The sequence below is a fragment of the Psittacula echo genome, assembly GCF_963264785.1.
Source record: "Psittacula echo genome assembly, chromosome: 7".
NCBI lineage: Eukaryota > Metazoa > Chordata > Aves > Psittaciformes > Psittacidae > Psittacula > Psittacula echo.
In genome coordinates, this window is record NC_137740.1 from 21402331 (window position 1) to 21471671 (window position 69341).

The 69341-nt window shown below is 42.1% G+C and overlaps 5 protein-coding genes across 10 annotated transcripts in view; 3 read left to right on the plus strand and 2 right to left on the minus strand.

Annotated features, from left to right (window-relative positions):
- Window positions 1–4391: 4391 nt before the first annotated feature.
- On the plus strand, window positions 4392–21904 carry SCYL3 (SCY1 like pseudokinase 3). Of its 2 annotated transcripts, XM_080622278.1 has the most exons (15): window positions 4392–4482; window positions 5196–5341; window positions 7606–7897; window positions 8404–8589; window positions 9239–9352; window positions 10280–10336; window positions 11076–11178; window positions 11764–11875; window positions 12543–12620; window positions 13556–13695; window positions 14437–14624; window positions 15166–15337; window positions 17180–17323; window positions 17925–18661; window positions 21578–21904. In XM_080622278.1, the coding sequence occupies exons 3-15, from the start codon at window positions 7733–7735 to the stop codon at window positions 21638–21640; spliced, it is 2259 nt and encodes a 752-aa protein (XP_080478404.1). In that variant the 5' UTR covers window positions 4392–4482; window positions 5196–5341; window positions 7606–7732; the 3' UTR covers window positions 21641–21904. The 2 variants fall into 2 exon arrangements, with proteins under 2 accessions (XP_080478404.1, XP_080478405.1); XM_080622279.1 differs by lacking the exon at window positions 5196–5341 and having other exon boundaries at window positions 4466–4482.
- Window positions 13767–41827, minus strand: FIRRM (FIGNL1 interacting regulator of recombination and mitosis). 3 transcript variants are annotated; one of them, XM_080622273.1, is made up of 24 exons: window positions 41767–41827; window positions 40967–41055; window positions 39769–39873; window positions 39049–39189; window positions 38234–38396; window positions 37784–37868; window positions 37084–37222; window positions 36525–36605; window positions 35513–35577; window positions 33243–33391; window positions 32237–32345; window positions 31562–31748; window positions 30445–30527; window positions 29995–30046; window positions 29560–29649; window positions 28754–28939; window positions 27948–28070; window positions 26231–26326; window positions 25678–25791; window positions 25147–25251; window positions 24747–24827; window positions 23256–23369; window positions 22773–22954; window positions 13767–14600 (listed from the first exon to the last, which is right to left on the minus strand). In XM_080622273.1, exons 1-24 carry the CDS (start codon window positions 41816–41818, stop codon window positions 14573–14575), a joined length of 2619 nt encoding a protein of 872 aa, XP_080478399.1. In that variant the 5' UTR covers window positions 41819–41827; the 3' UTR covers window positions 13767–14572. The 3 variants fall into 3 exon arrangements, with proteins under 3 accessions (XP_080478399.1, XP_080478401.1, XP_080478400.1); XM_080622275.1 differs by having other exon boundaries at window positions 28754–28935; window positions 29556–29649; window positions 41767–41806; XM_080622274.1 differs by lacking the exon at window positions 22773–22954.
- A 608-nt stretch (window positions 41828–42435) lies between these two features.
- Window positions 42436–44144, plus strand: METTL18 (methyltransferase 18, RPL3 N3(tau)-histidine; the record flags this gene model as incomplete). Its single annotated transcript, XM_080622280.1, has 1 exon — window positions 42436–44144. The coding sequence occupies exon 1, from the start codon at window positions 43098–43100 to the stop codon at window positions 44142–44144; it is 1047 nt and encodes a 348-aa protein (XP_080478406.1). The 5' UTR covers window positions 42436–43097.
- Window positions 44145–45395: 1251 nt separating this feature from the next.
- On the minus strand, window positions 45396–52778 carry LOC308224026 (14 kDa phosphohistidine phosphatase-like). Of its 2 annotated transcripts, XM_080623631.1 has the most exons (4): window positions 52600–52778; window positions 52002–52126; window positions 49168–49290; window positions 45396–45746 (listed from the first exon to the last, which is right to left on the minus strand). In XM_080623631.1, exons 1-3 carry the CDS (start codon window positions 52727–52729, stop codon window positions 49198–49200), a joined length of 348 nt encoding a protein of 115 aa, XP_080479757.1. In that variant the 5' UTR covers window positions 52730–52778; the 3' UTR covers window positions 45396–45746; window positions 49168–49197. The 2 variants fall into 2 exon arrangements, with proteins under 2 accessions (XP_080479757.1, XP_080479756.1); XM_080623630.1 differs by lacking the exon at window positions 45396–45746 and having other exon boundaries at window positions 47338–49290.
- Window positions 52779–64057: 11279 nt separating this feature from the next.
- LOC308223942 (E-selectin-like) overlaps window positions 64058–69341 on the plus strand; it is a 10130-nt gene continuing 4846 nt past the window's right edge. The window contains exons 1-8 of one of the 2 annotated variants that reach the window (XM_080623471.1): window positions 64058–64632; window positions 65695–66019; window positions 66303–66368; window positions 66712–67098; window positions 67874–67981; window positions 68108–68293; window positions 68965–69150; window positions 69258–69341. The exon at window positions 69258–69341 is cut by the window's right edge and continues 99 nt beyond it. In XM_080623471.1, coding sequence (XP_080479597.1) covers window positions 66332–66368; window positions 66712–67098; window positions 67874–67981; window positions 68108–68293; window positions 68965–69150; window positions 69258–69341 — 988 coding nt within the window. In that variant the 5' untranslated portion in view covers window positions 64058–64632; window positions 65695–66019; window positions 66303–66331. The remainder of the gene's footprint in view (window positions 64633–65694; window positions 66020–66302; window positions 66369–66711; window positions 67099–67873; window positions 67982–68107; window positions 68294–68964; window positions 69151–69257) is intronic. The other variant, XM_080623472.1, reaches the window with a different exon arrangement.

Genomic DNA, 69341 nt, shown 5'->3' on the forward strand with positions numbered 1-69341 from the left:
GAACTGCACAGTCACACACAGGCTTTTCTTCTGAGACTGGCATTTACTCATCAGGCTTTTCCAGAAAATTAGTGTGAAGTTATTTAAAGCAGTTGCCCTTCTCATGGAATGTGTTTTCGGAGGAAAAAAAAAATCAAGTAGGTCCTTGGAGTATATGCAAACTATCAATGAAATTGAAGGAGCCTTTAATTGGAAGCTTCAGGTTAACAGGGAACTACAGCTGAGCTTCAGCAAATGGGTGCGGGTCTGTAATTGTAATACAGTTGTGACCATGCTGAGAATAAATGGTAGTGGAAAATCTCTGGCTGCATTTTTAGTATTCAATGTTAGGAGTTTATGAGAAAAGAATAAAAGATCGAGTATTTGTAGCTTTGCCTTTTCAGCAGCTAAAAGAAGAACATCATTTATCTGCAAGCAGAGCTTGGTAAAAATTACTCAGCACTTAGTAGCCTGAGGACAGAGCGTGCTAGCCAAGATGAAAACCAGCTGTGCCACTGTACTCTCTAAGGCAGGAGAGAGGCCGATTTTCCCTTTAATTACAGTTCCTGAGCCAGAAAGGGGGGGAAAGATGGGAACATGTAGACTTTTCAATCTATATCGCATTTCCTGTGGGTGCCAGGGGGAGTCTGGAGCATCTGACCTGTAGGGTAACTCTTTAATTATCTGTATTTATGGATTCAGTCCCCAAGTACTGTATCCTGCATAATATGGGGTGAGGAGAGATCTGCTTGCTTTTAGCAACTTCTACAACTCCTGTCCTTTCCTCCTTTTCCTCATTTCCCTGAGTTTGCGTAGCTCCTCTTCTTTCCTTGCAGCAGCAATCCCAAACCATCCTATGAGTATCCTCTTTCCCAGTCTGCTGCTAATTCATTAATGAGTTTGGTTAGGCAGGTGTTTGAGACATAATTAGGCTGTAAAGTTAATAGCACAATGAAATAAGCATAGGCTGAGAAGTTCATATGTCTGTTAGCTATTATTGAGTCTTTCTGCAGATGTACAGTATAATTTCAGTGAGCAACATACTTAATGCAGCAGCCCAAGATCTTGTTTTAAATTAGCATTTGTACCACACAAGTACTTAGGAGCTTACTAGGGCAACAGAGGGTGGGAAAAAGCAAAAGTAAACAAGTATCCTTGGCTTGGAGAGCTTACGAAGGACCTGACTCAGTGTTTTAAGTATCAGTGTATGCCTGGAGCTGTCTGGTAACAGTTTAACATGTGCATTTCATTCCAAAGTAAGACTGCCATGATTTTGTTTAATTTAATCCACTCTGGATTAAATGAAACAGGAACAAGATGTATCTTCTTTTGGAGTAAGTAGGACAAGCTCTGTTTACATACAAGAGATTTCAAGCCTCTCTGACAGGTTCCTTAATGGAAATCCTGTAATGCACCACTGGTGAGCTCAGCCATCCAATCTGCATGGGAGAAGGCTGAGAATAGATACAACCATCATTCCTTCCCTGGCCATCCTCAAGCAAAACAAAATACAGTGAAGCCGATTTACTGGTGCAACTTACTCTGCAGCTGCAGCCCTTAAAAATTGTCCTGATCTGGTCATTTTTTCTTTATGAGGTTAAGGAAAGAGCTCTGAGGCACCAAGAGAGGTACTGGGGTTGCCGTGTGGGCAGCAGAAGACAAGTGCTGCACTGCATGTAGTGCAAGGTAGATGGTGACATTTGCAACCAGTCTAGAAATCCACTTGAATGAGAACATGGGCTTTTCTGGAGTTGGTATGTTGGGGTCTCTGCCCCCTAAAAAGAGACACCTACTTCTGTTTATTAAGAAATTGAGTGCTTGACAAATAGCAGCAAAAGGTGACTATAATGTAGTTGTAACTAACGGAGGACATCATTGGGAGAGCCATTGGTGGCAGCTCAGGTCAGTGCTGGGAGCCACCCCAGCCCTGTCTCTTCCCTCTGCCTTTTCCAAAGGCCCTGTGGCCTGCAAGAGGAGGAAGCACTGGGAGACATTTCTGCAGTGCAAAGTGCAACTGCACCAGAGTCTGCTGGTCAGTGCTCCGTAGCTCTCCTTCTAGACCTTACAGGCTCTGTTCCATAGATGTGCTTCTTGCTCACAGTTATGAAGCTGTGTGTCTCTCCACTTTGCCAATCTTTTCTTGGTCAGTTGACTTAAGTCCAATTACAAACCTAATAAGGCACATGCTAAGAGGTCTGTAATCTTGCTAGTTTCCTGTCTACTATTTCTTCTACCTTTGAAAGAGAAGGCAGAGGTTCACACCTACCTCATTGGGTCCTGGGTACGCTCTGGGGGAGGCTACCTTGGCTGTTCTTGGGAAAGGCAAACCGCAAAGCTTGCAGGACAGAAGCCCAGCTCATGTGTTTGTACAGAGCCTGCCCTGAGCAGTGTGCAGCCTCAGCACCTCTTCAGTTTATGTGAAACAACAGACTCACACAGTAAAAGCAGATAAAGGGAGGGAGTGTGTCTCCACAGAGGCAGTCCAGCCAATCAAATACCTTATAAATGATGCAGAGCAACCAAAGTTTGTTTTTTTCCCCAGCAAGAGCCACATGAATTACACCACAGCCTGAGGCTGGAGCTAAGTGCTGTGAGTAGAAATCAGTTCTTGCTTATTAAGAATGTTCTGTTTTTACCTGCAGCTGTTCAGGTCTCTCAATCTCCTGCCATGCACACACAGAGGACATACAAACTCACCCGTAGGCCCTTGAATAAACTGGTGATGAATTTCCGCAGTTTCCCTGGTTTGCACACTGGGGCCATGGTCTTTTGCCATGGCTATCCCATTTGGGCTAAAGGCTTCAGATCTTTTCTACCTTTGAAAGAGGGAGGTGGTATATCTAACTTCATTTTTGTTTCTGTTCCTGTATGCATTATGTTACCCCATGATATGTGACATACTTTGCCTCGCACACTGTGTATGACCTATTACACTTCCCTGCATCCTCCTCCACCTCACATCATCTCTCTGCTTTATTTGAAAAGATCCAGACCATCCAGCAGCCAATATACCCCTCTGCCAGGGGAGTGGACTCCTCCTCCTCACATTCTGCCCCTCTGTTGGCCTGGACATGCCAGGTTACAGACCACCCACTGCACTCGGAAAAGAAAGCCTTCCTCTTTCCTTGCCTAAACACACAATGAAGCTCAGCAGAATGGGGTTTGGATCTGAGGGGATCCCTTCTTCTGTCCAGATACCTGTGGCTTTGTTGTGCTGAACAGACTCCAGCATAAACGAGCCACTGGCACTGGCCAGCAGACATCTGTCTCTGAGAGTATCTGCACTGTTCATGCTCTGAGCACATACAGGAAGGCTTCATTAGTAATGGGAGGGGGAAGTATATTGCTAAAGAATGCAGTCTGCAAAGTTCATGCCAGACTTGAGAGCACAAAACTTAATGCAGGCTGAACTGGTGGGGTTTAGTTACTAAAGAACACCGAGGCGCTAGCACAGCTTAGACCACCTTTGTCAACACGCTGCCATTGCCATTAAATCTTTGTCTAGACGCGGCCATGGGATTGGGGTGTGCTGCCGGGCTCTCAGCGCTGGGTTCACAAGGATTGAGCAAACCACATCCTAACATCCTGGCGCTGCATGAAACTGGAATAACATTGGCGAGATGAAAATAGTGTGTGAAAAGCCCGGACCTCCCACTGCACTATAGTAACTCTTTTCAACGTTCCTTGTGCCGTCCAAAATACTCACATGAAATCTCTCCCCGGAGTCACTTTACTCTGCAGCAAAGTGAGCAATTAGTTTTAACGGCGTTAAATACATCTCCTTATGATGCACGAGTTCCACCACCAAAGCAAGCGCTCAGGGCTGGCCCGGGGGGGTGTCAGACAGACCACCTGCCTCGTACGCGGGGCTCGCACCCCGCCTGCCCTTTGTTCAGCCTGCCCGGGAGCGCCGTGTGGGGCCGAGGAGGGGGCTGCGGAAGGAAATTAGCGCGCTGGAGGCAGCCGCGGACAAGGAGCCCGCTGCGTGTTCGAGGAAGAGATACACCATTGCCCAGGTGCCCCAAACCCGTAAACCAGGCAGCACAGACCGGCCGGTGGCGGGACAGTCTTGCTCTCTGCGCCCGCGGCATGGAGCAGCGGAAATGGCGGACGGGGATGGCGCGGACAGCCTTGGGGCTGCGCACAGCGCAGGCTGGGCACGGTTCTGAGGCCTGGGTGGGGCCGGGCCGGTGGCGGCGGCTGCCGGGACCCAACTGTCGCGAGGAACCAAAGTCAGCCCAAGCGGAGACTCGCCCATAACCAAAATGGCCGCCGTCGCTTCATGGGCAGCGCCCTCGCGCAGCATGACCTCACGCCCACTTCGCCCCGCCCCCTCTGCCCACCCCTCCCGCCGCCAGGGGGCGCGCAAGGCAGGTGGAGGCGCTCCGCCTGCCCCATTCTACGGCGCGGCGCTGCCGGAAGCGCGGGTCGGTGGCTGCTATGTGAGGGAGGGAGCGGTCGGCGGGGCCGAGGCTGCACCTCTCTCGGGCCGGCGGGGAGCAGGTGGGGAGGGGCGCGGGCAGCGGCGGGTGCTGGCGGGAAGGGGGGGGCAGTGCAGGGGGTGACCAGGCGCCCGCTCCTCCACCCGCCCCAGGGCGCTGGGGGTCCTGGCGGCAGCAGCTCCCCTGGCGCCCGGGCAGTGTCGCCGGCGGTGCCCGCGGGACGTGGCACCGGGCCTGGGGCCGGGGCTGCTGCGGCGGGGCACGGGCAGTCGGCACCGGCCGGCGGTGCCGCAGGCCTCGCTCGAAACAGGCGGGTGCTGCCAGCCCGCCCTCCTTGCGGGTGTTTGGCTCCGGCAGGTGCGGCAGGGACGGGGGGCTGCAGTCGGTGAGTGCTGCAGGCGGCGGCGTTGTGCCCGCAGCGGGTGCTGGGCTGGTGTTCTTTCGGAACCCTCCGCGTTAAAGTCGTGCTCTTCCGCCATGCCCGGTTCTCGGGGCTGGGCTGTCCTTCGGAAGGTGCAATAAGACCACGCTTGCTTTCTCAGTGGCTGTTGCCTGTTGATCGCCCACCTGCCTGCGTTTCTGGCACCACAGGGGGCCAGTAGATGTTGCTAGTGCCGAGTTGGGAAATCTGCTTTGGGAGCGAAGCTCCCATCACCTCTGACAGCAGCTCCCGGGAGGCTCTGCTGGCACAGGAGGTGGCGCAGGGCGAATGGAACGTCAGGAACTGCCTGACTCGTAGCCGTGGAGTGACAGGGTTTAGTGTCTGTGTTTCAGGTGGATGCCCCATACATGGTGTCATCACTCCACAAAGAAGCTAACCTGAAATCCCAACTCTTAACACCGTTTATGGTAGCAAACCCAAGTTGTTCTTAACGACCAGTCCCTCTGGCTTTCTCTGCTGAGCTCCTCTCCGCCTCAAGGTGCGCTGTGTGTTGCATCTAATGTTCATGTTTACAATTAATTGAAAATAAGATGTTAAAGGGTTATAACATGGGTAATGCTTTTAACTCATGAAACATGTGTGATCCTTATATAGTGTAGTTGTGTGATCGTTTATTAACATTGGAAGAACTCTTGTGTGGATTTTAGCCACACTGAGGCATGTTTTGGAGTGCTGTGAAAAAGAAAAGAAGCCAAGCAACAGTTTTGCAAAGCTGATATGTTCCTGAAAAGTGTGACTCGTGTTCCACCGGCTGCTGTTCCCCTTGGTTGTTCAAAGCTGGTTGCTTGATGGTGCTTGGCATTTGGTACTGAGACTTGTTGGGTTTCTGAGAGGCAGTTATGGGGGGGTGTGTGTGTGTGTGTGCTTGTTTGAAGCTGGCTGTTGTACAGTCGCACTCAGTAGGTAGTTACTTGAATGACTCCAGTGTTACAATATTTCTGAACTATGGGCATCTCTGAAGCCAAATCTGTAACCAGTGAATGTGTCCGTGTGTATCTGGAGGAGCACCACGCACACAGATACTTTGAGCTGTCCTATGCAAAATCTGACTGAGAAGTAACTACAGCAGAGCTACAAAACAAACCAAAGCTGAAAAGAGCCAAGAATAAGGACATATGCACTCAGCTGTGCTGCAGTTCAGACTCCTATAGGTTTCTCTTTGTTTCTTAAAGGTCACGTTAAAGGAATCAGCACTGAAATGTGCAGTTCCATCCCTAACACCAAAAGGGAAACATGCATGATCTGTAGCTAATACAGGGTTAGATTTTGGGTGGATCAGGACACAGAAGCTCAGTTAAAAGCCCACCAAACCACAATTTTAGAGTGTTGTGGTTGTTGTACGCTCACTTGGTACACTCTGGAGGGTGTTTACATCAAACAGGTAAGCACCATAATGTGTTCTGGTTCCCATATCTGCTGTGCTCATAGGGTTTATTCCTCCCAGCAAGAAGCACATCTGGAGTTGTAGTTACCTGTTTGTAACAGAACAGTTAACTAACAAAGGTAATTAAACGAAGTGTGAGCAAGGATTTGTATGGAGCCTACTAAAAAGGCAGCATTCTACTCCTTCACAGGGCTTCTGCTGACTAGTGGGTTGTGCAATTGGCATATTCACATTTAATAAAAACATCAGCTCATAATGTTTAAATATAGGACACTTTGGCGAGAGAAGGGGCAGTCTTTTAGGTAACTAATTCTTAACTGAAGCAGTGCAAAGAAGTCAGGAAACTGTGACAGACCACCTCTCTCTCTCAGAAGGCCCCCCCACCACTGATCCCTGAGCTCCTGGCAGGGCTTGAACTACATACATGGGTGTGGGGCCAGAGCAGCAGCTTTGCTGGAACAGGTCTGTTGGAGAGCTGAGATTCGCATGTTGTTGCCTCCTGAAGCCTCAGGTCACAGCTGGGAACAACCACCATAAAGCAATTCTCCAGTTGCAAAAAATACTTGGGGGTGGGCAGTTTTTTTACACACTTTTCCTGAAAACTGAGATTTTTGCTCTGTCCTCTTGTTACTAAAGATCGTTTGCTGACTTCCATGTACAGCCTGGTATTGAGGATCTTGCACCTAGCCTGTGATCACAGCCTGCTTACAGCACATATGCTCGGTCACTGTTTTCCAAAAGCCTCTGCAACCACTGTGTTTGTTTTACCGGTTTTGTATGCAAGGAAGCAGCACAAAAATCTGTGTCAGCCTCTTCCTGACAGAGGCTGTGGGAGGAAAGAAGGGTTGGCAGGCACATGGGATATTTGTCAGATGGAGAGAAGGTAATCTAGGGAAAGAGCATGCTGCTGGAGGAGGTTACCTGACATAGCTTCATTCTGTGGCTTGGAGAATTAAGGAATGGCTGCTTTGAAGGCAGCTAGGGGCTCCTTGTGCGTTAAGGTGGTGGCTGTCATGATTCCTAACTGCTGACTGTGCTTAGTCTGGATTAAACCTCTGGAGTAGGTATCTGCATGACTGGGGGTACTGGGGGATCCTGGGTTTGGTAGCCAGGTCAGGGACTAGTTGTAGGTGCTGTACTGTCTGTTCTGTTTGTCTGTGTGTCAGAGCTGGTGGTGTCTCTTGGTAATGCTGACACAGATGCCGACGCAGTCGTAGGGGTTCCTGTTGATCTGAACCCTTTTGTGGACATACAGTTTCCTTTACAAAATAAACAATGGTGATTTTATCCTTGTCTTTAAACTGAAGGAGAGGATCCTGACAGAGGGAAGTTCTTCATGGCTTTTTTATGCTTTGCAGAAAATGCTCTGAAGGCAAACTGGACACCACCTGCTGGAACTAAATCTGCCCAAAAAAATATCTTCCTTCACCCTAAGGCCTGTTTGTCATCAAGAGGGAACCTCACAACGGTCAGACTCTTCAAGTGATGGGCTCGGAGAACAGCGCTTTAAAGAGCTACACACTGGAAGAGCCGCCATTCACACTGCCAACGGGACACACAATTTATCCAGCTGTGCTGCAAGATGGCAAACTTGCTTCGGTTTTTGTGTACAAGAGAGAAAATGAAGATAAGGTTAATAAAGCTGCCAAGGTACTGTGGAGAGTGGGCCTGGGACAGGCTTGTCAGAGCAGTCCCTCCTTTTCCTTGGAGGTGTGGGAGTCATTTCATGAGGGTCAAACCCTTGGGGAGTAAAGAGCAGGAGAAAAGGTCGAAGTTGTTGCTGGCTGCAGAGAGCTGCCATGCAGGGGGACAAAAGGGGTGGCAGCCACAAAACTCAATGTGCACTGCATGATGTGAGCAGCGATGGGAAGTGCTGTTCAGACAGCAGTATCTTACTGGTCTCTTCCTGCAGATGTAAGTCGGAGAGTATTACTTGGGTACATCTACCCAAAATACTGTATTTATTCTGTGTAAGACTGACTGTATTTAGGTGTGTTTAAGTTCTGGAATGAGTGGCTGTGCTGAGTGCTTGGTCAGGAGCAGGGATGGGCTGTCTGAAGGCAAGCAGAAACCATGGCTAAAAGCACAAGGCTAAGCTCTGCAGCAGAGAGAGGTGCTTTGGGTGAGATTTAACAGATGTCTTTTGTTTCTGGAAGCACCTGAAAACCTTGCGTCACCCTTGCCTTCTGCGCTTCCTGTCTTGTACTGTGGAAGCAAATGGGATCCACCTGGTTACAGAACGTGTGAAGCCTTTGGAGATGGTCCTGAAGACACTCTCTTCTTCAGAGATCTGTGCAGGGATCTACGATGTGTTGCTGGCGCTCATCTTCCTCCATGACCGGGTAGGTACCACCAGCAGCAGTCACCAGGCTTTGGTGGGAGCCAGATGAAGTGTGACAGGAAAGTGTTGTACCTGGGCTTGCCTGGATGACTGTTTCATTCCTGATCCCTCAGAAAGACATACACAAACACCCCACAGTTCTTTTAGGCTGAAGCTGCTAAAATCATTGGCTACTTTATAGGAGGAAGGGTAATTGAAAATGGATTTGGAAATAAAGGAACAGTTCTCAATTCATGAATTGACATCTGCTTCCAGTGCTGCTTTAGGGAAATGGAATTGCTTGGACTTGGCATTTATTTACAGCTGTTGTCACATGTCAGAGATTGATGTCACCACTCCCCTGTTTTGGCACTGTGTGTTAATCCAGGACTGCATCTAAATCGTGGCTCAAACTGTAGCTTTTAGGTTTTGTGTTCATAGTTGGAGGGCTTCTCTGGATTAAGAGTTGCACTGCAAGGGCTGTGACAACTAGAGCTTTGTCTGCTCTAAAAACCCAGCTGTTCTACCTCATACCTGCAAAGTCCTGAACAACCTTCAGTATTGTGTGTTTTTTGGCAGCTTTCTCTCAGCTCCTCACAGTTCCTAATTAGTGCTGATTGAGATTTTACATCTTCATCTATTCCCAAGTCTGTTATCTTTTTGTGTTTTAGGGAAACCTAACACATAACAACGTCTGTTTATCATCTGTGTTTGTAAGTGAGGATGGGCACTGGAAGCTGGGAGGAATGGAAACAGTCTGTAACTTCAATGAAGCCACCCCAGAGGTAGGAGCCAAGAAAATGCATACTCTGATGCCTGGGAGAGGGCTCCTGGCCTGCTGAAGCTGGCCACCTAGCCAAGAGAAGGCCCAAGTCCTTTCAGTTACCTGAATTTACTGTTAAGTGTGTTGGCTTGCTTTCACCTTTGGCCTGAACCTTTACTCTAAGAACAATGTAACTATAAACCACAATGTCTGTACAAACAAAACCTAATTCCCCATTAGCCAGAAAACAGTTACTTTTCTAAGGGCGACTGCTGGCTGGTAGGTTAAGATTGAGGAGAGTGAGAAATCTTTGCTCCTTTGGACTGATTTAAAACAACCGGGGGGGGTTAAAAAAAAAAACACTTTAGTGTGAAACAGGAAGATCCAGGTTGAAATGAATCAATAAAGAATTTCAGTGATGTCTTAGCTTTCGCTGCTGGCATTTTCATTGCTTGCTAATGGTCTTAGAAAAATTCCTGATTTGATTTTTGCTGCATGCTGTGCAGAGTCATTGCTGCAGCCTGGCACTGCGTTGTAAATGTATCTTGCCTTTTCTCCCAGAGGATATACAAATCCTTCATGACCTCTACTGAGTGTCCCTGGCGTGTATTGCCTTCCAGAAAGGATCAGGCAGGCACACAACTGGCCTGTGTGGTGGTGCACAGCAATGCAAAGAGCACAGCAGTAAGACCTGACTGCTAAAGCTCATTAAGACCTTTCCTGTCCAGATGAATCATGTGGGACAGTAGGACTGAGGACTAAAGGGACAAGTTGGCTGTGATGCCCTGAAGTTGCTTTCTGTCAGCTTGGTGCTTCACACCTGCTGCTCTTGTGCTTCCCCTCTGGGCAGAGCAAAGTGCCTCCTGAAGGGGCAGGGGAGAACATGCTGCTGCTGCTGGGCACAGGCAAACAGTCAAGGCAGTTCATGTCTCCTCTCTTCTCCTTCTAGTTCCTCTGCCATGTCAAGTCGGTACGAGACCAGTCATGCATCCCTTGCGAGGAGATGGTGAGTAACATCACTACTTGGAACGAACTTCTTGCTGGCAACAAATAGAATGGTGATGTTCAGGAAATAATCTTTATTCACACATTTTGTTTCCATATGCCTGAATAGGAGGTTGGCTATTGGATATCATGTAAGGTTTACTCTCTTCCTTTTTTCCCCCTTTTCTATCCCATCCCTGTTTTGGGAATTATGTTGGGCACAGGAAAGTGACATTTTGAATGAGGAGTGATGGGGACAGCAGGTTCTCATAATATTTTTCAAACACTTTGTGTTGCAGCTTTAATGCTTCTGAATCACCAAAGCTTTGCAAAAATTACAGTGCAGTTGCTGAGACTGCCTACATCACTGTGTTGTGTACCTTCGAAACAGCCTCTTCTCACTTTTTAGTCACCTCCTATCCATTAAGCATCCTCTGAGCTGCTTATGCTAAAGGAGCACTCTTTCTCTCTCCAGTTATCACCTGTCTCCATAGAAATGCTGGAAGCTGCTGACCTGCAGGCACTGCAAGCATTCACTGGGGAATTGTTTCATCATGATGAAGTTGCTCCTTTGGGTTATAAATTCCCCCATGGAGGTTTTTTTTAGCATAATAGTCTACTTGTAGGGTACTCAGTGGAGCTTTGGTGCTATAAAAAAAAATTGAAGAGTGCATATGGTGGAGGGTGGGAATTAAAACTCTTGGAAACTACTGAGCATTTCATAAACTCCTGCTTTGCTGATCTTCTGTGTTTGTTTTCAGTCTGCAGATTTCAAAATTCTGCCCAGCAGCTACGGGCACGCAAGGGATGCCTTCGCGTTTGGAACAACAGTTGAGAACCTCCTCACAGTCCTCAATAATCAGGGTGAGGAATGACAAGTGTTTATTTTGCTATCCACAGGGCTCTGTAACTTACTCCTTGCATTAGTTGAGCCATTTTGTTGCGGCTGGCAGATGTGCTACACATTCAGTGGCCATTGGTGTTCTTCGTGTTTGCTGAGTTAAAATGCAGAGTTCAGCTTCTCCTGTATTCCCCTTTCCCTGTGTTTGGATGTGCTCAGATGTGGCTGGAGGTCACCAGCTTGTGTAACATGAGCACTTACAAACCTGCTCTGCAGCAGTCAGCTCACCTGATCATGCCCCACCAGCCACTTCACCGAGGGTTATGGATGCAGGAGCATGGATGTTGTGTACTGCAGCTTAGCAAGGGCCCTATAGCAGGGAGGGAACAGGAAGCTTCTTGGGAAGACAGTAGCACTCCTTGGTGCCCCAAAGGCCAAGCAGCTTTGTCAGAGATAGAAATGCTGTTTTCCCTTCCTTTAGGCCAGATATGAGCAACTTTGCTATCAGATAGAGCTAAAAATTATGTCTTTGGGAGGATGGAGGACTACTGAACGTAGCTTGTTTAGTGTTGAGAGGGAAATCTAACTGTAGGTGCTCTGAATTTCAGTTTCAGCAGATATTCTCTCCAGCTTTCAGCAAACCTTGCACTGTACACTGCTGAATCCAGATCCAAAGTGTCGTGCACCACTGTCCAGCTTACTGTCTCATGAGTTTTTCAGGTAAGGAAAGGAATATCCTGCTTCTCTTGGTGTGTCTCGATACTGCTTGTTTCTGCGTTGCAAATATGTTCATTTTGTGAAGGTGTGTTACTTTTCAGATGGGAAGTGCAGACTTTATTCCTGCCTCTTACAGGAAAGAGACTCCTTAAATTAAGAAAGCATTATCAGCCTTCCAAATGAGGTGCTGAGCTGGCAGTGGTGGCAAAAGCATGTCCCTTGGTCACATGCAGTCAGTTGGATGTCCCCGTGCTCATGGGAGGTAGTGGGAAATGCTGTAGAAAATAAAGTCTTTAGCAGTGCCACTGGAGCAAAGCAGGCTCTGAGATAATCCACAGAGGGCTGTGCCTGCTGTCCCCCGAGTGCTTCTCTAGGTGGTGGTATTCGTATAGGGTGGCACTTGTATTTCATCATTGCCCTGACCAGGTGGTCAGAGGTGGCTGGTGCCACACTGTGACTTGGTGACTTCAAAGTGCAGCACTGTGCAGGGGCAGCTTTCGGGTGATGGGTCACACCTCCATGCTGATGTCCTTGGTCCACTGGCATTTGACTTGTATCCCTCTGTCTAGTTCTGTCTGCTAAAAGGAGGATGGGGATTTGCAATCTCTTCATTGTGAGTGGTTTAGTATCAATAAGGATCACATTTGACTGCCTATGTTTCTGTGCTTAGGAATGATTTTCTGGAAGTTGTGAATTTTCTGAAGACCTTAACACTAAAATCTGAGGAGGAAAAAACTGAGTTTTTCAAGTAAGTGAAGGAACTGTAATCTGGAAGCTTCTTATTTCATGAATTTCTTATTTCAGACTGTGGGAGACATGGGAAGACTGGGAGCCAGAGAGGTAGTTACGTGGGTGATTTTGATTGCTTTGGCGGAATATTTTTTGCTCTCTAAAATTTTGGGTACTTGAGGCAAAATAATGTTTGCATCAGAGAGGAAATTTCACTCCCTGCTTTACCAATTTCTTGTGAACAGTTTGGTGTTTGGGAGGAGCGATGCCTACTGGGCTCTGCACCATTCTGATACTCGCCAGCCTCTGGCGTAACACTGTGCACAGCCACGTGGACAGTGGAGTTTTTACCTGCCACAGATCAATTGCTGTCAATGGAGAACCAGTCAGAAACTGGACTGTAGTGACATGTGCCACTTCAGGGGTGCTTTTCTGAATCCTGTCTGCTTGCTAGCAGCTGGGTTGAACTCTACAAGGCCAAGAAGAACTGCTTTCTCAAGAGTACAGGCATACGAAAAGGAAAGAATTTTTCCATTGTCCATACTCTAATTGAGTTAATGCACTTTGTGGGGCATAATACTGATGGTATTAGCAGAAGTTAAATTTTTCAGGTTCCCTTCCACCAGCTTTAGCTGCACTGTTCCATCTCCTGCTGTACCATGGCAGAGCAGGAATCATTTGTAAAGCCAATATGTATGCTGTAGTGTTGCAATAGAGGAAAGAGGGTGGCCTAACAGTGTCTCTGGCTCCTGTTTTGTGTTACCTTTACCTGAAAGCCTCAGGCAGAGCAGAGCCTTGTCCTTCCCTGTTAGAGTGCACACAGAGTGAGAAGCTGCGATGGGACGCTGTTTCTAGATGAGGCAGGCACAGAAAGAGGGGAACGTGATACTAAGGGAAACAGTCATAAATGCATGAAGGCTGTCTTGATACTAATTGCTGTCTCCTGGAATGCAGATTCCTGCTGGACAGGGTGGCTGGGCTGTCAGAGGAGCTGATAGCTTCACGGCTGGTGCCTCTTCTACTCAATCAGCTCGTGTTTGCAGAACCTGTAGCTGTCAAGAGTTTTCTTCCTCATCTGCTGGGTCCAAAGAAAGGTGACCTTTAAATATTTTCTCTTCACAATTATTACTGACATGTTTGGAATGAATTCAGAGTGGTCATTCCATTCAGTCAAGGGAATAGTGGCATTTATTGAACCAGAACAAATACCATAACATACAGAACTGGAAAGGACAGTTACGTGTGCTTCTCCATTTGCAGTACTTGCCACTGCTCTGCTGATGCTGGGAGGAGAGTTAGAAATTGCTTGGGCATTTTCTCAGGTTTACATGTCACACCAGCCTCCCAGTCCAGGTCTTCCTGGTGGCTCACTGCATTACCCCTCTTCCCACTTTTCCCTTACCCTAGCTGCTCCTCTTTCTTCTGCCACTGCACTTTCTCCTGTAATGGGTGCTCAGTCTCTTCCTCTTTCCTCTGTAAGAGGTGTTCAGCATGTCTTGCTGATCCCCAGCTTTCTGTCCTGGCTCTTTGCCTCCTCTCTGTTAATGTTTTTCCTAAATAGCTATGGGGGTTTCAGTCAAACAGTACCTGTCTTGTGACTGTTTGACATTCAATGTTCAGAGTCATGACCATTGAGCAGTGGACATTGGCACTGGCCTCTCCTGCCTCCCATCTCTGACATCCCCAGCAAGCTGTGTTGGCAGCTGACAAAGAATCCGACCCGGCAGGGGAGTGACACTGTAGATATTGGCTCTGATGGTTTCCCAGTGAGTAGCTTTTGTGTGAGCTGTCACTTGCTGAAGCAGACTTTTCCTATTTTCACCTCTCTTCCCTAGAGCAAATTGGAGAAAGCCAGACCAGCTGCCTCCTGTCGCCAGCCTTGTTCCAGACACACGTCATTCCTGTGCTGCTGAAGCTGTTTGAGGTTCATGAGGAGCATGTTCGAATGGTGTTGCTGTCTCACATTCATGCCTATGCAGAACTATTCTCTCGGGAGGAGCTGAAAAACATCATATTGCCACAGGTTAAGGACAGCAAAACAATAGGTTGTATATCCTAGAATATGGGATTTCTACTGCTTGGCTTGGTTCTTAGCTTGAAGTTGGGATCTCGTAGTTGGCCACAAACAATTTGCAGCCTCCTTTCTATGCAAGCCCCAGCCCTTACACCCCATCCAGATCTGGACTACTGCTTTTGTAAACCCAATGCCCTCTGAAACATACACCACTTGTGCTGGTAACTGTTGGCCTTGACTGACAACCTAACAAGAAGAGGCTGTGTTCCTGTTTCACCCCACCACTGTCAAGGATGGAGGAGCAACAGGTGTAAGCTTGGGGTGCCTTGGCCTTGTGGTCAAGCACTCATCAGGCACTAGGACCCACCCTCTTTAGCTTGTCACACAAAGTGGAAGGTTGATTTTATGCTGCGGAATAATGTCCAGTATCTACTGAGAGCTGTGGGAGATGGTAGAAATGAAATGTGCCACCAGTATAACATTTTAAGGGGAAAGAAGTGAAAAAACAGTATTTTCTGTTCTTGGTCACGTCGTTCTGTTCTTGGTGTAGGTATTGTTGGGCCTTCGAGATACCAGTGACTCCATTGTTGCGATAACACTGCACAGCTTAGCAGTTCTTGTCTCCCTGCTTGGGCCTGAAGTAGTTGTGGGTGGAGAAAGAACCAAGATTTTCAAAAGCTCTGTACCAAGCTTCATGAAAACTGCAGATCTCTCCCCGGAAGGTAAATGATGCGGTCAGAGTTGGATTCTCGTTTATTCTGTCCAAGCAACATGGGGGGAATTTCTTGGAGGATTCATCTGTTGCTATTGACAGATGAATCATGGGGGGGGAAAGGCAAGCTAATCTGCAGCTAAACTGTAATTCTAGATTAGGTGCTGTTTGTGGATACAGAATTGGTATCAGAGGTATTTTCAATGTAAGAAATAGATGAAAAAATTTAAATCTCTTCTTCATTTAAGAATCTCTGTAAGTAAAGGAGATTGTTAAATATGTTTGGTGAATAAACTATACTACCCCTCTAAGGGACTAATGGACTTACCCAGATAGTTGTTTAATTTTCCCTCCATCCTTCATGTTTTAAAAACTAGTAAATGTCATCCTCTTCCCCCAATTTCTATCCATAGATTGGAAAAGGAATACGAACTTCCCTATTTTCTCAGCTCTCTGGAGACTTTTCAGCTGATCCAAATGAAGACAGTAGTCCCTACACCTGCTAGATAACTTGGAACCAAGAGTACTAAGGGAAAGCTTTTCTGGATATTGAAACTAAGAATGCTTGTAACTGGAGGGAAGAATCTGCATTTGTTGTACTTTAGGCATATAGATACCAAATGAAATACATGATAGAGATCAATTTAAGTATAAATGTTTTCTTCCTGATTATGTGTGTACTAACAGCTACCACCCCTTATTAAAATCTGTGGATGGCTCATTGCATTACTGTTCTTTACATTATTTTAGTAAACTATAGTAAATAAACTCTAAATGGATTGCATGGTAAAACCATGTTTATTTTTCAGAATATATTTAAAATTAGACCTGATTTAAGTTTAGACAAACAACAAAAAAACCCATCTTTGTCCTCAACAGTGATCTGCAAAAAACAGTACTAAAGGCTGAACCTGTAAGGCTGCTTCATCTGCTTGCCTAAGGCCTGAGAAGGACATACTTTTTATCAGGGGCAGTCTGGGGAGGAGTGGGTTCTGTATATTAACTGCCATCCTTTCCAGAGCCACCGGCCACGTGTCTGGCTGCACTGGTAGCTCCCAGCCCAGGCAGGTGCAGCTGGCTGGGAGCACAGATAAGCCATGTGGAAGCAGATGCAGCACTGACATTCTGGCCATGCTGTCCTGAGATGGTGGCAACAGGGCCTCATGCAGCCAAGGCATCACCACCACCACTGATCATATGCTCCAACTCCCTAGAGTGAACTGGAACAAGGTGCTTGCCAAGTGATTCTCAGAAACAAACCTCCCTTCTGCAGCTTCAAAGCATGGCATTGATTGCCTACCACCCCACCTCACCTCGGGTGTGATGAGGGAGGCTGTCATTCAGGGTAGGGACTCGGTACTGTAAGTTGCCTTGCTCATGCCCAAGCATAAAAGAGGGTTTGTGTGGTTGCATGAGTTTGCTTGTGCTTTGAATTGCTGTGGCTATCAGTACTGGTTTTGTATGAGAAGCAGGTAGCAGGGGATTTGTAACACCATTCAGTACAGAAGCTGGTATTCTGGATGCAGCCAGGTGGCAGGCAGCATTTTTTAAGCCTCTGATCATAATCAGTTTGTTCGTTGTGTAGTTCTTGAAAGAACGTATCAGCAAAACCTGACCCTTTAGAGTTATCTAAACTTTGTACTGGCAAGAGCTGCAGATGGCAGGAACAGAGGAGTACTGTTCTAAATACAGATCAAGAGGCACAGCTGTTGGGTTGCTGCACCCATCTTCGGTCAGTATTCCTTGTCAGTGTTTGTTGTAAGTAAGAATGTTCCAATGCTGCGGGCAGGTTCAACTAAGACTGACACTACACCTTATGGACTTGGTATCCTCTTTTCTTTTATCCCTGCAGACTCCCCCAGTCATGTTGTAAGCAATCAGAGAAATCAGACCTCACGGCCCTTGAAGAACAATTCTGGTGTGTTCCCCATCTCTGGAAATGTACTTGTCAAGAAGCTTTCTGTGCGACAAGACAATCCACTGGCTTTAAAGACAGGTAAAACTTAGCCCTAGCTCTTCCTTTCTAGAAATAAAGTGTTCTACAAATGAAATGTTGCTTGAGAAGATGTTAATTTCCCCCTGTGCTCACCTGAAGGGTTCAGTGAACCAAGGAAGGGAACAACAAGGACGCAGAGTGCAACCCTTGACTTTCTAGGGAATAGTTACTTGTGAATTTGATATAGACATACTGCTGCCTGGCCAGCCTTGAATTTCTGTTTCCTTACTGCTGGTTCTCTGCTGTACTTCCTCCCTACCCCTCTCCCACAACTTGGCAGATACCCCAGGTTTACAGGTCACTCATTCTCTGGCCTCTGAAGCTAACTCAGTTTACTTCCATGGCCTTTTTTCAGTCACCTATTGGTTACAAGAAGTCAGCTGTTATTGCCCCAGGGCTCTGGGATGAATACCCGTCCTTTGCAAGTAGAGGGGCCGTGCTCTCTAACTTGAGAGGAGCTTAGCACTGAAGCATCTTTTCAATCAGCATTACTGGCTTATTTCTATGCCAGGTGCTACCTGTGATGTAAAGGAGTTTTAGGCACAACTCTCTCTCCACTTGCTTTCTTGAAATAAGCATGTAACACCTTTGTCTTCCACAGGTGAACAAGACATTCAGTCCCCACTGAATGGAATTCCTGGAAACATTAATATGCTGCAGAGCAGCAGGAGCTCTTTGACTACCTCCGAAAAGCCAGCAGAGGAGTGGCCAGACTGGAGTGAGCCAGAGGAGACAGACACTGAGAAAACTGTGAACATTCAAATTCAGCCCAGAGAGCCACAGGGCAGTGTGGGACTTTATTTTGCTGAACGTGATGTAGATGAGAAGCCTTGGGATGACTTTGAGCCCAGCAGCCCTAGTCCTGAATTGCCCTCAGGAAATTGCCTCGCTGTGACCCAAGCTGATGCAGTTGAAATGCCAAGGTCTCTGCACAGTGCCCCTCAGCTGAGCCAAGAATTCAAAAGCCTCAGACTGAGTCCCCCCACAAAGTCCTGCCCTGGGAACAGCTGGAGCAAAGATAAGTGGGACCAGCAGGAACAACTGGGAGAAACTGTGCTGCCAAAAATGACCTTTCAAGAAAGGTTGAAGTCTTCATCAGAGTCTGGCCTAGGAGAAGAATTCACAATCAAAGTGAAGAGGAAACCCATGCATGACCCAGAGCTGGACTGGTTTGCTGACATGATCCCAGACATTAAACCGTCTTCAGCTGTCTTGATTTTACCTGAAGCGAGAACAGAAGTGGTTGTTTCCAGTCACTCTGGTGCAGTACCCAGCAGAGAAGGTGCCTCCCAGAATGTGCTGTTTTCATCCAAATTTGCAGCAGCTGATGTCATTGAGGTAAGAGGCTTAGGCAGTGAGGCTTAAATGACTGCACACTTCAAAGGATCCTGAAGCATGTACCTGGCACAGCACACACTGCTGTAGCACCAGCTGGCTCCCTAATCAGATGATGGATAACCTGAGGAAGTAGTAGTAGCATATGCCCATACAGTTGAGTCTTTATGTGTGAATACAAGATGCTGAGCTCTGAATGATGCATCTTATCAGGCACCACATAGTTCAGTGTGCCATTACTACAGCAGTAAGAGAGCTCTGTGAATAAACAGTGAGGGAATGGACTTAACATAGAATCATAGAATAGTTAGGGTTGTAAAGGATCTTAAGATCATCTAGTTCCAACCCCCCTGCCACGGGCAGGAACACCTCACACTAAATCATGCTACCCAAGGCTCTGTCCAACCTGGCCTTGAACACTGCCAGGGATGGAGCATTCACAACCTCCCTGGGCAACCCATTCCAGTGCCTCACCACCCTAACAGTAAAGAACTTCCTCCTTATATCCAGTCTAAACTTCCCCTGTTTAAGTTTGAACCCATTACCCCTTGTCCTATCACTACAGTCCCTAATGAAGAGTCCCTCCCCAGTATCCTTATAGGCCCCCTTCAGATACTGGAAGGTGCTATGAGGTCTCCACGCAGCCTTCTCTTCTCCAGGCTGAACAGCCCCAACTTTCTCAGCCTGTCTTCATACGGGAGGTGCTCCAGTCCCCTGATCATCCTCATGGCCCTCCTCTGGACTTGTTCCAACAGTTCCATGTCCTTTTTATGTTGAGGACACCAGAACTGCACACAATACTCCAAGTGAGGTCTCACGAGAGCAGAGTAGAGGGGCAAGATCACCTCCTTCAACCTGCTGGGCACAGAATCACAGAATCCGGAGGGTTGGAAGGGACCTCAAAAGATCATCTAGTCCAACCCCCTGCAAGGGCAGGGTAACCTAGAGTACATCACACAGGAACTTGTCCAGCCATGCTCCTTTTGATGCAGCCCCAGATACAGTTGGCTTTCTGGGCTGCGAGCACACACTGCAGCCGGCTCATGTTCATTTTCTCATTGACCAACACCCCCAAGTCCTTCTCTGCAAGGCTGCTCTGAATCTCTTCTCTGCCCAACCTGTAGCTGTGCCTGGGATTGCTCCGACCCAGGTGTAGGACCTTGCACTTGACATGGTTAAACTTCATAAGGTTGGCATCAGCACACCTCACAAGGGTGTCGAGGTCCCTCTGGATGGCATTCCTTCCCTCCGGCGTATCAACTGAACCACACAGCTTGGTGTCATCAGCACACTTGCTGAGGGTGCACTCAACCCAATGTTGAACAAGACCAGTCCCAACACCGATCCCTGAGGGACACCACTTGTTACCGGTCTCCAGCCGGACATTGAGCCATTGACCACAACTCTTCGTGTGCGGCCATCCAGCCAGTTCTTTATCCACTGAGTGGTCCACCCATCAAATTGATGTCTCTCCCATTTAGAGACAAGGATGTCATGCGGGACAGTGTCGAACGCTTTGCACAAGTCCCGGTAGATGACATCAACTGCTCTGCCCCTGTCCATCAGTTTCGCAGCCCCATCACAGAAGGCCACCAAATTGGTCTGGCAGGATTTCCCTGTCACCAAGCACTTTGTTGTTTTTCATGTGCCTTAGCATGCCTTCCAGGAGAATCTGCTCCAAGATTTTGCCAGGCACAGAGGTGAGACTGACTGGTCTGTAGTTCCTTGGGTCATCCATTTCCCCTTGCAAATGGGGGTTATAGTATCCTTTTTCCAGTCATTGGGAACTTCACCTGACATGTACACTACTACAGGCACTGCTGGAATTTTAACTCCAGCTTTTAATTTGTGCTGCTGTTACCTGGTTGCAGGACCCTACACTATGCTAGAGAGAGGGCTAGTTTGTTGGACAGGTAGAACAAGGCTGGAATCCTGTCTGCTGAGCAGGCATGACACTGTGCACAAACAGAAAGAGGATGCTCGGGATTTAATTATACTCCTAGCTCTTCTAGGAAAACCAAATAGCATTGTAAATAAAATACCAGGAAACCAAAACTTCTGGATTACAAAGCCAAGCTTTTGGGGGACATTTTTTTTTTTTCGTGAAAGAATAGCTGAGACATTTCTCCACTTCAGAACCAGGAAGGTTATAAAACTGCCTTTTTTAAGGAAGCAGGTAAATCCCTCTAGTCCTGTCACTGAGACTCTGGAGCCTGCTTCTGTTTAGGAGGGATGGTAGCACTCCCAACACCCAGTTGAACATACAGTTCTGTTAGGGAGTAGGTGTTGATTTCAAGTTGTTTTGCTAATTAAGCCTCAAGAGAGCTACTGCAGGGGTAGCAGGTGGCATGGGGAGAGAAGCTTGGGATGTAAATTGTAGTTGTTTATGACATTTGAAAATGGTACACTGTTTCACAGTACAGAAGTACTGTTGTCATAACCCTATTTTTGGGAAGAGGGGGAGGGAAGAGTCAACCACTGTAGTGCAGACAGTGTTGTGGAATAGAATAGCAGCTGTCGGTGGACAGGTGAGATCAAACTCTGTGTTACAATACAGCAGGACAAGGGCTGTTTCCTAGGGGGAAAGACATCATCTAGTTTACAGCATCCTGTTCTTAATGGGAGGTGGTTTTACTACAAACAGTTCCTGCTTTAATTTTAGGAGAATTATGTAAGACTCTCCCTGTTACCTTCCTCTTGTCTTTAAGATGTTTCCTTTTGTAGTTACAAGTTCATTAAGACAGAAAGCTGCAACTACTGGCACTTCATTTTTTGCCTTATGAGGGGCTTTCAGCATTCTGGATCAATGTCTTGCTCTGCTAGTACAAGCTGCACAGGCTACAGCCTGGCTCCTGTGCTGTGCTAAGTACAGAAGTACAGTACATGTGCCTTAATGTTGGTAATTTTATGTGATTCTAGGCTGAAGCTGCAGGCTGGGGTGAAGAGGAGGAATTGAACTGGGAAGATGATACTAACTGGTAATGGGACTGAAAGAAAGGCAATTTATGGTTTGCTGGATTCTGTAAGAGAAGTCACAACTTCCCCACTACAATGGATAAGTACCTCAGCATTGCTTTTGCCAGAAGGCAGGCACTTGCTGCAGCAGCCAGCAAGATCCCGTGGGGCCTGATATCTTGCCATGAATACTCCTTTCCAGTCTGTGCCAAAAACTGCAGGGGTGAGGCCTGCACTCAAGCAATGTGCCCAGCTGTGGTGCATGCCGCTGCTACCAGAGAGGAATAGCGTGACGGGTGTGTTGGTGCTGACGTGCTATTGGAGGCCAAGAGTGGTGTAAGCAATTGTTCCAGAACTCACCCCTGCTCTGAAAAACTGATAACAATAAATTAAAGTCACACTGAGTTCCTTGGTTAATGTGTCTTATTTTTCCTCCAGAAAAGTAAAGCTCTTAGAAATGGCTCCTTTCAAACTTTCTAGCTAAAAGACGCTTTTAAGATAAATGTACAGTTTACTCCTTTATTTCTGTTTGTATAGTTCTGTCAGTGGATGGCACAGGAGGTGCTAGGAAGCGTGCAGTGAAGGACCACTGAACACAAACTACTTAAGCACTACATTTTTTCTCCTTGTAGCTGTGACCAATAAAGATTCTTTTTAAAAGATGACCCTAGCATGGAGTGGAACCAGCAGTAAAGGTGTATGTTCAGAGAACAGCAGACAGCCTTAAATTGTTATACTTGAATGTATTTTAAAATGAAGATAAAAACACCTACTGCCTGGTCACCTGTACATGACAACAAAGGTAACTTACAACAGGTTCAAACATCTTAGTATTCAGAATACAATCTCATGAAATGGTTAGCACCATATACAGTAGCTTAGAAGAGCAAGCTATACATTGGCAATATATAAAATCACAGCTCAGAGGCATAGTAGTGACCATTAAAATGTATCAGTCCTTCCAGCCAGTTGTGAAAGACAGGCCAACATCTCACACCCCATTTTGTTTAGGCACATTAACTGAGACACAGCAGCACAGTAGAGCATTGCCCTGTGTCATTTTTTTCTTCTCCAGAAATTGTGGTACAAGGGCATCTCTTCCTTCTGAAGGGAAGCTGAGCCATTTTATTATCTCTAATCCCTGTTGAGCACACCTTACCGTACACTGTCTCTGAGGATGGCTATAGCTGTGTGCAGAGCCTCCAGTTTCACTGCAAGCCAAGCAGGGGGTGATCCCTTCTGGAGCAGCAGCTTCACAGCCTCCACTGCCCCCTCCATAGTGCCTATCGCTGACTTATACTGCTCCTCAGAAGGTGGGTGACAAGCTCTTTTTGCCAGAGGCTGCAGATTTAAGTAAACATAAGACATTATTTATAAGCCTCTGCACAAGTGATCAGTCTTCATCTAAATGCAAGAAAACCCTTAGACGGAGAACAGCTGCAAGAGACTACCTTGTCTTGCAAGAGATCTTGCTGTCTGGCAGGCAGTAGAGAGCATTCAAGCGTAACACTAAGGGCCAGGAGTGCACGTGACCTTTTATCTTAGAACATGGAGGGCAGCAAGACCATCTTGAACCTCTTTAAGTACTTCCTAGAACTAACAAATCAACAGTAGAGCCCAGACAGTTTAAAAGTGCACATACCTCTCCTGTTGATTCCAGTTCTCCACCCATTTTCATCAGCTGGGCACAGCAGGTAATCCTTTCTTGCTTCATGCGTTCTGTTCGTGCTTCTGTTGTCTCTTCTACCTGCCTCGTCTAGGGAGAACGTCACAGGAGAGGTAACTAAACCAAGGCAACAATACCAGCCTTCATAGACTCCATTTATGTGCCAGAACAAAAGGGCGGGAGAGATCTTAACAAGCAGTTTGAAGTGAATCTAATTTCTCACACACTTGTGAGCAGACTGAAGTTATCTACAACTCTGGTGTAGCATCAGTTCTGGCAGCTTATCAGTTCTTTTGCTAAATACCTGCTTGTCAAATACTGCTCATCCAGATAGCCCTGTCTTAGGTTACAGCATGCTAACCACCCTCTCCTTCCCACTATCTGTGTTCTACATTAATAGCCATCTGCTCTTAAGGGAATTTTTTCTAACATGCAAAAAAGTCGGATATGTTTCATACACGTTCATTTGGCTTTCAGAAACTAATCCAAGAGGAACAGGGAAGGAAATCACACAAACCAAATGATGAAATCCTTGTCTTGTTATTAGGTAACTTATCTGCTTACAACAACTGTTCCATTTGATTGTTTGTTTTGTTCAAGGAGGGAAAAGTGAAGCACTTAAAGTTGGGACACAGTAGAAGAGCAGCATGCAGAGGAATGGCAGTTGTTAATTCTGCTGATTAAAGCAAGTAAGAAAGTTCAACCAGATCAACAATTTATTTTAAAGTTACTTATTTTATCAGTGTGCAGATAATGCAGGTGTAGACACAGACATAGGCTGTGTACTGTGTATGACCTGTTCTGCACATCTGACAAATTCTGCAGGCTTTCTTGAGATTCCTTGTGTCCCGTTGTTCCCCTTGGTATCAGTCCCCTTGTTTTCATAATCTTTTTAGAAGAAAAGCTTTTAAGATGGTCACAGAACTTTGGGGGGAGTTAGGACTTGTTGGAGCAAGTCCAGAGGAGGGCCACAAGGAAGATAAGGGGGTTGGAGCAGCTCCTGTATGAAGACAGGCTGAGAAAGTTGGGGCTGTTCAGCCTGGAGAAGAGAAGGCTGCGTGGAGACCTCATAGCAGCCTTCCAGTATCTGAAGGGGGCCTACAAGGATGCTGGGGAGGGACTCGTGATCAGGGTCTGTAGCAAGAGGACAAGGGGTGATGGGCTTTAAGTGAAGCAGAGGAAGTCCAGGTTAGCTAGAAGGAAGAAATTCTTCACTGTGCGGGTGGTGAGGCACTGGAATGAGTTGCCCAAGGAAATTGTGAATGCTCCATCCCTGGCAGTGTTCAAGGCCAGGCTGGACAGAGCCTTGGGTGACATGGGTTAGTGCCAGGTGTCCCTGCCCGTGGCAGGACAGTTGGAACTAGATGATCTTAAGGTCCTTTCCAACCCTAACTATTCCATGATTCTGTAACAGATTGCTGCTTTCTTGGTTGATGTTGTGCACAAGTGGTTCAGCAACATACATACCTTCTCCAGAAAACTAACAACTTTGTTCTTAGTTTCTTCAGAATTAAGGCACTGAGGAACAACATCTTCATGGCTTGTTTCCTATCAAAAATGTTGAGTAATCATTGTCTAGTACACTCATATTAACAGAGGAATAGACAAAGTAAAAAACGTTTCCCTGACTGTCCCTTTCCTGTTGCAACCAATCTAAGGGAACCAATGCTTAATCTTCCTTCACTTCCAGGTTGTGAAATCACTTGCAGCTGCACTAGGCCTAATTACTATTGATGTGCAATAGCATCTGTAATACTGAGATCCAAGCTAGTCATGGAAGAGCAGCAAATACATAAGACAGAAGAATTTCTATACAATAAAAATTAACAGAGCCAAATACACACATCCAGAGTTCTGCTGTACTTACCTCTGCAAAATGTGTGAATGCCTCCAATGCATGCTGATGAATCAGCCAGGTCTGGTCAGCCAGCAGAGAAGCAAACACACACGACAACTGGGGTACAACTTGCCTCTGGAAGAGGAACAAGTATCTATCAGTTCTGAAGAGTTAGTTGTGCATATCTTACCATCATGATTAGTTATTAAAGAATTGCTCTAAGGTCAAGGGACAGGTTTGTGAAATGAGAGTGACTGCCTTGTCTGGCAAAAACACCCAACACTCTAAGGGAGGTGACATGTTCTGTTCTTTCTTTTTGGAGGGTCACATGTCAGTCCTTTCTAACTGGTGAGAAGCGACAAGCAAATGAATAAACCAAGCACGTTGCTTGCACTCAGCATGTCTCAACGAAAAACAGAACTACCATAGGCCATTAGTAAGTCTCCAAGATTATTATATCCTTGCATTCCTGTATGTAAAGAACTTGATCCTCTAATTTAAATAAATATCTTTTCATCCAAAGTCTGAAAATTAGTTCACTAAGGCCACAATTATATTCACCTGTGCTTCTTGTGGTATAAACACCTTTCCCATAGAAGACAGAAAATCCACCATTGCTAGACGAACATGGTCTGGGGGATCCAACTGGAAAAGGGAAGACTGCAGGGCAAATACCTGCAGAAAAGGAACCCAGCGAAGCTTCATCACACAGATTGCAGGTGAAAACTGTTCTGTCTCATCTTTAAATCTTAGGACACTGATTTTAGAAAACTGGACTGAAAACAAAAGGAATGCTACACCTTCAATAAAACTAGCTAGGATAAAGCTGCTGCAGTATGCACTTTAGAAAGAAATGAGCATGCTCTATAGCATATCCATAGACCTCAGTTGTCTTACAGAGTAATGGGATTCTCAAAAACAGTGTTCACCAGAGTGCCGTATACTTGGTTTAAAGATCAGGAAAGTAATCAAGGAAGAAATAAAATTAGGAATCTCCATGTGTTAAGAGTAGGTCAGACCATGAAATAACTCATTTGGGATTTCATTAAATCACGAAGACCTTAGTTTTCATGAAGTAATTTATTCATAGATAGGATGTGTTTTGGTGTTTTACCTGAGTAATCAGTTGAGCATCTAATGCTTGGATGAAAAATTCCAAAAGGTGAAGTAATAAACAGAGTGTCTGCTGGAGACATGGCTCATCTGAGACCTTTAACACATCACAACATATTAGTAACATTGCATTCTTATGGAATAACTACTTAAGAAAGAATTTAAAATTATGGTAGCGTTCCAAACTTCTTAGCTAACTTTACACAGAGAGAAGAACACATCATAAGCAGCAGAAGAAAATATTAAAATAGTCATATCAATATTTGTAGGTAGTCACACTTTAAAAGACCCTTTTCTTTTTTTTTTTTTTTGGTATTAAGAATATTTATTGCCTATCCCTCATCCCCCTCCTCCACTCACTAATATAAGCACCTAACAGTTATATGAACTATTTCTTTTCACTTCTCAGTTGCCAAATGTCTTCAAAGAATGGCTGAGGTTGGAAGAGATCCCTGAAAGGGCACATTGTTGGGTCTTCTTCACCCCCACTCTCAAGCTTCCATTTTTAATCCTTTTTTTCTTTACTGCAGCTGCAGACATTAACAGGTATACAGTTGCAAAGGAATCGCCTTACCCCTTGTTCTCAAATCTGGGAGGAAGGTTGCTAGCTCTATGGGTTTTCATGTGTGTTAAGCTATGCGCTAATTAAATCAGGTTGGGGAACGACCTGTTAGAGAGCAGTGTAGGGGAGAGGGACCTGGGGGTCCTAGTGGACGGCAGGATGACCATGAGCCAACACTGTGCCCTTGTGGCCAAGAAGGCCAATGGCATCCTGGGGTGTATTAGAAGGGGGGTGGTTAGTAGGTCAAGAGAGGTCCTCCTTCCCCTCTACTCTGCCCTGGTGAGACTGCATCTGGAATACTGTGTCCAGTTCTGGGCCCCTCAGTTCAAGAAGGACAGGGACCTGCTGGAGAGAGTCCAGCACAGGGCAACTAAGATGATTAAGGGAATGGAGCATCTCCCTTATGAGGAAAGACTGAGGGAGCTGGGTCTCTATAGTTTGGAGAAGAGGAGACTGAGGGGTAACCTTATTAGTGTATATAAATATATAAAGGAGTGTCACGAGGATGGAGCCAGGCTCTTCTCAGTGGCAAACAATGATAGCACAAGGGGTAATGGGCTCAAACTGGAACACAAGAGGTTCCACTTAAACTTGAGAAGAAACTTCTTCTCAGTGAGGGTGACGGAACACTGGAACAGGCTGCCCAGGGGGGTTGTGGAGTCTCCTTCTCTGGAGACATTCAAAACCCGTCTGGACACATTCCTGTGTAACCTCATCTAGGTGTTCCTGCTCCAGCAGGGGGACTGGACTAGATGATCTTTTGAGGTCCCTTCCAATCTCTAGCATACTGTGATCACCACAAATTTTGTTCACATTCTCAAGAACATTCAAAACAGGCCAATTCTGTAACTGGTATGAATCAGAATGATGTATTTCAGGCTTCTTGTTAAGCTAGTCTGAATCTGACACTAAATAGCAGATGGAGCAACAAGGAACCATGTATGTAATGCTCAGGAAAATTCAAACTCCTCTTCCTAGAGCACGTGCTTGTCTAATACATAAAGCAGTTGAGAGCAGATGGGCAGCACAGTTACACAGCTTTACAGAAATGGTCCAATCCAAGTAAAACAACAACTTAGTAACAAACACATAATGAAACAGCATCAGCCTCTCAAAAACATCATGGTTTCATGATTGGAGCAGCAAATTCTCTTACCTGCTTAGCCTGGAGAAAAGTCCAGAACTGACCAAGCACCCCCAAGACAGATGCCTGAAGCTCTGCCTCCAGAGTGTCATCAGCAAAACTCCAGGCAGCCAGCAGCACAGAAAGGGCAGTATTCTAGTAGGAAAAAACGTGTAAGACTGACCAAGAAAACCTACATGTAAACCAAACCAAAACCCCTGGATCCTATTAAACATCTGAAATGATACAAGATGGCAAGAAGCCCAGTGTGCTCTGTCAGCTGTACAGTACAGCTAATCCACTGGGCCAGCAGCCAACAAAGCTTCCAAAGCAAGGAAACCATCCGTTACTTCTGCGAGTTTCACACGGTGCTGCAGTCATTAGCTGCATTGGCAGGCGAAAGCTGCCAGCAGATAATTCATGTGGAAGTCCCTGGTTTCTCACACCCCTTTGCCAAGGAGACCAGTGAGCATCTTTCAGATTTGATGCTGCATTAAAACAGCCAAGATTTTAAAACTTAAAAGTAATTGTATGATGTAGTATAAATAAGAAATTCTAAAGAAAAATACATCTGCTTTCCTAGAGAGCAAACCGTATCTAGAGTAAGTAGTAAACCGTAAGACCTCCAGTGTCACCCTCAGCATAGAGGCTCCTAAGGTGCTGTGTACTAGCACAAAACATTAAAAAGAGAGTTCTTACTCATGCATGTGGCAGTTAGGCATGGAAAAAAGCTGTGCAACACACAGAAGAAACAGAATTAGGGTGAGAGCAACAGAACTCTTATAGTTTGAAAATCCAGAGTTCCCCCATTTTTACAAAAAGAACCAAATCTCCCTTACCACACATCGGAGCTCTCCTAAAGCGCGCCTGCTATTCAGCCATTGCCTGCACTGTGCGAGCCCAGCCACACAGAGCTGACATGCCACTCGTTTCCTAAGATCAGGATTCAGGGCCTTTAGGGATATGTGCTGCCACACAGACAAGTTCTCCACCTCTTCTGGAACAAACTTACGAGCAAATTCTACCTGCAAACAAAAGTTAGTATGAACTAAACAGGCCAGAAGACAATTTGATAATCTGTCAGAAAGCTGAGAAACCAAAAAGCACTACTAGTTTGCTTTAGAAATATTACATTAAAAAAAATTGTGTAAAACCTTTTGTTTAAATAAAATCCAGTTTACTGCCACCTCTCGTTACATATACGGCATCAAAATGATTAAGCAACTTACTCTTTCATCTGCTTGAAGCAGTGGCTCTCTAGCAAGTAGAAGACCAAGCTTTAGCCTCTCCAAGGTATATAGAGGCACTGACAGAAAGGGATGCTAGTCTTTGTATCTGATGGCATGAGAACACTCATAAACACCGGTTGCAGATACAATGACAGTTTCAGCAAATCTGGGTGATGTGCCGTTTTCACACTTAGTCAAAAAAAGGACTTCAGTGCTGTCCAGTAACACCCCTCTTAGAAAGGTGTCTGTACCTTTCTTGGCAGAGCACATCTGTACAGGTTAGAATCCACTATGACAAAGTAATAATAAGTACAGTATCAAGTACAGCAAGTGAAGAACTGAAAGAGGATATTTTAACACAGGTCAGCGATTCGATTCTCTCCTATTAAAGAGAGGAAATGCCATGCTATACTTGCCTGATGATCTGGAGCCATCAAAAAGAGCATACGCCTCAGCAGAACACCCAAGGCAGAGACCTCGTAACAGTCGCTGGGCCAAGACTTTATCTGAATTAGGATAAGAGGGCAATGCATATAATTAAATTAAGAAAAAAATCACAACTCAGCAAATTAATTGTATACAGAATGTTCTGAGAGTCACAGTGTGGGATCGCAGCAGTAATGCTCTACATAAAAAAATGCAGGACATATTGGAAATAGTAAACATTGGTTTATATTTTCACGGTACTGCTTGCGCTAAGTATTAACCCAATTTGAAGATTTAAAGCAATCTCCGTTTGTATTTGGAAAAAAAAAAGTAGAAAAATTCCTGTCTTTGGTCATTTAGAAAGTTTGCTGGTAGAACTAGGATTAAAACTGGTGCTGAATTGCAAAGATCACTGTGGTTCTTACCAAGTGGGCAATCACAGCAACGTGGTGAGCACACAGTTCAGCTGTTCCATACCTGAATGTGAGAGACAGAAGCTTGTGAGCCTGTACTTCCTACTCTTTTACAGACTAAATATTATAAATCTTGTCTGAGATGGCCATTTCCTCTAATATATTTAAACTTCATATGCACAGAACCAATTTAGCTGTGAGAACCATTCCAAAAAAGAATTCTTAAATAACAGGAAAGGTATGTTCCCCTTTATTGCATGAATGTAAAGAAGACTATGCCATTTCTGCTCCTAGTTTTCAAAATATGCTCTATATCTGAAAATAATCCAATTCTGGGACAATTTGCCTTTAAAAAATCCAAAACAAACCCCAAAACCAAACAAAAAACACGTCAGAAATTATATAAGAGAACTAACTGGATCTGTGGAAATCCTGCTTCACCTGTAATAAAAAACATCTTACCGGGCAAGGAAGCACCACGAGTCCATTGCTAGCAAAGACGTGATCATACTAGAACCCAGCACAGCATCCAACAGAGCATACTCCTGAGGAGAAAATACATACACAAATTCACACAGAAACAGACTGCAGGCTTACTATGACTTTTACTCCACTAATTAGCCCAAAATCTACTAAGATTTTCAGCTTATATGATTTAAAATGGTTTAAAAACTCATTATCATACTCTCTTCAGCTACACCATCAAGCACACCTTCAGTTTTGCATGCTTTGAATGTGCATGTGCAGTCATTTCAATGGGCTGAGGATCCTTCACTTTTCAAGACATTCCATTGAGCATCCCTTCTTCACAAGGCAACTCTAATAAATTTTTGGTTTGTTGTTTTTTGGTTTTTTTTTAACCATTTTAAAACCAATGTATTGCCAATTTTCTTGCCAGCTTTATTGGCAGCTCACTGAAAACCAAATAAAACCTCTTCTGTAGGAACATGAATTTTATCTGAAAGAGGAATATAGCATTCAGGAAAAAGAAAAACTGAATTAGGGCTGTGTGACAGAACTTTATGAAGGTTTACATTTATCTAGAAGTTCTTTTGTCTATATGTAGTAAAAAGTGTAAAACTTCTAAAACTTTATATAAAGTTAATCAAAGCCCAGAATACTCCTGAAGTAGAAAATTTTGCTTATTACCATTTAATGGTATATTCTTAGCTGCAATCACAACAATATAATTTACTCTAAATATTAAATTCCACTTTATTACTTCACAGTATAGACTAACAAAACCAGGTGAAGTTCATACAACTTGAATACCACATAAAAGAAAGCACTGGACTTTTTTATAAAAACTTGACCTTCCCACCCCCAAAGAGAACAGAGATTTCCAACACCACTGATGTTCTCTAGAACTTGTATGAAGCTTTGTTTTCCCCTTTTCTACTAGTGACATTTACTGTATAACTGAAACCCAGTGATGTAGTTGCATCATGGCAGCTTTCTACAGTATTGCTTCATACCTAAGCACCTCTTTAGAGCCAGATCATTAGAAAGAACTCATTCTTTTTTAAATAGTACCCATGCATCACATAGCTGAAGAGATGATAAGCAAAAATAATCTTACCAGCTGAGGAAAGTGTGATGGGAGTGTGGAAGCAATGAAGGAGCACAGGTGGATGCAGACATAGTGATAGAGGGTGATGGGAGCAGCCAGTTGTCCTGTACTGATCACCTCTGGCAAATACACAGGGAGAGAAAGCTCACCAGAACATTGCTGGAAACTGAAGAAGAGAGCTGAAAATAAAGATAGGCTGCAAGTGGAGAAAAGAAAAAAAAAGAAAGTTGGGTTACATACTATGTAAATTGCAAGCCCTGCAAGCAACATCTGTACTACAGAAACTTTGTCTTTGACCAGAAACAACAGCAATGACTTCCGTGCTTTTAGATCAGATTTCAGCGCCTGACTACTTTGCTCTTTTACAAATTCAGGTGACTATTAGCAAGTTTAGGCATAAAACCATAATATTTTAACTTCGTGAACTATCAACAAATTACATACATCTCTCTCTTCTTATCCTGGAAGTACTCTAAATACCATTTCTTTCTTGAAAAAACAAAGACATTTCTGGCCTTCACTCCCTGAACATCAGATCCCATTTCTCCCAGTGTAAGGATGTAAATCCATAGAGTCTGACAAATTTTACTACTCAGCTGCAAAGGAAACTCCAACAGCTGAGCCCCTCTGCCTGTACAGACTAATCGCTGTGGTGAAGAGCTACAATAAAAACCTTTTTAGTACCTTTTTCCTGTGTTCCAGAGAGTTTGCACTTCTTCAGGCTGAGAGGACAGCTTGTCCATTATGGTAATGAGGATGAGACACTGAGGCAGCTGCTGCTCAGGAGGGAGACCTGTAAAAGTTGGGTTCTTTTTTTAACGTGCTGCTAGTTAGTAAACATATTGTGTGTGTAAACTGGCTTTCAAGCAAGTGATAAATGATGAACAAATGGTGAAACATAGAAGTCCCCAGTAAAATAATAAAAAATTACTTACAGACACGGCTGGGAAAAAAAGAATGTATCATCATGAATATTGTGCTTGAATGAAAAATAAATGCAATATGCTGTATCAGGTAAAATCTAAAATACTGCAGTTCTGAACTATCACTGCAAGATACTGCAAAGGATTTACAATCTGGATGCCTCATGCTTCCATTCTTCTTGAAAGCACTAGATGACTCAAATACTGAAACCAAAGTTTTCTTGTAAGTGGATAGGCGAGGATCATCACAAGGCCAGAGTGCACACATGAGAAAGAAGTCAGTCAGCTATCTCAGAATTATGACATGCTGGTCAGGGCAGAAATGAGGGAGCATGGAGTGTTACAACAAAAAGCTGAGCATTTTCCAGATTGAAGGCATTCTACTTTTCACAGAAAATAATTAATTAGGAAAAAATAGCTGTCTTCCCCTATCAACAGAACAACAGAAAAAATTCAGCCTACTTTGCAAGTTTGTGATAAATGTGGACTGAAATGATGTAAAACTAATATTAATACTTCAGACTAATACTGAAGTTATTGTGAGTATCTCTGGAAAAGATGCATTCAACAGCAACATGAACTATCTGTTATAAAATTCATCTGAGTTAGGATGCAACCAGGTATATCATTGTATTTTTGAAAGAACTGGAGACAAGCAAACCAGCGCAGAATATTGCCTGTGCTCCAGAAAGTCAAAATACCAATCTTGATCCCTTAGAGAGGTTTGCACAGTACTTACAGCAGTGGTAGCTGTATTTTAAACCCACCTAACTTTTCACTTAACACTTGCTCCATAAAAGGGCTAAAGGGAAGAAGCTGATTGATGAGAGGGTCCAGAGCCACAAGAAACACCTGGGATATTTCATCTCGGTGAACTTCAGAGATCTCTGGAGCATAGAGACTGGGAGGAAATTTGCTGAGGGGGGATAAAAAAAAAAAAAGTTAAATATTCTCAGTAGCATTTGCAGTAACACTACTTTTGAAAAGAGCTACAAAAAGACAAATTAATGGTTTCCTTGTTATTCTGAAACAAAAGGCAAAAATGGCTCCCCATTTTAGAGTATCTGTTGTAGGCCTGGGAGTTTCAACTCTGCATTCAGCCTTTAAACTAAGCATCACAATTCAGTATTTTACTAAACACTGAAAGAAAACCTTACACGCTCCTGGAAAATGCAAGTAAAATACATAACAAATATAAGAAGATATATACCAAATCTCAAAAAATGTCATGCAATGAAAAGCCAAGAAAACACCTGGATACAAAATTTGACAGTCGTAAATGTGACAGCACTAATTTAACATGACACCAATAAAAGGTACCACAATTTCTTTGAAGAATAAAACAAACCTGGCCAATAAAAGAAAAAAAGAAAAAAGGATGTGATACAAGAACAGAGCAAAAGAGATCATGAAACGAAAACCTGCTACTCTTGCAGGTTTTTTACAGTCACTTTATAAAGTAAAAATGCTACCTTCTTACTCAAAAAATCCTGCCCAGTTTTCTGAGTGAATAAAAGTTTACAACCTTCCACTTGAGAAAGATCTACAAGGTAAGTAAAGTTAGAAGAGGAAACTCGTAAAAAAACATTCACCCAATCTTGCAGTGTAACATGCAGTGAATTCATGCACACGTCTCACCACAGAACCTGGTTTCAATTCCAAAAGAATGACTGAAATCAGCCTGCTATGGCAATGGCCACTTTGCCCTATTTTTCCCCACTATTGCAACAAATAGAACAAAACTTTTGGAAGAAAAACAATAAGCTGCTTGCAGACTGTTATGCTTTATGAGCATAACATTAAAAAAGCATTTGCTTCCTGGAGAACCAGAGTCCTTTTGTGAGATTTCAGAAGACTAAACACATAACAGTAAAGGTGTGGAAAATTTCAGGATACTCTTGTTTCTGATCCTCTCTTTCTTCAGGACAAATGTTTCCATACATTATCTTAAAGTAGAAACAATCCGTCAAATGTTGCTGCTCACACCTGCATAGACATCCAAAGGCTGCATGCAGACCTTATAGCAGCCTTCCAATTTCTGAAGGGGGGCTACAGAAACACCAGAGCGAGACTCTTCATCAGGGACTGCAGCGACAGGGCAAGGGGCAATGGGTTTAAATAGGAGAAGCTCAGGTTAGATATAAGGAAGAAGCTCTTCACTGTGAGGGGGTGAGGTACTGGAACAGGTTGCCCAAAGAAGTAGTAAATGCGTCACCCCTGGCACTGTTCAAGGCCACATTGGACAGAGCCTTCAGCATCATGGTGTAGGGTGAGGTGTCCCTGCCCATGGCAGGTGTGTTGGAACTAGATGATCTTAAGGTACTTTCCAACCCAAATCATTCTATGAGTTTTTATGATTCTATGATTCAGTCTTGGATTTTTCCTCTCACTAGTATTAAAGGCAGAAAAAAAAATAAAAAACCATACTTTTTAGTTTATTTTTTTTAGTTAGACTGTTTAGTTATATATGAAAGAGACAGGAATTAGGATTACTGGGGAATAATAATTCTGAATTGTCTTGACTGTGCATGATTTGACTTGCATTACACTACTGTTTCAAAGTGGAAAGTGCACTGCTGGGTTACTCTGCTGTAACTTGGCCTAGCTGCTGCATTGCAAGACAACCAAAGGGTGAATCCTACCGTCAGGAATTGTGATTTTAGGAACAAGAATTTTCAAATGAACTTGCATAAACAGACCCAGTTTTCAAGACAATCAATCTGCATATTCTATACATAACTCAAGAAATGTTGACGTAAGTAATGGCAACAAAGTTGGTGATTTGTCAATAGCACACACTGGCAGCACTGATCGAGAATGGGGTTCAGGTAACTGGTATCAGACAAAAACACCCATTAAAAAAAAAAAACAAACAAACAAAAAAAAAAACCCTAGATTTCCATACATGAAAAAAGAAAGCAACAGCTCTGGAACAAGAACTATATTTTTACATCTCAAAATACTTGTAAATTTAAGAATGCAATATGAAGATGTTATTAAGATACTATCAGTAATCAACTCTATCTACTTCGCTTACCTGTATATCTGAAGAAAGAGCTGATGTAACTGAGAACACGAATCAGAGAAGAAAGAAAGAAATTCCTGCAAAAGCCATTGATTTTGAATGGTATTTTTAAAATAACATGCATGATTAAATACACTTTCTGTTCTGCTATACTGGTGCATAAAACACTACAAGGGAAAAACTTAAGTTCTAACAATCCGCAGCACAAAGCAAATGCAAAGCAAACAATAAACAAAATATGCCTAAAATTAATTACACTACATGTACATATATTACAGGTAAAACAATTAAATCTATAAGCTTATTTTAAAAAATTAGGAAGTACAGCTGTACTAGCTATAGAGAGCTGCACTCTGAAGTGGTCACATACATCCTGTAAAGCAGTTCTATCCTGTCACAATGCTATTCATTTTGTGTCCCCTCCCCACCACGGGGCAGAAGAGATGCAGAATGCACCATCACTGCTGTTCCTACAGAGGAATCTTTTTCATATACTTTCCTAAAAATGGGTAGCTTTACAGCATGTCTTCTAACAATGAAAAGATAAAACACAACAACAAAATGAAAGGGCCAGGAAAAGAAGAGGAAGTTGGTGTCTGTGCTAACAGTACACAGGCATTTCTTCTTATTAATGTGCCACAGCGTTTTCAATTGTTGAAACAAGCAACGACTCTGAAAACCTGGCAATGGGTTTCATCTGCTTAATTCTTCCAGATGAAGCTACTACTGCATTGACTCAAGGCTGCTTGTAGAGGCTGGACATCTCCTACCAACTCCTCAGTGATGACACTGCTCAAAATAGCTTATTATTCGTTTGTTTTCCTGTTAAACCCCAGCAGTAAACCTGCTTAGGCTTGTGAGTATATATGGGCAGAAGAACTACACATAGGTTACACACGAATGTTAATTACAACTCCCATATGATATAAGTATTAAATTATTAACATATTACACAGTATAAAATTATTACCTTTGGAGGACAGATGCTAAGATTTAATACTAATATAGAAGTATTAAAACCTACCTTGGTGTAGTGTACCAGGGAATTAGCAAAGAACCTGCACAGTTTGACAGTCTTCTGGAACAGCCTGAGGTCAGAGCCCTCCTGTTCCAGAAAAAAAGCAGTTCTAAAACTTAATATACAGACTAATACAGTAAGAAAGAAAGTTAGATTGCTAACAATGTTCAAACTTGATTCTTTACAGACTCTGCAGCTATGGGGGAAAAAGATTTAAAAATGTATGCTTCAACATCTTTAGAGCAACACTCAGAATTGAAATGTTTTCACTGACCTTGGGATATTGCCAGTTTAGGAAATAAAAAAAAAAAATCCCGTAGAGTATGGTGGAAATTTATTTTCAGTGCCTCAATCTAAACAAAGAGATGGCCTCATTTTCACATGGTTTCAAAAGAACAAGGTGTTCTGCTACCGCATGAAGTAACCCCTCCAAAAAAACCCACACTCATCCTCCATAAAAAAACCCAAAACCTCAAAAAAACCCCAAACCACTCCAAGCAGCAATACAGCACAAAGAATTTTTTCTTTTCAAGTTAACAGCAGCTTTGGGAGCTTTTTAATTCACCTGTATCTCTGACGTCTTCATTTGCTCAGCCAGTTGCAAACAGGAGTGAAAAGAAAGGAGAGTGTCATTGCACAGGCCACTGAGGATATCACCATGTTTCAGATGGCACTGCAGTAGAGAATGATGCTTCAGGCTTTGCCTAAAAGGTAGACGTATAATCAGATATTTTATTGTCAGAAGTGATTATGCCATGAGTTAGTACAAATCCAAATAACTGATTTTTCTATTTAGGCTTTTATACAACACTAATTGGTGCAATACCTGTGTGCACCAAAACCAGAAATTTAGAGAGAACAACCTTCTTCACAGCCACATAGGAACACAGAGGAGAGGCAGGATGAAAGTGCAAGACAGCACAACTCAGGCCAAAACCACCTCAAAACCTGCAGGGTCAGACCTTTAAAGATTATTTGTTCAGACAAATTTTCCAAGTTTTCTTCTGCACTGTGATACAAAAATTCAAGCTTCTGTTACCTCTGATGCAAGATTCCTACCTACCTTCACTGACAGAACCTTTAATACTGCTCATTAGGTAAATTTAGAAACTAAATTTCTAGATATACTTCTAGCTAAATAGCTAAATTGGATTGTCTAATTTCAATAGTATTTTAAACTCTGAACATAAAGCTATTGAAACATTGGCTATTTAGAATTACTGTCTGTTTATCTTACTATAAATCCAAAGAACTCAGTGACATACTTGATGATGAACTTCCACGTATTGGCATGAAGAGCATGGTCCATGTTGGAAATGACAGAGCATATCCCCAGCACAGTGTGGATTACTAAGGAGGAAATAACAACAGCAACAACTGAGTTACATCAGGTACATAAGTTCACAGTTACGCTACTCTCCTAGAAAAACAGCAGCTGTCACAAGCACTAATATCACCACATTGCCATCAAATCAGAAAAATGGCTCAGTACTTAGGTGCTGCCCCTTTCCTACAAACCTACACAACATGCTCCATTCCAGAGAAAGTTTCAGGAGAAAAATGGAAGTATTTCCAGCTTCACAATGCTGCTTTCTGGGAGGCTGATCAGGACAGCAGGAACTGAGCAAACTTAGAACCCTGTTTTAAAAATTCAGGCATACTCTCTATAGAAAAAAGACTGAGAAAACTAAAAAAAGTGTTAGATCCACATATACCTGACACCATATCTGTGATGTTATCTTCAGTAGAAGCAGAGCCCATGGAAATCGTATCAAGCAGTTCCATCAGCTGTTTCTGAAGAGAGTAAGTTTCCTTGAACATAGCTTGTAAGAGGTCAGAAATCAAGTGTAGATGTCCACAGTACACAGATTCACTGTCCTGTAGGAAACAGAGAAGAAAAGGTTAAAAAAAAATGTTCAGGAATCACAGCCTGATTTTTCATGTGCTGAGCTTTGTCCAACGTTTCACTGAGAAAAAAAACCAAAGACATACCTACTATAACTCAGTATACAGCCAGATCTACAGATTCTGCTACCAACCGCTGTTTGTTAAATACAAAATGCTATTCACCTGCAGCCTCCCCAACAACTAATGGAGCCTGCCCAGTTCTAGGGCTTTTAACCAGGCTTCAGATTCGGCCTCAATATACAAACCTAAGATCATACTTCTGAACAAAACTGTGCAATGTTAGCAAAAAAGGCAGCAGCATTCCAAATATTTCCCAATACTTTCAAATTAGAATTGTTAGATATTTGGCACCAGAGTTCAAGTCCTGACATGGAAAACTGATGTAAATGTTTCCATAAAAAAGACAAATTGAAAAGTGAAAATTAAGGCTATTGTGTCCTTATGAAAACCTTGTTTTATTTTCACTGTTCTAGAAAGAATTACTATTGCATTGTGTAAACTACTTAACAACTAAATTTAAAAAAAATCAACAACAATATTATTTCAAAATAGGATCATCTTACAAAGTGCTTCCTAAAAGCCAACCAGTATAAGCATTTCTCTCCTTCTAACATCGACCTACCTTGCAGTGTGTAAATGTGTTCTTTATTACATAAAGAACAGAGGCTGGAAGGGTGCGGATGCTCTCCAGAGGCACACACTCCTGCAGTGTGCAGACATATCGCACACAACCAGTCAGAGCCTCCAATAGTTGCACCAGAGTCTTAAAGCAAGAGTAAACAACAACAACGAATGTTTTTCACTTCTGCAATGATTTCAAAAGCATCTTTCCTTAGCTGAATTGCACCTAGGGTTTTATGGCATTTAAAGTTCACTGATATTTGCACAAATTAGTTTGTTAAGGATGAATGAAGGTCTATAAAATAATAAAAGCAATTCCAGAGCTTTTCTCCAATACTATATGTTCTTTGAAAGCTTTGTACTTCTGTTGACTACTGTTCTCAATTTACAAGCATTTTAAAATTCAGAATTAAACGACTGTATAAATAGGTGCCAGATTCACTCTTTAAATATAATCACATTCCATTTGCATTAGAAACTTAAGCAGAATTTAAGATTTAGGATTTAGTGGTTTTAAATTACGGTTAGCATCACACACTAGATGTAATCAAATCATGCACAAAATATTAATTGAACTTCAGCTGCAAAGGATGATCAAGATACATTTTAGCTGCCTGGTTAACAGCTGGCAAAAAATACACTAAAAATCTCTTTAACTGTTTAGGTAAAAATCAAAGAATAATTTAAACATTCCTTTGGTAACATATTTCACAGGACTTGCCTGTAGAAGATTCCTCACAGTACTGCATAACTCTCTATTCTGGCTGGTTAATCCTTTGGCCTCACTGGATAATTCATACATCAAGTTATCAAATAACCTTAGAGTCTGTCAAAACAAAACAAAACTTAAACATTTTATTTAGAAACACACATGCAAATACCAATACCATTCTGTATCTAGTTGCTTCCTTAGCATGGAGTCACAGGCTACTGACATAATACACAGCAGAAAATAACACTTTCTAGCACTGGAATCACAAAGCACTATATACCAAGAAGCAAAAACTGCCTTATGGTTTTCCCAAATTACAGACAGAAGCTACAGGACCTGTTACTTTTTCTAAAACCTAATAAAAGACAGACTTCTCAGCTAAATCACTTGAAATATGTACCTCACCCTACCAAAGATTTATTTTTTTTACTTAGTTAAAACCATATAATTAGAAAGGCTTTTCATTTTGTTTCAGATTTACTTTTTTTTAGAATGATTATTAACATTTTGAATACATAAAAAAATAACACTGTAATCTACATACAACAGTAATTTCTCCTTTGGTTGAGGTCTCTGGATATTTAATGAGTGCTACTGCTGAGACTGCAAAGACACTGAGGTGCTTCCAGACATCAGTGGGACGCTACATAAGCTGGTAGGGTACAGTAATCCTTTTTCAAAATATGCCTGGTTTGAGCCATTTTTCTTGTTATCTCCAAAATTTGCTAAAGGACATAAAATAAGCAAAATGGAAAACAAGTGGCCATTTTTAAAAGGCTCCTTAAAAGATACAAGCTGAGGTCTGAAACTTAAATCAGTAATATAAGTAAATTTCACATTTATTCATGATATATAAGCACTGGATTCTTCAGTTTATTTGTCCTGAGAGGCTACCTCATGTAAAAATTCTCCAGCTCATTTTATAAAAAGCCCAATCTTTTCAAAAGAACAATTCAATTACTGAATCTAGACAGCAGAACACTGCATGTTCAACCCTCTCTCCACCATGAAGATTGGCAACAATCACAAAAACAATCTGTTGTGGTTTAAACCATGACAGAATCCAACAAAAACTGTTGGAACTTTTAAAGGGTAAAATTTTAATTTGAAATTATAACATGTGACCTCAAAAAAGAATCACTGCATTCTATGCAGGTTTTAGCTCTGGATTTAAGGAAAATTCCACATTCAATTGAGAATGTCATACCTTAGGTAATACTTTTGAGAAAAAAGTTTGTTCCAAATCAGCAAGGCTGATATGAGGCAAAAACATTTCAGTCAGGATTCTCAAAACACCTGCAAAGCAAAACATCTAAGCATTACAGAAAAACAATGTGGGATTATCAGAAATATATATGTAGCAACCTATCAGATGAAGCAAAGAATCCATCAAGCAGAAACAGATCAGGTATTTGGTTTTGAGAGAGTCAACACAACATTTGCCACAAATGCATTATCTGGGAAATAACAGCTCCAACGTGCATAAACACATCAATAATAGCATCACACCTGACTACACTTAGTTGAAGGCTAAGCACAATTGTTTGCCCATGGAACAATTTCCCATATTCCAAACTGCAGATAGCTGCACATTTAACACGTTAGTTGGCATTAATACGCAATTTAACAGCCAATGTTAGCAAGACTCCTGAACCTTTACATATCAGCCTCATTTTCTTATCACTATCAGGTATTACAAGAGTTTTGCCACCTGTAAGATAACAACCAAAAAGACAGTGAAATACAAGATAAAAAGCACTCTTATTTCAAAGATCTAAAAATCAGTAGTGGGAAGGAAAAAGCAGCCTTACATGCATAAGTTCTTTATGGGCTTTTATGAAGCTTATTCAACATGCAATTCGCGTTACGTGCAAGATCCAGCAGGACTGCTGAAGATCACGAATGTCACTAGTTATAGCACAAGCATTTTTAAGTCGTGCAGAATTTACAATGCAATTACAATACAATGATCCATAGGAAGAAGAGACACTTCTCGTCACTACTTACGTATATGCTCATTCCAGTCTTCAGACTCTTGATACATAGAGTAAGAAAACATTAAAGAAACTCTCTGCCATAAAAGTTATGTTTAAAGCTTCTGCAGAAGCCCCAGTGACTTCTCTCGCACTGTTCATCCACTGTATGAAATTAGTGGGAATACTCCATAATCAACGCAGGTACCTCAGTACCTGAACAATCAGCACAAGTACTTCTACACAGCATTGGAGAATAAGTCTTGGAAGTTTGGGGATGGGGGGAATTACATACAGTACTTAATTAACCACACGCTATTTTCTACCATTTATCTTTTATTTCAGTGAAAGGCTATATTCGTTTCCAGCGAAATAGCCGGCACACAGGTTTTCTGTTCTGTGTCAGCCCCTTACAAAGGTTGCAGCACTTTGCCTCCCAGGGACTTACTTGCTCAAACTGTGCAATGCTGCAGGAGGAACACCCTCACCCCCCCCCCATAATTTGGGGGTGGCTCCCCGCAACCACCCAGCAGCTGAAACGCTCTCCCAGGAAGGATATAAGGAGGCGGGGCAGGACGGCAGGCAGTTCCCGACGGCAGAGATTCCAGTCCCAGCCTCCCAGCTCTTGCAGAAGCAACTCAGGATCTGTCTGAGACATGGCGCAAACATCGCTCACCTCAGCACCGGGCGGCGGGAAAAAAAATTACCTCCGCTATCCCAGCATCCTCCGCGTCAGCCCTGCCCCTTTTTCACCGCGAACGCGCATGCGCTCAGCGTGCGCGGAAGCTTATCCACGTGGGGTAAGCGGAGGGGATGGCGGGTAGGGATCGGTACGGGCATGGGGAACAGGGGCACTACGGAGGGACACGGAGTGGATAAATTGGGTCGAATCCTCCTACCCCGCCTGCACGCTTCAGCCGTGGTGCAGCGAACGGAAGTTGGGTCTTAACAACCTCTGCCTATACCTACATTACGTCAGACATGTGGTCACTGGTAACTTTTTACACATTTCAATGTTTAGAAGGTGTTTTGTTTTGTTTGGGGCGGGGGGAGGAGTGGTGTTTGTTTTGTTGGTTTTTTTTTTTTTTTTAATGAAAATTAAAATGCTACATTTAATTTGTTCGTACTACTAGTTGGCAGTTTAATGATACATAAAATTATTTCCAGATGTAATTCATCGGGTCATTGGCAAAACATCTGAGATTCTACCTGCACAGCACTCTTCCCCATAGCAATAACTGCATAAAAACATCCTCTACGTAAAAACAGAAGAAAAATAATTTTCTTTGTATCAGTATTGCTTTTAGATGACTGTTTCTGGCTGTAATAAGTTGACTGCTGGTTTTGTTACTACTATTCCTGAAAATGGCTTTTCGATTTGATTTTTCTATTGATGAATATGACAGTGAAGCAGACACTCATGATAAGATGGACTTACAGTTGCACTCTCAGAAACACAAGCAGAAATCCACAGAAAAAACTCGGCAAACTGCTGATGCTGTAGGAGACTCCAGCCCAAGGCTGGGTACCAATAATCACCAAGATGAGAAACCTTCACAGAAAAATTTGTGCTTTGAAGTTGCCAAGGAGCATGACATACCTGAAGATCTCAACAGAGTATTGGAAAATAAAGTCATGGAAACAGTATCAGGCCTGTATTACATAAAAATGTCTGTAGTAGAAATGACATGCTCGGGTGATGCTGACAAAGAAGGCATTGTGTCTAAAAGTGTTTCTTCTCATTCTGATCTCATCCCGGGAGTCTATGAGGGAGGACTGAAAATTTGGGAATGCACCTTTGATCTCATAGACTACTTTTCCGAGGCTGAAATACAATTCACCAACAAGACTGTATTGGATCTTGGCTGCGGGGCTGGTCTGCTAGGAATAGTTGCTTTAAAGGGTAAAGCTGAAAAAGTCCATTTTCAGGACTACAACAGCACAGTGATTGACGAAATAACCTTGCCTAATGCAGTGGCTAACTGCATAAGGACAGGCAGTGGAGGTGACATTAAAACTAGCCAGCCTCCTTTAAAGAGGCCCAAGAAAGCAGAGCATCTACCTGATGTGCTCACCAGATGCAGATTTTTTTCTGGAGAGTGGTCTGAAGTCAGCCGGCTCATGTTAAACAGCAATAAACCCTTTTCAAAGTACGATGTAATACTCACATCTGAGACTATCTATAATCCTGACTACTATGATGCTTTGCATGACACACTGGTTCAGCTCTTGCATAAAAATGGCCGGGTGTATTTGGCAAGCAAAGAACATTATTTTGGGGTTGGTGGTGGTATCCCCCTCTTTGAGAAATTCATTGAGGAGAGAAATGTGTTTAAGACCAGCATAGTTAAAACAATTGATAAAGGACTGCAGCGGTTTATTATGGAAATTGCCTTTAAAGAGTCCAGTTAAAATTCAACCACTGGTCCTTCAGAAATATGTTAAAGACAAAATGTTTTATTCCTCATGTCTCTGCTTTTTGCTCTCTTGAGTTATTCTGGTTTGATAGATTAAGGATGCTAGTTATTGAGATGTTTGAGAAATTCTGATGTCTGACTAGAAGTGAAGGACTCTTCTAATCTAATTTTGGATAGAAAAGGATTTCTGCTTAAACCCACATCTGTTTATGCCAACTAATTATCATTTACATGCGTTTTAAAATTAAGCAAGACACTGTCCCCTGTCACTGACTCTAATGCTTTGGCAGTGCCAGAACTGGAAGTCATAGGAGCGGCTGCTGAGTGCAGCCTCAACGAGATGATTTATCATCCTCATGTGGTGGGAGAAGCGGCTCCCCGCTCTGATAACCGTTTAAACTGCAGCATCAGGATTTCAGACTGGAATGCATGCCTGTGTGCTCTGCTGCTTTGCCACCAGAGGGCGATATGACTGTATTTATCATTTGGATTCTATTCTGCTAGCAATTCCACGAATATTTGTCATGTTTCCATATGTAACACACATGACTTTTATTCAAGCCTTTGAAAAACTGTACCAGAGAATATTTACTGCTATGGTCTGCTGAAAATTTCAGCAAATAATTGGGAAAAGCTGTATTGTTTTCAGAAATAAATAAAACGTTTCTATTTTAGAAGCTGAGTTGAAAGAAGATTCTGTGGAAGAGAAGTTCCTTACTGTCGTGGTTTAAGCCCAGGCCGTAAATCAGAACCACGCAGTCTACTTCCCCCCACACACACCTTTCTTCCCTCCGCTTCTGGAGGGACGGGGAGGAGAATCAAAAGAATGCAACTCCCATGGGTTGAGATAAGAACAGTTTAATAACTAAGGTATAACACAAATCACTACTGCTACCACTAATAGTAATAATGATAAAGGAAATAACAAGGAAGAGAATACAACCGCTCACCAACCGGTACCTCACCCCCACCCCGCAGTCTCTAGCCCATCCGGGAACTCTCAGTTCTACATCCTGGGCATGACGTGCTGTGGTATGGAATACCTCTTTGGCTAGTCTGGGTCAGGTGTCCTGTCCCTCTTTCCTCCCGGCTTCTCCTCCTCCCTGGCAGAGCATGAGACTCACAAAGTCCTTGGTCAGTCTAAACATCGGCGTTATCAGCCCTGTTCCCAGGCTGAAAGTCAAAAACACAGTGTTGCAACAGCTACTAAGAAGGAGAAAAACTGACTGCTGCTGCTGAACCCAGGACACTTACAACAACCAACAAACCTATACATGCAATCCAGGGAACTGAAGGATGACAGAACCAAGCATTAGGTGGCAGCTGGGAAAGGAGATAAACTGTGCTGCTACAGCAGATTGCTAACTAGATTGTTGTACTGGTTTAATGATATTTTTCCAGGAACTAATTGCCCATACACTATGACCCATTTTCAAGACTTGATGGGTGGGGAGGGAGGGTACTACTGAGCACTAACAGCTCTTCACTCTTACCAGCAGTTTGGCAGGGCAGCATGTGTTCAAAGACACCTGGGTGCAAGTTATTCCTGTGTCCTAGGCTGAAGATGGTGATGTTGCTGAAGACATTCTCATCAAAACTGAAAAAACCCAAAGAACTATAAAGCCTGATCCTGAGCACTTGGTGTCACGAACAATTCACACAAAAAAAAAAATCCATTGCCTGTTTTGTCTTAACCAAAACTGGACAACAAGCTATTAGACAACTCTTAACATGTCCATCGAAGCTACTGCTTATCATGATGCACTGCCTTATTGAGTGCCCTTGCATAAATACAAACTTAGAGACAGTCAACCACTACAGTGGACTGGATCTGAGGCTACTCAGTGTAGGGGAGAAAGGACAACAGTCTGACAGGATGGAAAGAAACTTATAACAGCAGTTACCTAAATAGCTTTAATTATTGCATAAAGTTCCTGTCACTGAAGACTGTGAAAGCCCACTACAAGATTCCTATTTTGTCCATGTTTCCATTAAGGTAGAGTCATAGAGGATTTCCTGTACTCTACAAAAGAGACTTAACTACTGTTGTTTCAAAACCAATTGCAAGTAGACCATTCTAAAGGGGTGCTTTGGAAACTACTGAGGTGGTTCTTTTATAGGCGAGAAGGGAAAAAAGCAGTCAGTTGTGCCATGGGTGTGATTGCGCTGTGGAATTTTTCTGCATCAGCTCTAAAACTTACCAATGATAGATAACTGCTGACTATAGATTGAGGAAAAACAGTAATTTTAGCTTTGTCAGATCAATACAGTACTGTTAAAAGTTCTTTTTGTCAAAACTGGAAACAGTTGGAAACAAAGCGACTAGCACTTGCCATTTTTTCAAACCTCAGTTGTAAGACAATTAGTGGCTTGTCCATTGACTGAATAGCTTGTTCTGCACATGCCAGGTCTGATGCTGTTTCAGAGAACAGTACCTACAGCAAGACATGTTGCCCACTATGACAATAAATATAGTTAAGAACAAAAATCTAGTGTATTCTTTGATGAGTAAATGAAGGCACTTACAATCTCCTGTTTCCTCTTGAAAATACTCCACAATCAAACTCACTGTTTTTGGTTTAATATACTACTTCTTTACTAGCTTAATCTTATTCTTGGATTGCTCAAGCATAGCTCTTTTTTTGTACAAATACAGAATCAGATTTTTTTAAGACCTTCAAGTGAAGAGCCACCATCTCACAGTGACTGCACACTTGCAAAACAGGAAACCCCACACAGTATAAAGTTCCCATTTCAGAATGACAGATGAGAAATAGAGGATGGTTTTTTTAATCAGGTGAAATCAGCAAAATTAGCATTGGGATTTCCACAATTCCAGATGAGTTCTATTCTAGCCTAAAATTCAGCAGATACATGCTGAGAGGAAGCCAAATTCAACACTTAAGTTTTGCAGGCTAACGGATGTTTGAACACTAAGAGAACAAACAACACTAGTTTCCTAAATCTACATTAAGGCTTTTTGTACCTGCCAAATCATCACCACCCTAGTGACCAGTTTCCTGCTTCTCTTCATGATCTGGAATAAAAATTTTTCGCTCACTTGTAATACTTGCACATATTACTTAATAGCTAGGAAAATTAGCCTTTCCCCAAATGACACTGCACTAGAAAACAACAGGCTCAATTTCTTGTATGAAGAAACAAAGAGGTCAGCTGGTAACTCAATTTATTAGCTCATTACAAATCATCACTCCTTTTCTCCCCTTACCCCACCCCCTTGCTCTTTGAAAGAGTCATCACAATAGGAAATCCAGTCTAAATTATGTCCTTCCCGTAACTATTGTGGAGAGAAACATTAAAATCAGTCATAAAACATCTCAGGAAACTAAACTAAAAAGCTTGTTTGTTTTAACAGGCACTGTCCTTAACTGATGACTTCCCTTTGAAGATAATTTGCTAGTTTTGGGAAATGAGGCTATTAAAAAGATCACTTTTGTATACTGGCAATTACAGTTATTTCACTAAGCCTTAGGGGGAAAAAACCTGAGGAAAATCAAAGTGGGAAGTGCCTAATTTGCAAATTATTGACTTGTATGCTATTCTTGGTTACTAGGTACACAGACATTTAATCACATTCTGAAATCAAAATCTTGTGGAGAAAAAACAAGCCTATGATCAGTGTTATCACAGCATTTGAAGTGGTGCAGCCAGAAGACTATTTACTGCACAAGAACGTAAAGAGAAACACAAACAGCAGATGCAAAAGCGCACAGGGGTGCTGGAGGGAAAAGTCCAGGCTGGTTGTGGGGGGAAGCAGGTGCCAACCACAACACCTGTAACACCAGGTTCAAGAGATCCTGTTCCCAGGTGATTGAGATAGAACTCTTCTAATGAGGAATGGACTGAAAGGTTTGAGAACAAGTACAAGAAATTTTGCCCAACCAATCAAAACAAAGACACAGGGGTGATATATGATGCATTAGTAGTGTATTAAGGTAATAACAACAGGATTTTTTTTTTTTTTTTGTGATAGAAACTCAACTAAAGCCTCTCAAATTTCATAGCTTGTACTTGAAGAGTCACATGCGCATTGAAAAGAAAAGGTCGCTCTATACCACCAGACACTGTTAGATAAGTGCAGTAGGAAATAGCAAAGGCAAGAACCGGGATTTACATAGAAATACCTCTTAAAGACTGCAAGTCAGCAATGTAAGCATAAGAACAAAGCATATTCCCTTGAAATCTACAGCAGCATTAAAAGACAACTGGCAGAAAACAAAAAAAGTGAAAATTGTAGCAAGTAACTTAACAACAAATGAAGTGCAAAGTGCTGCCATGACACATGCAGTAAGTTAATTCAGACACTGCCTAGGTGTACAGGCTCTGGCAGGAAGGTAGTTACCTATAAATTAATTATTGCTATAAAAGGAAAAAAAAGTATCATACAGGGAATAAAAGTACCGAGGAATCAGTATTGTCAGAATTTGACATTGCCGTCAGTCTACTATAGGTGAGAATCTCACAGGAACACAAAAGAACTCAATCATTACTTGTGTGGAACATAAATGCTGAATTTTCAAAACCATGGAGTAAATCAAAGCTTTACATCATTGGTGAAGAACTGTAATAGTCAATCCTCTCCTCTCCTTCCTCCCCCAGTTTTTGAAAATTTGGATAAAGGAATTTGAAAAGCCTAAAGAGCAATAGTAAAAAAGGAAACTGAAAACACTGTGGTCAAAAAAACAGGGAACAGGTCCAGTCCTGTGGTAAGTTAATGGCAAAATCCTGATGCATCCTACAATGTATCAGACAGCACTGGATGAAAATACACTGGAGGTAAGATGCTGTGAGAGCATTTAATTAGATGGCACATCAAAAGGAGAAGAAAAAGGCTTAGAACTGCAGATTCTGCATAAAAGGAATGATCTGAAAAGTAAGATATATCTGGGGATTACTAACCTTACTATAAATCACAGCAGAGTCCAGCTACTCCAGATTTATGGTAACACACAGAAGACATTTGATTTTATTTATAAAAGTACAGCTCGCAGAGTTACCGGTTTTTGTTGTGTTCATAAATTGCCAATTTATTTCTTGTCATCTGACCATGTAAGTTCATAATCTGGATATGCTTTTTTCAGTATCTCCACAGTCACTGAATGATCTGCTTTTCCATAGCCCTGCAAGAACAAATGCTTATTAGACATATACAGAAAGTCCACAGAAACATTCAGTTCTCGTTGACACAAATAATCCAGTTATTTGACACTTCAAGTAGTTCACATACAAATACAGGTTCTAAAAGAGTTATTCTTGCAGTACTGTGTTTTATTTAACTATTGTCCTCTGCAGTCCCGTCCCATCCCCCCTCCCCCCGAGATGTAAAAAATAAATGAGATGGGGTCAGGCATATTTTTCACATCATGGTTTCTCCAGCAGAAAACTCATTTTAAAATGTTCCCAACCTCACAACCACCATATTTACCGAATATCCTTTTAAACCACAGAGATTACATTGACCACTTTAATGACTGAACATACAAACATCTGATTTGGCTCAGCTGAAAGAAAAGGGAATAAGCCACCACATGTGTAAACATTTGAGTAATATTCTAGCCACTAAAGAAATCACAGTCTTCATGTTTTATTTATTTGGAATCTTGCTTTAGATGGTATGGCATAATTTTAAATATCTGTGCTCTTTAGCCACTGCAACACCAAACTAAGGCAAGGTCAAATGACTCATGTGATTAACCTTCCTTTAAATCACTGATCACATTGTTACTCTTTCACTGAAATTTAAGACAGTTGTGGTAGAAAGTGCCTTTTCATTACTGTCTTATATGACTGGAGTAGATTTCTTATTTTAGAACTACAAGTAGGTTTTTGCTGTCAAAAAGCCTTCACTGCACAACAGTGAAATCTACTGACAGAAACCTGTTATTTACAGGTCACCTTTTTCCAGGAATATTTCATGAGAAACTTAACCTGGAAGAGTGAAAAAAGAGCTCAAGCTGGCATTATTAAACGAAACATGTACTCTTATTCATGACTGACTCTGCTCCAAGAGGAACAGTTTAAGTAACCAGCATTCAAACTTTACAGATTAAAATTATTGATGCATTATAAAACGCAAACTTTTCAAAAAGACCAGATAATATAGTTATGTCAGAAATACTGCAGGTTTATCCTGTCAGTTGTAAAGCAATGGACTCTTCATCAGGGACTGTAGTGATAGGACAAGGGGTAATGGGTTAAACTTAAATAGGGGAGATATAGGTTAGATCTAAAGAAGAAATGCGTTACTGTGAGGGTGTTGAGGCACTGGCACAGGCTGCCAAAGGAAGTTGTGGCTGCCCAATCCCTGGCAGTGTTCAAGGCCAGGTTGAACAGAGCCTTGAGCAAGCTGGTGTAGTGGGAGATGTCCCTGCCCATGTAAGGGGTTGGAACTAGATGATCTTTAAGGTCCTTTCCAACCCAAACCATTCTGTGATTCTACAGATCACTCTTGCCTTGGTAATCACTTTGAACACCTTATCCAGTTTTGGAAATAATAGCACAGCATCAGCTTCAGGAGAACAATGACTATTTCCCTGGTTTTCATAGAATACCAGGATAGTTCCGGTTTAGAGTCTGACAACAAATCTCCAAGTAGAGAGAAGCATTAAACCAATGTAATTAATATACTCACTTCCGACCTGCTGCTGAGGTCTTCTCAACCTCCAGGTCTCTGCCTGACAGAAGCCCTCATGGTAATAAAAACCCTCTTGAAATGGTGCTTAGCTGTTAAGTGTCAAGGTACCAAAGCAAAGAAGCACTGTATTTTCCATAGACATTGCATTACAAGAATAGGAGTTGACTACTGCCTCTAACACTAGATTGGCAGTTGAGTAATACAGGTGTCAAGTCTCATCTAAGAAAGCAGTTCACATGAGGGCCTACAATCACAAGAACTTAGTAGAATAAGCATTATACACTGCCTTCCCACCCCACACAAATCTAGAGTGGGTTTGTTTTTTTTTTTCTTATGATTCTAGGTGGCAAGAGTCATCTTGGAACAAAAGCAGCACTAGCATTTAGAAACACTTAACACATTCAAGGCCCAACCTTCACTGCTCACCTAAGGTGAGTAGATTGGAAGTAACCATCACTTTCTATTAACAATTAACTTAATAGAACTGTTTTCTTTTGGGCTAGAATCTTTACTTACAGTATTACTACAGAAACAGCTATGCCTCATCACAGAGCAACACCAGAAACAGGCTATAGCATGTTCCCTAATTTCAAGAAATCATTATCACTTACAGAGTCTTTTTATAAACAAACTGAGCTTACACAGAACAGGTAACAAAAATGCTCTAGCTTCCATGTTCTTGGAAATTACTTTTATTCCCACAAAACTCATTTATGTGAAACTATATTTTCACCTATTAAAAATTAACCACCCCTAAACTGGGTCTATTCTTGTCACCCAACACATATACAGAACAATATTCACAATTTAGCTGGTCACTACCAACCATCATTCTCATCAGCAAATAAAGGTTGCATAATAGCTGGATCAAGATCCAGTGGCTACAAATGGGCTCTTCCTGATCTAGCACTAAAAAATTCTGAGTCAAGAGAAGCTAATTTCCATTTCTGGTCTGGATTATAACTTAATGTAGGTATTACTCAGCATTAAGTTATCTATTATTTTTGCTTTTTAATGGCAGTCTCCTGCCCTTAAAACTAGTGGTTTTTTCTAATTTATCTCATAAGTGAGCCAGGCAAATTTTCCAATTTTGTTTACACTGCAACTCAAATTGCCAAAAGCCACAATACTATGAAACAAAAAACCTGAGAACATGAGAGACAAAACGATCTGAAGGAATACAAGAGATGCACTTACTGTCGAGAGCCCAAATACCCTAATTTTCTTGTCTTTGCTATTATGATCAATTTTCCCTCCTCCAAGGCACTTGCACTCATATCCCAGCTTTTCCATCTCAGGATTTACTTTTTCAAATATATGATCTGCACAAGAAGAATGGTTAGAGCCATTAGAATATGCACCCAGTATCAAATACTCACGAACTCTTCAGCTATTTTCCACTCATTTTCCCTCCAGTGCCCTTGTTTCACCTGCAAGAGAGTGAGGTTTCTCTTGACAGACATAGAAAAGCTGTAATTAAGATTCTCCATTTCAGGCTTTTTACTTAGTTAACACCTCTCATTCTCCTAAACGAAGTTTATCAGGTTCAGAAATGGCATCTGACAAGAGACATTGCTTTTCCTATTCACCCAAGGCACCTATGAAGGTTACAAAAGGGGTTTCTGAACTACGCCCCCTGGCACCAGCCACCGCAGGCTGGGGGCTCTCCCTCCGCCTGATTCGCTTGGGAACCGGCGGCCCCCTCCCGCACTTGAGAAACGCTGCCGGGGTGGACAGGGCCTGTTAACAGTTGCTCCCCTCCCGCCGCCCTTCACCGCCGCGGCCTGTCACTCACTATGGAACTCGGCTGCCTTGGTGCCACGGACGATGTCCCGCGGCTCCTGACCACCCGGGCGCTGCAGGCGGACCAGGATGTACTTGAACGTGCCCTCAGGGTCGATCTCTACGTCCCGCACCGCGGCCATGACGGTGGCCCCAATCCCAGCGGGAAGACGCCGCGCGCTTCGGGCCGCTGCTGCCGCTCGGGGGTCAGAGTGAGGCGAGGCACAGGCGCACGGGCAGGCGGGGCTGGGTTCTCGTCACAGGCTGCGGCACGGCTAAACGGAGGAGGCCGGCGTTACTCCTTCCAGTTGCTCGCCAAGGACTTAGGGGTGCCTTTGTTCTCTGCCGCTGTGCCGCCTACCCTCGGGTCCCAGAGCCGGGCCTGGCACGCGCCATCGTGGGTCTGTCGCAGGGCAAGGCGTTTATAGCGGGGGGAAAGAGGGTCATAGAGAGGCAAGTAGCTTTATGCCCCAGCATTTTGTAGGATACATTTTACAGGTACTGAATAAGAAAGAAATTCACCTCCTGTTTGCCTTATTTTTATAGGTGCCACTTGATGGGTTAAGTAAGCTCCACACAGATTCATCAGGAAGTCACAGGTGTCTAGAATGAGTAAGGTACACCAATTCACTGAAGACTAAAGCCATTATAATATTAACTGAAGGAAAATAATAGTTTCCTTCCAGTGCTGAAGTAAAAACATATCAACAGCATATTCCAAAAAGAAGGAATACTCACATTAAAGACTAGAAGTTTTGACATAACCACATCTTTCAAGTGCTATGGCGTAGGTAACTTTCAACCAAGCTATTCTTTTAATACATCGAAATAGTAAATCATAATTGACATTCATTTCTTAAGTTCTTAATTTTTTTAGTGCTTGGATGCAGACAGTGTACTATATAAACTAACATACAATACATTAAAAACACCAGTAAAATAGAGGAAGAGCTCAGCCTTTAGAAGTGCTTAAGAGAATAAATTTTAATTCAAAAGTTACATTTGTTTTATGATTATTTTTTTTTAAATGCTGTTCATTAAACTGCTTCATTTGCTGTCCTAAGCCTGAATAACAACTAAAGCATCAGTAAGAGAAACTAAATTCTTACTGGTTGAATCTTTATAAAGAGATAGGAAGAGCTTTAAGTAGAAACGCATCTCAGCTGTTCTGGATTTACCAAGGTAGGCAGGGAAAGTGGTAAAAACTGTGTCTGGGTAAGGTGCCCTTTAGGATCATAAGGCTGAGGGAATTTTGTGGGGTTGAGGTGTTTGCTCAAGCTTGTTTTGTTCTATAGTGAAGGCCTCTAGGGTTATTGTAACATCCGTTCTTTAAGTCTCTTTCAAACAGTCTTGAAGGTCTATTTTTGTTTTAATTCCTTTTAAGGATGTAGCTTATTGTCTAATAGCCTAATATTTGATGTTCTTATTTATCTCCTGTTGGAGCTATGTAATTAAAAAGGTTTTATGGAGCTTGCTTGTTTGAGTGAGCCTTGCCTTTTTATTTTAACAAGAATTGGGTATTTCCCAAGAATTTCCTTAATCCCAGAAGTCTGTTGTATGGCTGTGGAAAATTTTATTGACCTGTTTCACTTATGATGTACGGAAGGAACTAGCAACAAACAATGGTTGCACTGATGAGCAAGGACAAGGATGGCAAAGGAAATACTTGTGGTGTGCTTCAGATAGAAGCTGAACTTAAAAGGAATTTGTCCTTAACCAGAAGAGCAGTCATTTGGCTTGATCTGACAGAAGCTTGACCTTAACAACCCAAGTTTGTGACTTGGTAATAGGTAAAGCACAACTTTGTCCTGTTTTTTGTAATACTTTGGTCTTCCTAAGCACCCACCTTATCTAAAAGTAGTTTTCTGAGCTGTAGGATATTTCTGTGGGTTTTTAGCCTGAAGAGAAAAATCCCCTGCTGTTGGTGGTAACTGTTAGTGCGTCACTTTGTGGGTCTCAGGGGTACAAAGAGGATGGCATGGGGTAACGGGTCTTAAAACACAGACAGACTGTCTCCAGTAAAACTGCATGGGGGGACTTTCCTTTTGTAATGAGCTTACTCATATCTAACTGTGGCAGTGAGTTTGGCACTACTTTCTGAAAAATTAAGATTTTTTTATATATATTTGATCAGGTGACATCTTGTCTCTTCACAGTTGTGTCCTAAAAACTGTTGTTCTGAGAAAAAGTATTGTGAGTATCTCAAATTAGGTAACGGTAAACTGATGTGATAATAATTAGGATAGTGTATATTTTTCTTGAGTAGTTATGGCCAGATCATAAGTGTTGCCAGTGTTTTTTACTCTTCTATGTTACATATGGGGCTTGTTTTCCATTATGTTTTGCAGGCTTTGGACTGGATCCAGATGACTGTAAGGTTGCATTGTTGTTTATGCCCTGCTTATCATCAGATTGTTTCAATCCATATGGCCTTGTGAAATTCACCTATTCTTGTGTTGTGCCAATATTGCTATGTATATTGCAGTGGATTAAACTGTTAGTGTAAGAGTGTTAGTGTAAGTGTGGTTAGGCTGCTGTTAGGCTGGATCTGGGGTACGGTAACCAAGTTACTGGTTGAGCTAGTGCATCTGAACTTGGTCAAACTTCCCTATATACTCTATCAATCAGGGAGATTAAAAAGAAATAACACAACCTGTGGTTCATGTGACACGATGAGATACTTGGGTCTAACTGTTGTAGCTACCCCAGTTCGCTTTCACAATGTATGATATCTCCGGGTAGATCATTCTTTTACCTTCTAAAACTACTTCCTGAGTGTCTTGGGAGAGGTAAAGCAGTTAAAGCCTTGTGTTCTGTATTGCATCTCTTATAAGAGGGTTCTATGACTATGCTTTTGTGAGTGTTCCTTCTCAGGGAATGGGTTCCTCTGTACCGTGTGAAATATTTGGGTGATGGAAACTGCTGATGGGGGACAAATACATTCTCATTGTCACACATAACTGAATTTCTGCTGGACTTTGTGGTGGCATTAAGGCTACAAGATATATATCTTTACTTACAGTAACTTTCTAGAAACACTTAACAAGTTCAGGTAGTGGAAGTCATCTGCTGTAGAAAAACGAAGTTCAGATCCAGCTTGCTTATCCTGCCAAAACCCAGAATCAGTTTACTGTGCAGATCTCAGACCTGGTATTTCTTGCTTTTTTTCTTTGCCCAGATTACACTAGTTAACTTGCATGATATTTTAAAAAGAAGAAATTGCATTGCAGCTCAAGACCAAATGTAACATTTCATTTGAGAATAGGCAAAAATCCTGTGAGCCAGCAATATCTTAATTTCAAATATCCTCTTGTTTATTTTGCTATTTATTTGAACAGCAAGTGACTAAGAAAAGAATATTAGTATTTCGCAAATGTGTTAAATACACATTGTGCTGCACTGAAGCTCATCACAGGATTCTCTCAAGCTATTAGGCAAATCCAGGTTATCCAAGTCAGGAAAAGGGAAACAATCAACTTGAACTCCAGCTTTATAAATTTTTCCTTTTATTGAGCTCTTTGACAGCAGAGCACAAGAGGTAAAGATATGTTTGGCCTATTGTAATATTACAGGAGAATATTAAGAAAAGAATTTTAAAGTAGGGCATTTCCATTGCATGCAATTCACACAAGAGAGAAAATAAAATGAGGGTTAACTTTCAGCTGTACTTGCCAAATTTTTTTTATCCCAGAGTGAGGGTACACCCATGAGTTCAGCAGAAGAACACGTAATACACTGGTGCAAATGAAATACACTGTTGTAAGTTATGACTATTGTGTACATCAAAGATCACAGGTCTGCTTTGCTGCTTGGCCCACTTATTTTAATAGGCTTCAAATTAAGATTTATTTTTTTTTAACAGCTGTCAATTAGTGGCTCCTCAGATTAGCAAGGAAGCCAGAACAATTGCAGTATAATAAAATTATCTCTTTTGGTGTTAACATCTTTTGGATCTGTGTGTGCATAGTCAGTTCAGAAGCCAGAGGCTTGGTTTGTGCACTGATGCTTAAGTATCCAAGCCAGCCTTCAGGATGCAGGAGTGTAAAGGACTTTTGCTGGGTCCTTTATACCTTGCTTTCATTAATAATGTTCTCATATGATCCCTTTCAGAAGCTGAACAAGATTTTAGTGAAAACCAAGTTTTATGTTCTGCTCATAGAAAGCAGTTTGATGACCTCATTACTCTGCTAGCTAGAAATTCCCTCCTAATTTCCAGTGTACATTTACTCACAGGTGGTTTGTGTCCATTTGGGGGTTTTGTACCAACTTTATGCCTTTATGTACAGAAAACTTCTGATACTTATGAAGAGTCTTGTATCCTTTCTGAGCCTTCCTAGCTGCTTCCTCTTCCCCAGACTTAAGCACAAATTTCTAGTAATCCCCTGGAAAGGTATTTCTTTAGAGGGGGCTTCAGGGAATATTTCTACTCCTTGAACAGTCTAAGAGTTTTCTACCAAGAAGAGTCTTTCTCCTAACTCCCAAATGACCATAAATATCACCTGCCTGTCACAGGATTGCTAGTTTAAGTACTGAACACATGCTCCCCTTTGAATTCCCTTGGTCAGTAAAACCAGTCTGCTAGGTTTGTTTTCAGGTCTCTGCTGTCCTTTGGTTGTCCTTCCCTGCCCTTAGTGTCTATGTTTGCAGCATATGCAGGTAATGTAACAGCTGGGACTCTGGAATCTTTCTAGTCTGTAGAGATGAATAGTGTGAATGAGTTGTTTAACTGATTAGAGTTCATTTGTGTGAAATATATGACCTTCTGAATGTAAGGGCCTTTCAGCTGCAGCTGCTTTCTTTCAAGATAAACTCATGCATTTGCATTCATGGTGCAGAGATATGAGGGTATTTTGAATGGTGGTTTTAGGGCTTCAGGTACCCATCGGGGAGCTGTCTCCTTCCTTGGTAATCAGACTGCAGAAGCAAAGGTGGATGAGTAATGCCTATTATGAAAGTAATCTTAGCTGATTATTACTTCTGTGGTATAACTAACCAGACTGTACTACTGATTGCAGTCATGTGCATCTACAGAAGATGAGTAAATGTGTGTTGATAAATGAGAGGAAAAAACTCCAACTAATACGCACCAGGAAGGCTAAATACAGAATCATAGGATCAATCAATTAGGTTGGAAAAGACTCTTAAGGTCATAGAGTCAAGCCATAAAGGTAACACTGCCAAGTTCACCACTAAATCGTGTCCCTAAGCACCTGAATACCCCCAGGGATGGTGACTCCACCACATCCCTGGACTGCCTGTTACACTGCTTCACAAGTTACTTTGTGGGTTGCTTTTTAGGCTCAAGCATGAAAGTGCAGCAATTTCAGGGTAGATGACAGACTCATCCTTCTGATAAATCAAGAAATCTGGAAGTGTCAAAAGAACAAAATTTTCATTGGAAAGTTAAAGTATTGTTTTCAGGCCCAGGAAATAAGGAAAGTCCTAATGATCTTGACTTCAGTTAACTGGAACCTTAAAAACACTCATGGTGCTATTTTTTGGTGTGTTTTGTTTTTTGTTTTTGTTTTTGTTTTTTTTGGGGGGGGGATTTCTGCTGGAAAATGATAAAATTGATCAATTTAAAACCCTTTCAGAGTTAATGATGAACTTCTTTGTTGTTGAAACAATTACTGTATGCACTAATTTAAGTACCCTACACTTATGATCTTATGTTTAACATGTCTGTTGTAAAAAGCAATTACTTATCCAGCTGATAGAAATAAGCTGCTTTCTTGGAATAATTTGTGGATGGTATGGTTGTGGCAAACTTGTGCTGGAGTGGCTAGAATGCTCCTGAAAGAATACTTAATTCAAGAATTTCTGTTTATTTCATAGTCTGCTGTCTGAGAAAAGTAATTCTTAAAAATTGTTGTTGAACATTACTTTAGCTATGGACTCTAACACATTAAATACTGTGTCCATTTATGTATAAAAATTATTTGCCTGAAACTGACTTTCACTGAAAAGAACAGACCTGAATCATGGAGTTCATAAACTAATGGTGAGATGTATTAGTAAGGAAGGGAATATACTGCCCTTTTCATCCTTTTCTGTAGTCTCTCCCTCATAATACTGCAAAAGCAGAATAGAAGATCATGTCAACACTCCATACTATTGATAGTTCACGTGCTATCTGCTAAGTCAGAACAGTGTTTTCTGGGAACAGTGGTAGGCAGAAACTATGCAGAGAATTTGCAAAACAAAAAAAGTTTCTCACAATGACCACTTTTACAGAACCAACTATCTACTTAATCTCCTAATCCTGAAACTTCCTCTCGCTCCTCTCGTTTACCAAAAGCTGTAACTGTTATCTTCTTCAGAGCAAGCATCTCCATCAGTGTCTCATATGGGACATCTCACTTACTGTGAGAGTATGGGACTACAGAACAGACCTGGAAAGTAAAACCTGATTTAAAATCAGAAAAAGTTGGTCAAAATCCATCTGTGAGTAGTGCTGGGTCAAATGCATGGGTTATAGTTATTCTTTCTTACCCATGCATGAAGGCTGGCAAGGCTCTGAGAGCTTCTCTACCATAATTTCCAACAGTAGGATTAGAAATACTCAAGTTCTGCATGGGATCTATTCCACCTGCAACTGCAGGCAGCCAGGTACACACAATGTTAAGACCAGCGCTTCTTAAGATGTGAGTTGCTTTCTCTGCTCTTTCGTTTTTTTCATGTTTCAGTGCACTGAATCACACCTTGCCAGTGCAAGTGATCCCTGGCCTCAATTTAGATTCTTGAATGTTTATTTTTGCCTGTTTGGAGGAAATTGAGCAGTATGAGTCACACTAGAGAGTTCCCGAAATGAGAAGTGGAGATAAGATTTTCTGGCTCCTAGGGTTTCACTCCAGACAGAGTGGAGACTGTCTTAGGCATCCTGAGAAATTCCAGCTTCTTTGTAGCAGTGGTATTGCCTACCTTATTTACACTTAATGAGACACAGGCAGAGGGATGAGTATGTTTTTAGAAATTATCTTTTCTCCCCATCTAGGCCTCGGGGAAAACTTGTGCCTTAGACCTTTTTGTCTCTGAATTTTTAAAGAATTATTATTTCAAGCTCTTCTCCAAACAGGAAACACCTTCACTGCTGGCACCAGAACTCCTTTTCCCCTCAAGGCTGGCTGAAACTCTTACTTGTACTCTTCTACTGACTGTTATTGTGGATGAAGCTGGAGATTTTACAGGACTTCAAAATTTCAAGTAGTTTTGCAGCTCTTTGCCATGGGGTGTCTGTTTATACAAACTATTTTGACTAAAATATTTATGAAGTGTTTTAATTCAGGAATGACAGATACATCTCCTAGAAGAGAGATGGAACTACATTACTTGGAGATACTTAATTATTTTTGTCTGTTGATATAAAAGCATCATTAAAATGTTTAAAAGGGAAAACTTGGAAATAGGTAGATGCAGATATAATCTTATAATGTAGGTAAAAAACCCCACTCTTTAAAAAAACATGAAAAATTTCTCTCTGTCTCTTTCTGCATTTACATATGTACGGATGTATATATTTTGGTTACCTGAGATCTCATCATATCCTGTATTTGTCTTATTGTGTTGATTTCAGCAAGTTCAACAAAGAATTTTAGATAATAAAAAAATAATTTCCCACTGCATCCCACTTTCACAAGCTACTCATAAAGATATTGATGAGTGTTTCTCAAATCAAGACTTAAAAATCTCCAGCAGAAAGCTGGACTCTACGAAACTCCTGTTTTAGCATTTCATGGCCTTCTTATTTAGAAAAATATCCTTTCAAGCTTTGTCGCTACAAATTAATTCAACCACTACTTGCTGTGCACCAAGTGGACCTAATGAATTGTTGATCATGTGCCTGCTAAATACTCTAAAATACCTTTTAGGTTTTGGAAGATTGCATAGACTTCTTTCCTCTATTGTCCTTTTCTGCAGTGGGGTGAGAAAAAACAGTTAAATGACTTGGGTGTTTGCACATAAGCCATGTTTTCTGGGCTTGTGTTACTTGAACTGTCATCTGTGGAGAGCTAGTAGTTTGGAAGATTAGATCACTTAAAGTCTCCTTACATGTCAGACAAGCATTCGTATATGCTTTCAAGGAAAAAAAAAAAAAGAAAAAAGAGAGTGTTCATAAGGAATAAAATCTTTTTTTTTTTTTTTTTTTTTTTCCTTAAAATAGTGCAGGGTATCAAGATTAGATGAGATGGTCCTAGTTTCTTTTACAAAAGAGAATAAACCTTTAATCTTGTTCTGCATAATGTATTGACTGTGTTGGTCAGGATTCAGTTGTATTTTGTCAGCCTGTAGCTTTCAAAAAAGGTAGTACTTAAGATTAGATGCAGTACACCAGATGAGATTTGGCGATGGCAGATTGGATGGAATAATTGCAAATTTTGTCTTAAATAAAACATTCCTGTTATTACATACCAGAAGAACACTGGTCTTCTGGAACTCTTGCAGTTCCTCAAAGCCTGATGTCATCTGCAAGTTTTCTAAGCATTTTAGATGACAATTTGTTATCTAATATAAATTAGCTCAAATTAGTTCAGGACAATCCCTTGTAGGGCTAATTTATATAGTCCTCTCAGACTGACAGTGATCTTTGAAAAACTGCCCTTTGAGTAGTGGTTACCCCACTTGCATACTCATTTTATGATTATTTCAGCGAAGCACTATTGTTTTCTCATAAGAATGTCTCATGGGACACTATTAAAAGTCTTAATTACAGCAAAGTATATTGCACTATTGTTTCTCTGTTGCTCACTCAACCTTGAAGTACAAACTAGATTGATCTGCCAAGAATAAATCAATCATATCAATGTTCTTGACAGCTTAGTAGCCTTCTGCTGATTTTTCAATTGTTTTCTTTAAAAGATGTTCAGCATGGTTCTAATATCTTTTCTAGGTGCTCATGTGTAAGGCTTCTAATTACTTTGATCTTCCTTTCCTAGATACAGAAAGGCAATATTTGCTTTTTTTGTCAGCCCTCTGCCACCTTTCCTCATACTCTCAAAAGTAATTACTGAGGGTTTGGATCCTTAAACAGTAACCTGGTTGGCTGTAACTAGCCTAAATAGTTTTCACTTCTGTCTTGCCTTATTGTAACCTGTTCTGTTTTCCCAGTGCATAACACTACTGCAGTGTCTGTTAACTTTTCTCTGTACAGAAAGAAATGACATTTGACATGTCCTCTGTCAATTACTATTCTTTAAATAGCAGATCTGACCTGGTTTTGTTGTTCTTACTCCTAATATGTTTATATAGCCTTTTCTTACCTTTTATGTCTCATAGTAACCTATCAAGTAAGCCTTGCAACTGGAAAATTGGTTGCTGCTACATAATCCTTGTTAGGCGCATCTGTTTGTAAGGGAAGAGAGGTCATCTGGAGTACTCTCATTCACTTGTAAAAACCTGAGTTTTCGCTGGTGGAAATGAAGGTCTGGAGTGGATAAATAGGAACAAGAAGCGTTCAGCATTTCTAAAAGTTTGACTTGATTTAGGTTTGGAGTCTCCTGTGTTTCTGACAGAGAGGAATTGGATTAATTTTAAGGAACTATGTCTGTGTTCATGCAAGAGTGGACAGCTGCACCCAGCTCAGAACAGCTCAAGAAACAAGGCTCTTGTATTCTCAAATCTACTGGCAAAGGAAGAAAAGAAAGCATAAATGTGAAATAACTGGGAGGATAAATCAGTAACATGGAAACCAGCTAAGAGGCATGCTGGATGATATTTCTAGCTTGAACATCTGCAGTTCAACCTAGTAACTGTATCAAGTATTTTTTGTGATAACAGGGTTGAAGTTTTTATGCACCTTTGACTTTAAAGAAATTTAAACTTCTCAGTTTTGTGCTTTTGAAAATGCTTTTCAGGTTTTCTCTTTTTTTTCTGTAAACTTTGTGTTTATACTCATCTTCCACTACGTTAAAAGGTGATAAAAATAATAAGTGAACGGCAGAATTCCCTGGGAAAAACCAAAGAGAGCCCCATGTCAGTGATGCATAGAGGAATACTGCCAACAAAAAGAGTCTATATTTAGGCTGGAGTTTTTACAGGCATATTGCTTTTAGGCTTTGGTGGTTTTGGTTATGGGCTTTCTTTGTATGTGTGGGTTTTTATCTGCTGCAGACAAGAGGTCTGAGACAGCCCCTGTGAAGGAAGACTATTGTAAATGCTGAAATACTCTCTTCCTTCCTCCGGAGATTCCACTGGTGAAGCAATTCTGATAAAGTTTTCTCCACTCAGCTTCAGAGCTTCTGCTGTGACAGGGATGAGCACTTACGAGCAGAAAGCTCATAAAATGACTTGGAAAAGCGAATCTCCAGGAAAAGGTGTAGGATTTTCTGCCTCCTGGCTCCAGAGAGGATTTAAACTGTTCTGGAGTTGTCTATAATTTTTCTGTATATACAATTATAACAGCCAGTCAATGTTTGAGGGGAAAAAAATAAGGCTCCTCTATCAAAACTAGTTATTAGTTTGTATCAGGATAATTTTTACAGAACCTCTGTGAAATTAGGCCCTGCTGCATGGTGTACTGTACATGTTCATTAAAAGTACCAGTCTGTGTTATGTGGGCTTACAATCTGAAGAGCACAGACAGAAAGGTTGACAGACAGGAATTGTTTTAATTCCCAATTTACAGATGAGTCTCTGAGGTTAAAAAAAGATTTGTCGTGATTTGGTGCTACCTGGAAGTCTCTGAAAGTCTGGTTGTTCTAAGCAAGGCTAGCCCACACCTGGGCTTTTAAAGTAAGACTGTGACATAGCCAAAAGTTAGCGTCATCTTTCCAGAGTTTCTTGATAGTTTGTGTTTCTAGCTTTGCTAGTTCACACCTGCTAGAAAGCATTCCTCTCTTTACAAATATTCGGTATGTTGTTTTTAATCCCCACTCTATTCAGTAACTGGTTTTGACATGCTTTCTAGTTGTAATTGTTGCGATTTCTAGTAAGCTCGTCTATTTTGATAGTAACTGAAGTTGTTTTGGAACATACTCTATCTTCTTTTCTGTGGTGGATTCCTTTGGGCAGAGATTAAGATATGGCTACTTGACAAATATTTTTTTGTGGAAAAAAGTGGAAATTGATACCAGCTGAGTTATTAGGTTGGAATACAAGAGCCACTGATTTTTATTCTGTAAGAACAGGCTGAGGCTCCAAAATCAGAACTCCAACATGCATTGTATATGCTATAACTATGCTTTACAGATATGAAGCGGGTGCTACCCTATGTCCTCCTATCGCTGACAACGCTCATCAAGTTCTTTGCATAGAGAAGAGATTCAGAGCAGCCCTGCGGAGAAGGACTTGGGAGTGTTGGTAGATGAGAAAATGAACATGAGCCAGCACTGTGCGCTCGCAGCCCAGAAAGCCAACCGTATCCTGGGCTGCATCAAGAGGAGCGTGACCAGCAGGTCAAAGGAGGTGATCCTGCCCCTCTACTCTGCTCTTGTGAGACCTCACTTGGAGTATTGTGTGCAGTTGTGGTGTTCTCAACATAAAAAGGACATGGAACTGTTGGAACAAATCCAGAGGAGGGCCACGAGGATGATCAGGGGACTGGAGCACCTCCCATATGAAGACAGGCTGAGAAAGTTGGGGCTGTTCAGCCTGGAGAAGAGAAGGCTGCGTGGAGACCTCATAGCAGCCTACCAGTATCTGAAGGGGGCCTACAAGGATGCTGGGGATGGACTATTCATCAGGGACTGTAGTGACAGGACAAGGGGTAACGGGTTCAAACTTAAATAGGGGAAGTTTAGATTGGATATAAGGAAGAAATTCTTTTCTGTGAGGGTGGTGAGGCACTGGAATGGGTTGCCCAGGGAGGTTGTGAGTGCTCCATCCCTGGCGGTGTTCAAGGCCAGGTTGGACGAAGCCTTGGGTGGCATAGTTTAGTGTGAGGTGTCCCTGCCCATGGCTGGGGGTTTGGAGCTAGATGATCTTAAGATCCTTTACAACCCTAACTATTCTATGATTCTATGTTTAGCCTTGCTAAACCTCACCAACAATGGTGAAACATCGTGCTTGGAATACCAGTTTGGCAACTGGACTGCCTGGTGCAGCCTCCACAGTAAGTGCCTGAGTGAACATGGAACAAAGGGTGGGGTGACATGGCTGATCAGGGTGCAAGGAAATAATACCACTTTATATTGACCAAGATTGGGAGTGCTGGGGAATATGGAATCTGCAACAAGCATCTAGTGTCATGTCTTTGCACAGGGTTAAGGACCAAGCTAATGTGTCTATTACTCATGTTGCCTATTCCCTACTTGTAGCCCTCAGCAGTACTTTTGAGATGTCCTGTAGAGAAGTGAGAAGTGAATATTTGGGTATTCTCTTAAGTGAGAATACCCAAATCTATTTCTGTACATACCATGGCAAGTCAATTGCCTTATCACCGAAGTGGTATACATGTGAAGATATGCATGAGGATCAAGGAGTGGAGTGTAGTCGTGCTGCCAGAATACTATTGTTCAAGGAATTGGTGATCTTCATGCTTACTGCCTTCTCATGTATATTGGTGTACTCTGAATAGCCTGCGACTGCTTACCAACTCACTATAGCAAAGTGTCCACAATTACTCAGGCATATGCCTCTGTACCATGGACACTGTGTGACTGCTCTATGCAGTAGTATAATTAATCAGTGTATACACAATGAATGTGCATTAATTCAGTACAAAACTAGTGTATTGTCTTGTCCATCTAAAATATTATACACACCTGTCCAGGAATTGTAACTCTGTTGAGGTAAGGATATTGGAGCATACAGTCCAAGGGACTATTTAAAGCTAAGTTCACATTCCAAGCTTGACTGCTATGAGTGACTGATGAATCTGTATTGTGAGCAAGACTCTAGAAGAGTACTAGCAATCATGGGGCTGGCAGACCTTATCACAGATAAGAACTCTGTACAGTGGGCTGTGGTCCACAAGGAATGGCTTGTCCAATGCTGCAATTTCCATCTTTTGCTCAGTTAAGCAGCTTTGAGTGTCAGTGCCTTTCTCACTGAGAACTGGCACCCCCTTGCAAAACAGTATGCTAGGTAAAAAGTTGGAGCCTTTATCATTCATACAACTAACTCTAACCATCTCACTCTTTCCTTGTATCCTGTAATTGTGTGTTGCTGTCAGTAAAACTATGTAATGTAGCACTTGGCAGTTTGTCAGCACAGTGTGTCTTTGTGGGATGGCTGATTTGCCAACGGGAAGCATCAGGCTTAATGTGTGGGAGTGCCAAATCCTTGGATTTTCCAAGAAATGCTTTTCCACGTGGAATTTCCCATGTCATGGAGGACAGGCCAGTTGAGAGAATAAAAGGCTGTAAAGGCAGGGGATTACGCAGTCCAGACACTTGGAGCTGAACTTATTCTTCAAGTCCTTATTCAGCAACTTAGCAACTGAAAGCAGACCCTGAGAAATACTACAGAAGACTTTTGCCACCTGGCCACCACAACCTGTGAGTATAAACAGAGTGTGTTTCTCTGTTTCATTGCTCAGCTAAAGGAAAATAGGACAGATGGAATTCTGTGTTGGTGTTCTTTAAAATCTGTTTACATTTCAAAGCGATTTCAATATTAAGAACTGGTTTAAAATTAATAATTTCCTAAAAATGGAAACCTTGTTTAAGTCTTTAGAATAATTGTTAAAATGTAGAAAAGATTGCATAGACAGTATTTTATACTGAATTGTAAAAAGTCAGTGTTTGTTCTTTACAAATGTGTTCCTTTGATCTCTCATAGCCATCTGCTTAAAAGAAAAACTCGGAAACATGATTTGCTTGTGGTTTCTATCTCTTCTTACTTATGGTAAGTGATTGTTCTCTGTGTAAAAAACTAATTGGATAGTAATATTAGTGTGACTGCTCTGTCTGAGCTTAGAATTAAATGGAATTTTTGAGCCTGACCTCATTAACTTGAGGCTAGGTTCACACAGAAAAACCTTTGTGTGATTGGACAGGCTGAAGTCCCTGCACTTAATGCTGACATGCCTGTTTTGAAGCTTGCCAATTGATTGTTTCTAAAACAACTGACACCTTTTATCTAGTTTCAGAGATGGACAAGTTTGCAATGGTTGTAGAACTTTTGCCTCCTCTCTAGAAGAGGGTATGTAAACATCAGACACCAATTTTTTTACATCTTTTCATTCTAGGACTTACACTACTGCAGGGGGCAAATGCTTGGACATACCATTATTCAGACACAAACATGACCTACAGGGAAGCAGAGCTGTGGTGCAAAAAGAGATATACTAACATGGTTGCCATTCAGAATAAGGAGGAAATCAACTATCTCAATAACTTCTTGCCCTTCAATCCGGGTTACTACTGGATTGGAATCAGAAAAATTAATGAGATATGGACCTGGATTGGAACTAACAAAGAACTGACGGAAGAGGCAGAAAACTGGGCTTCAGGTGAGCCAAATGGCAAAGGGAATAACGAGGACTGCGTTGAAATCTACATTAAAAGAGGAAAGGATGATGGAAAATGGAATGATGAACAGTGTGAGAAAAAGAAGGTCGCCTTGTGCTACACAGGTATGGTGTGATAAAGGCTATTCTAGTATGCCTTTGTGGAGATGAGGTGATGGGTGGGATGAGTTGTTTATAAGCACTTATATGATTATTCTTGCTACAGAGCTGAGACTGTTCTTATTCCAAGAGCTGGATTGATCTCGCTTACCTTTTAGCTCCCAGAATATTATACATCTTTTGTGAGCAGGTCACCAGACCTCTATAATCAGTGAAGAGAAACAGGCTCTTCAGGATGGTGACTTTCATCCCACTCTCAAGTGGGTGTCTCAGCTAGATCAGAATTGCCCTTTAGGATGCATCTGTCTGCTGATTCTAGATCATTGGATTAGATTAGACACTGTGTGTAGAGTCTAAGCTACTTTGTATAGAGGTGGTTAAGGCAAAAAAAAAAAAAAATCAAAGTCAAATATCAGCGAAATTAGAGTTGTGGTGAGCTCGTGAAGAATGGACCTGTTGAGGATTTCTACCTATGCCATAATATATTGTTCCTTTTGCATTTTAAATATTGCTAATATCTACCTGAGAACAAGTGGGTCATGGAGTTTCCAGCCAGTAGAATCCTTTCACTGTGAGCTAGTCTGTCAAGGGTATTTTTCTCTGAAATCCTTTTGTAAAATGACAGGGTAATCTTATGGACTAAACCCCCTGCTTTTCTTTTGCTATGCAAAATGCTTGTTTAGTGCCAGAAACATAAGCAAAGTGCTAGCCAGGTTTCATTAGTGGCCATTGCTGATTCTTTTAGAAGTTGCTATATTTTTTCTTTTTTATTTTTCCCCAGCTTCTTGCAACCCATCTCTCTGCAGTGGCCATGGAGAATGCATAGAGACTATTAACAATCACAGCTGCAATTGTAACCCTGGATTCTATGGGCCAGAATGCGAGTTCGGTAAGATTATCCGTCCTGCTTTTCAGCCAGGGCAATGCTCGTGCTAGTCAGTCTTCAGTATGGCTGACTTGTTGATTTACCAGCTCAGCCAATGAGACTGACTGTATATCTGGTGTTTCTTTGAAGTTGAGAGCTGTGATCCACTAGAGAAACCTGATCATGGGAGCCTCATGTGCAACCATCCACTGGAGAACTTCAGCTACAACTCATCCTGCACAGTTCAGTGTGAGGAAGGCTATGAATTGACTGCATTGGAATCTGTGTACTGTACCTCTTCTGGGGTCTGGTCTGCCCCCCTTGCAGCATGCAAAGGTGAGCTTTCTACATTATATGTATCTTTAAACTTCAGTGTCGCTCTATTAGTAGTGACAAACTGAAGTTCTGGCTCATTCCTTTGTGGAATTAATTACATGATGAAAGTGCTATTTTGTTGCAGCATGCAGGTCTCTATTCCTGAAGAGGTGAAATGAACAGGATGAGTGTTCTGGCCCTGGTCTAGATTTCCATGTAGGGGAAGACTTTCCCTTCCTTAGTGGGAATCAGGGAATGGAGATAATCTAGCTGTGAGACTGCTCACACCAGACCAGATACTCCTGACTGTAGGGACTTTTTGAGGTGTTCAGTCTAAAATGCTGTTTGAGGAAAATAGCATCAAACATAGCAGTCAAACTAAGGAATATTTTAGATTGTAAATAGTTGCTGTCGTGAGCTTCAGATGAATTCATGTCCTTGCCTTAAGTGTCAGTCTTCCATTTTGAGATTCTTTCCACTCCTGTCTCCTTTCTGAAATGGCAGCATAGCACATCTTTCTAAAGCTGCTTCCTTTTAGTAGATATGTTGCTGAGTTTCAGGAAAGAGAGAAAAAAGCCCAAAACATCCCAAACAAAAAAAACCCAACAAAACAAAACAACTCTGAAAAACAACCCTCAACTTGTTATGGTTTGCTCCAAGCTAAGCTCTATGCTGTCTCTTATGCCTTTCAGCTGTAACCTGTCCTGCCTTAGAAATGCCTCTTCATGGTGCTGTGAACTGCTCCCATCCTTCTGTGGAGCTCACCTGGGGTGCCACCTGCGAGTTCACCTGTGAAGAAGGATTTACCCTGACAGGACCAGCCACACTGCAGTGTGGGTCTTCTGGGGCTTGGGACAGGCAGCAGCCATCCTGTGCAGGTATCTTTCCTTATCCTGGCTCACTTGAGCACTTGGGGCTGTCCGCATTGCCATGTTGAATTCCTGAGGCATCTGTGCTGACCGCGCTTGTGATCTGTGTGTTGCAGCTGTGTGGTGTGAGGCTGTAACCTGGCCAGAAGGCTTTGTGACCTGTGACCACGCTCCTGCAGATCTTGCCTATGGCTCACGTT

Bases quoted from the DNA above. Each gene is read 5' to 3' on its own strand.
- SCYL3 (XM_080622278.1), top strand. From the start codon at position 7,733: ATGGGCTCGGAGAACAGCGCTTTAAAGAGCTACACACTGGAAGAGCCG. The intron at 8,590-9,238 runs GTAGGTACCACC...TTTGTGTTTTAG, and splicing joins TCATCTTCCTCCATGACCGG to GGAAACCTAACACATAACAA. The intron at 11,179-11,763 runs GTGAGGAATGAC...TCTGAATTTCAG, and splicing joins CACAGTCCTCAATAATCAGG to TTTCAGCAGATATTCTCTCC.
- FIRRM (XM_080622273.1), bottom strand. From the start codon at position 41,818: ATGTTTTCTTACTCTATGTATCAAGAGTCTGAAGACTGGAATGAGCAT. The intron at 37,223-37,783 runs GTATGTCACTGA...TCTACCTTTTAG, and splicing joins ACGTGGAAGTTCATCATCAA to GCAAAGCCTGAAGCATCATT. The intron at 31,749-32,236 runs GTACTAAAAAGG...CTCCACTTGCAG, and splicing joins CTCTGGAACACAGGAAAAAG to CCTATCTTTATTTTCAGCTC.
- LOC308224026 (XM_080623631.1), bottom strand. From the start codon at position 52,729: ATGGCCGCGGTGCGGGACGTAGAGATCGACCCTGAGGGCACGTTCAAG. The intron at 52,127-52,599 runs GTGAGTGACAGG...CTTCTTGTGCAG, and splicing joins CAAGGCAGCCGAGTTCCATA to ATCATATATTTGAAAAAGTA. The intron at 49,291-52,001 runs GTAAGTGCATCT...TTGTTCTTGCAG, and splicing joins GGGTATTTGGGCTCTCGACA to GGCTATGGAAAAGCAGATCA.